The 68,967-nt window shown below is 49.2% G+C and overlaps 4 protein-coding genes across 4 annotated transcripts; all 4 read right to left on the bottom strand.

The window, feature by feature from the left end:
* Positions 1–4,170: 4,170 nt before the first annotated feature.
* Positions 4,171–6,768, bottom strand: LOC141950254 (acrosin-like). Its single transcript, XM_074884832.1, has 5 exons — positions 6,530–6,768; positions 6,020–6,217; positions 5,419–5,684; positions 5,012–5,157; positions 4,171–4,527 (listed from the first exon to the last, which is right to left on the bottom strand). The coding sequence occupies exons 1-5, from the start codon at positions 6,613–6,615 to the stop codon at positions 4,171–4,173; spliced, it is 1,053 nt and encodes a 350-aa protein (XP_074740933.1). The 5' UTR covers positions 6,616–6,768.
* A 13,819-nt stretch (positions 6,769–20,587) lies between these two features.
* LOC141950255 (acrosin-like) lies at positions 20,588–23,185 on the bottom strand. The gene is made up of 5 exons (XM_074884833.1): positions 22,947–23,185; positions 22,437–22,634; positions 21,836–22,101; positions 21,429–21,574; positions 20,588–20,944 (listed from the first exon to the last, which is right to left on the bottom strand). The coding sequence occupies exons 1-5, from the start codon at positions 23,030–23,032 to the stop codon at positions 20,588–20,590; spliced, it is 1,053 nt and encodes a 350-aa protein (XP_074740934.1). The 5' UTR covers positions 23,033–23,185.
* A 13,819-nt stretch (positions 23,186–37,004) lies between these two features.
* On the bottom strand, positions 37,005–51,521 carry LOC141950098 (acrosin-like). The gene is made up of 5 exons (XM_074884499.1): positions 51,391–51,521; positions 38,846–39,043; positions 38,245–38,510; positions 37,838–37,983; positions 37,005–37,361 (listed from the first exon to the last, which is right to left on the bottom strand). Exons 1-5 carry the CDS (start codon positions 51,519–51,521, stop codon positions 37,005–37,007), a joined length of 1,098 nt encoding a protein of 365 aa, XP_074740600.1.
* Positions 51,522–53,451: 1,930 nt separating this feature from the next.
* LOC141950097 (acrosin-like) lies at positions 53,452–67,938 on the bottom strand. The gene is made up of 5 exons (XM_074884498.1): positions 67,808–67,938; positions 55,301–55,498; positions 54,700–54,965; positions 54,293–54,438; positions 53,452–53,808 (listed from the first exon to the last, which is right to left on the bottom strand). Exons 1-5 carry the CDS (start codon positions 67,936–67,938, stop codon positions 53,452–53,454), a joined length of 1,098 nt encoding a protein of 365 aa, XP_074740599.1.
* Between the last annotated feature and the right edge of the window lie 1,029 nt (positions 67,939–68,967).

Here is a 68,967-nt window from a genome sequence, read left to right as displayed (position 1 = left end):
TACTAACATGTTATTGTATCTGCCATTACTGCATTTAACAGTAGCTGACACATTTTATTAGGATAAGAAGGGCCTCCTGCACTTCCATTTGCCCTGGTGTAAATCAGAAGCCTTGAGTTGAAAAGATTTATTCTTCTGTAAGAACTTACTGGTGTAAATTAGGAAAGTCAAGCCTGACATGTGGTGATGTAGCAAACTATATTACAGGATACTTAGATTCTGTCTCCCACTGAACAGCAGGATTCTGTTTTATCCTTGCTGTCGAATGCAGAATCACTTTCCCATTCATGAATTGAGGCTGAGCAGAGCGCTCTCAGTAGTGGCTGCTCCTCTGTTACTCCACACACAGAAGATATTAGGACACCTGTTCACCCTTGTAAGGCAAACAACAAACAAACCACAAAACTTTCCTGTAAACAAATTGGTCTGTGATTAGTGGAATTAATGAAGCTTCACTGCCTGTAGATTTCTGTCCTTCATCCCTGATCCCCTCAGCAACCCTCCCACCAAAATGTAGGGTGTTTGGGACACTTTGTAGAACAGAGTGTCTGCTATCTGTAATGGAAGAAAACAAATCTACTAAAATCATGAAGGGACAAAAAGCAGCCATGAACTCTGTGGAGGTTTTTTAATCTGCTGTTTGCTGAAGGGGATTAGCATTGCATAATGCCTGTTCTTTGTTCTGTGTCTCTAAGCCATATCATCTTGTGGGTCTAAATGAATAAGGTAATACAGAGTTTGTTGCACTGACGATATTCTGGGATTGGGTTAATAGTCTGGGAAGGGTGAAAATATAACTTGATTTGACCACAGTGTCAGGATTCTGAGGACCACAACAAGAAGAATACCGTTATTCACAGCTCTTTACATTAAATGGTCAAAATCCCAGTGTGCTTTGATCAGATCTGAAGAGAACGAGCCCTACAGCAGTGATCACCTTCCCTTCCCCTGCCCGGGCAGTTTGGAGGAAATGCTTCCCCTCCCAAGGCCACTCCTGCCTGTGAAAGGAGAGGGAACAATTCCCATGGCAGGCACCTGGCTATTTATCACTGTGTCAGAAATCAAGCTGTTTCAAGACGTTTAGATGTTGTTTCCTGTTGTCATCTCTAGTGATAAAGTATCGTATATTGTTATCACTCTTTGCACTTTTGACGAGCTCTGTCTTACTATCCTTTACAAGTCATGTCTACTGATGACTTCTCTTTTGCTAGTATGTTTATAGCGATGTTCAGTGTCTGCACTACTCATAGCTAAGCCTAGCTAAGAAAAGGCCCTAGTTTTGCATAATCTCAGCCCTGGAATCTTTCAGATCAGTGAGGTGAAACCTAATTTGTGACCCTGAGTAGGTGGACTGGACTTTGCGTCCTGGCTTTAAGTTGTGAGGAACGCAGGGCTTGGGAAGTTGTGTCGTTCTAAGCTTGGTTTTCGTGTGTACAGACTTCTGGGACACGGCTGGGCAGGAGAGGTTCCAGAGCACCCATGCACCTATTACCATAAGGGTCCTGCTTGTGTCACGGTAAGGGTAGTGTCACAGCTGTGATCTGGGGGAGTTTGACAAATAACGGTCCCAGCTGACACTTCTCCTGTATAGTGCTTTTTATGATTACTCTGCCTTGTATTTCTTGTCTCTTCCAGTGATATCTTCTTTCAGTATATCCAGTATATCTTCTTTCAACATCTCAGGATTCTGACCTGGCTGAGAAGGAATGTCATACATCTGTTAGGTCCAGATGAGTTCTTGAGTATTAGTCTTTCAGGGCTGTATTTTGCCAGATGAATAGCTGGGTCCTCTACTGACCTTGCATGCTGTCTTACAGGTTCTTTTCTTTGTTTTGCTAGCAATTAAAAATACTGATTTGATCCATTTAAATTTTATTCAAGCGATGTCCTTCCAACTCTGTCCTTACCCCACTGCCCATTTCCCCCAGCAAGAACTCAAAAGCTGATTGGAGCAGTACCTAGATAAAAATTGCAGGATGTCTTGATGGAAAAGGAGCATAACCTGTTATGTGGCTCCCCTCCCCCATACAGTCAGTAACTGCCTTTGTATTGGTAATTCGGCCTGCAGGGTTCTGTGGTACTTCTCTGGGCTACAGTGTCTAAACAGACCTGCTGGCAAAGCTGTTCACCTTCCTCTGCGGATCACTGGATGATTCCCTCCTCTCAGGAACGACAGCTAGGCACTCATTATTGTTGTCATCTGGGTTGTGGTCTGTCTCCTGCATCCTGTCAGAGTGCATAATGCTTTCTGCTCAGCATCAGCGAGAGAACACATACCCTCAGGACCAGCCTCCTGCTGTTCTCCATCAGTACAGTGTCAGACATGGGCTTCCTTGCTGGCATTCATGGTAGAAATCATGGCAGCTATGACGAGGTGTGTCCACCTGAAGAAGGTGTCTGGGCTCCCACTGCAGTCTAGGGAAGTTCATTTGGTTCAGGGGTGTGGTTTGGGGCATGATAGATCTTGCCTAATAAAAGCCTTTCCTGTAGGATGTGTCAAGCCAGCCTTGAATGCACGGATCGCACGGACTGTGCCGGAGGACTGAGGCATATGGATGTGGTGTTACAGCCGTATTGTAGACAGAACCTGTGTGTAGGTGAATTCTTAGTGTTCTATGTGTGAGTGGACACTGCTCAGGAGAGTCCTGTGCCTTGTCTTTGTTTGCTGTGTTCCACCCAGACTAGGAAATGAAGAGGCCCAGTCTGCAGAACAGTTAATCCAGCTTCTCCCAAAGAGGTAGGGAGCGGCTGCCTGGGCAGGGCTCACGGGCCAGCGTCTGGAGTGTGAACTACTTCAGCTGTGGCTTCTGTGGGAACAGGGGGATCATCTGGACTCATCCTCCTGTGCCAGCATACAGGCTGGCTGGCTATCAAAACTTTGAGCTGTTACTGCATGCTGCTTCAAGGCAAAGCTTGCCAGGAGAGCTAAGCCACTCTTGGGCCTGCAGGGAAGGGTCCTGCGCAGATGCTTTAATGGTACCTACTGGAGAAAACAAACACCAAATCACTTTTTTTATAAAGCTTTGAGCTTGCATCCTTCCTGCCCTTTTGTTAGCAGGCAGCCCAGTGACTGTCCAGTGCCAGTCCAGCTGCCAGCCCTCCCCATTGTTTCCACAGCCCAGGCACTGCTGCCTCTCTGTCCACACCATCGTCTCTGCTGCAGAGTTTCATTGGGCCCCCTTCCCCATTCTGTTACAGAGCAGCCAGATCCAGCAGACTTCTGAACACGGGGGATTTCTCCTTTCAGGTCCACGAGAGCTGGTGGACTCTCCGGTCCCACCGGTGGACTCTCACACCCCGGAGGCTTCTCCTGTCCCAGTCTGATGGATGTGGCTGCTGCTGTTCCCACGTTCTGCTGCGTCCAAAGAGCGCGTAAACAAACACACACACAGAGTTACACAATTAATGTGAACGGCAAAACAGATTGACACAGGCAGAGCGATGCCTTTACCAGCGCCCATGTACTCGTACCCACCGCTTACATAAACATGAGCACAGGCCAGTCCTTTTCTGCCTTTCCAGATGATCAGGATTGGGTGTTTACTAGCGAAACATAAACACACCTTCACTCCCTCGATTCATAAGCACAGCACGTGCAGAGATTCCTCAACTAACGGTATGGAAATTAAGTCCATGTAATATCCATGGCTGGATGTCAAGCTCCTTACCCAGTCATCGGGGCAAACCGTGGGTCTTTCCAGATCTGTGTCTCCTGTGTCATGATGGAGTCCAGTTTCAAGTTCACTGGTGCATTGTGCACACGCACACACACACGCACACACACACAAGAGTCCCACCAGTAGCCGGCGTAAGACACTTTGCGTTTCCAACTGCTGTCCCCAAGACCTTTCGCCCCCCTCTTCCACCACACCCTCACCCTCCCCTCTGACCAGCCCTTCGGAGTGACTCTTTCCCTTTGTGCCCGACCTGGCTGCCTGCAGCCTCATTTTGCAGGTGCCGGGCATGGAATCCTTGCCTTGCACAGGAGACTGAATTGGACTGCAGCATGGTGAAAACCAGCAACTTTATTTCAACAACTGGAATGCTCAACTGGAGCATTTGTGTGTGTGGGCAGGACCGAGCAGCCTTTGACACTGAGGCTGCCTTTGGATCAGCAGGCAGTGCCCCAGCAGATGGTCGCGGTGCGCTGCAGCTTGAGCTGGGTCCTGCTCATGCTGCTGCTGGAGCCTCTTTCCCCCACAGGCCCTGCAGGAGCTCCTGCAGCAGCTTAAAGAATTCCGCCAGCTTCTGGCGTGGAAATGGACAGGCCGTAGAGCTGCCCGCTTGCGTTGTTGGCCTCGGCTTCTGAAAGGGTGTTGATGTGAAGACTGGCTGTGGCGTTGGAGGAGCCGTTGCTGCTGGGTGCAGCCCCATCTGTACCAGGATCCAGTCATAAAAGTGCTGAGTGGAGGTGTAGACTCCAGGCTGTTTTGCTCTTGCGCAGCCTTTCCCCCAGCTGGTCACCCCAACAAGCCAGAAGTGGTCAGCATTCTTATCTTTGCAGACAAGAGGACCACCGCTGTCACCCTGCAGCAGAGGAGAGAGGGAGGGTTCAGGTGGTGTCAGGTGGCCACTGGCAGCACTAGGGCTGGCTCCTTCTCTCTGCCAGCACCTGCCAGGGCTGCATCCGCTGCACAGAGAGGCTCTGCTCAGTGCTGAGGCCTGCAGCACCTTGTCAGGGAGAGGGTAGTAAGCCTGTGGGGTAGGGCTCTCTCTCATCTCTGCACAGCGATGCTGGCTGTGTGCAAGAGGGATGTTTTGGGATTGGGATCTGGACCTCGGGGCTGCCAGGAGCGCTGGATGGGCTTTCTGGGCAGAGTCCCGGGCCTCTGGAACCAGTGGGGCCCTGGGCAAGGGCCTGCAGCTGGGGAAGGGGAGGTGAGCCCCGCCAGCGGTGGGGACCCAGCGGTGGGAGGGCGACTGGCCAGGCAAAGGCCGTGCCGGGGTGTGTCTGGGCGGCTGTACCGGGGCTGCCTGTGCCGCTGGGCGCTGCCTTGTCGCAGGCTCCTACCTGGCAGGTGTCGATGCCGCCCTGCGGGTAGCCAGCACACAGGTTGTGGGGGTGGACGGCCCCTGCGTACCACCGGCTGCTGTTGCAGAGGCGGACGTTGATGAGGTGAACCTTGGCCTCCTGCAGGACATCCGTTGATCCTGCGGCTGTGAGCACAGAAAGGAATTAACACCCAGCAGCTCGTTGCCAGGTCTCCTGCCCTGTCTGGGTGAGCCCTTCCCTGGGGCTTGGCTTTGCACTGGCGTTGCCCTTCTGTCTGGCCATGGGCCCTGGGCCAGGCCCATGTCTCTATGGGCACACGACCCCGCAGCCGCACTCTGGTTCTCAGCCCTGCTGTCAGGAAGCCAAGCCCACCTCCCCCGTGTGCCGAGCTCGCACTCGGGAAACGAGCACTTTTGGGAACTCACCTCTCGCCGTCGTGGACCCCCAGCCACTAACGTAGCAGGTCGTCAGCTTGGACACTCGCAGGGAGGCGTCGGGCACGCAGGCGAGCTGTACGTAGTAGCTGCACTGGACAGGCTGGTCCAACTCCAGCAGTGCAATATCGTTCTCCTCCGAGATACTACTGTAGTGTTCGTGAACCAGAAGCCGTTTAATGTTGCGCACTTGGGCCTCCGGGCCCAGATGAGTCAACTGGGTGGCCCCGATCACCACGCGCCACATGGTGATGTGCCTGGAAGGCAGATGGGGAGAGGGCTCAGAGGGAGAGGAGCCACATGCTGCAGCAGCCCAGCAGTTCCCTGCCCCCTGCTTCACATGGGGGAGAGGAAAGCACACTACGGAAGCTGCGACTGCCCCTGCATGCCTTGGGCTCATGGCGTGTCGAGCTGGAGGCTGTAGGAAGCCGTGGCAGGAGCCCAGCCCTCTCCTGAGCAGCCTCTCAGCGGGGCTCTGCAGTGCCCAGGCAGTGGGTGTACCGCAAGAAAAGGGGACGGGAGTAGCACATGATGCTGCGGACGGGGCACCTGCGAGTGCTGGGGGGATATCCCCGTTCCTGGCCCTCCTTACCTGGCCTTGATGAAGCAGTGGGCTGCTGTGAGGACCCACTGCGGGCTGATGAGGGACCCTCCGCATATGTGCCCCGTGCCTGCTGCGTAGGGATCCTGGATGCTCACGATCCAGGGCCAGGCCCCTGGCTGGGCGTCTGTGCCCCCCACGACGCGCGAGGTGCCGGAGTGAGCAGCCATGGGCCGCAGCCCGCAGGTCCTGTAACCAGAAACTCATCACCGTCCTGCTCTATGGCTTACTGCTGTCCCGGCTGAAGGTCAGCCGTCTGCCCTCCCCACGAGGTGCTGCATGGACAGTGAGGCCACGGAGCCCCGTGGGGTGGGTGGGCGGCCGCCCCCGTTTCTGCTTTAGCCCCGCAGGCGAGTTGTGCCAGCAGCCCGGGTGCTGCGAGGAGCCGAGGCTCCCGCATGGGGCTGAGGAAGCCGTGGTGTGGCCACGGGGGACAAGCAGGCACCCTCCAGGGAACCCCATCAGGTTGCCAAGCTCCCTCCCAGAGCCTCGGCCACTTACCCACAGCTGTCCCAGGCGCCGTGCGCAGGCCAGCACAGGGCCAGCAGGATGAGGAGCGGGAGCAAACGCATCGCTGCCAGCGGCATGTGCCAGCTGCCAGAACCGAGGGCTTGTCACCACCAGTGCAGCAGCTGACAGAGTGCCCACAGGGCTCGCGGTGCCGGTGGTGCCCTTGGCAACGGGGCTGATGTCACAGTGTCGCTGGTTCCGGGGGCTGGGCACGGTGGTCTCTAGGGGCGGGGGGGGAAAACATGGGGGTTTCCAAGCAGGAGGGGAGGCAGAAGCTGGGATCGGACACCCCCGACAGACCCCGCTGAATGCTCGGCTTGCGGGACGGGGTGTGCAGGCCCTGTGGCAGGCAGCAGCGTCGGCCCCCAGCACCGCCTGCCAATGGCGAGCAGGAAAAAACCCAGTGTGGCACCACAGCCTCTTCGGGGAGTTCACTGCCCCCTGCTCTCTGCAGCCCTTTGCCACCAGGTCCTTCCCAACAAACGTACACCAGAGAACGTGACTACTACAGGCAGTACGCACTTTTGGGTGTTGCAGAGCCGATCTGGTTACAGCCGCGGCAGGCAAGCAGTGATGTGCGAGTGCAATAAACCGAGCAGACCCAAGCAGTGTCAACTTTCCGGCACAGATGCAGCACTGTCCACACTGGCCATGTCAGCCCCAGCACCCCCCTCTGGCAGGCTTCCTGTCCTTGCTGTCTGTGCGCTCTATTGCTGTTCTGGGCCAGCATTGACAAGGGCGGTTGTGGCACCTGGTACACGTGGCCGACGACAGGCAACTGCAAGCCCTAAACAGAGAAGGCTGCTCCTGCTCTCAGCCCCACATGCCATTCTCCATGGCTTTGGTCAATCCTGGATCGGCCTCAGCTCGTCAGTCTGCCTTCTGCAGCTGTATGGCGGAGCCATGCTCACATGCGGCCGTGCAGGGCAGTCACGGGAGAGAAGCAGGAGCCAGCCACCTGCGTTGCCTTTGCCGAGCAGGGCTGGGTCCCTGGAGGCCGTGGCTTGAAGAGTGGCAGCCTCAAAGCTCACGAAAGCTGTGGGAGCTCCCTGCTGGCATCCTGGCTTGTGTGGATAGACATAAGGCACACAGCTGAGTGCCCAGCCTGGTCCCTAGGATGCCAGGGCAGGCTCCGTCTGAAAGTGGAACAGCTGCTCTCAGGGCCCTTGAGGTGTAGCACGGCTTCAGAGGCACCAGGGCTGGGCCCCAAACTGGACTCAAGGCCGCTTCGGTTTCTGAAAGTTGGCCTGAAGGTGGTGCCCCAGATCTGCTCAGAGCAGGCAGAAGGTGGCCTGAGAGAAGGCATCTTGTCTTCCGTGGATTCTCTGCTCTTCCAGCACCAGATTTGGCAGGTGGTTAAGGGAGAATGATGTGGGAGATGGCCGCGGTTCACAGATAATTGAAGGAAGAGATGGGGTCATTTTAGGGAGAGGAATCTGGCAGGGACAGCAGTACCCAGGAAACAGCATGAGGAATGCCATGGAAGTCCAAGGTGACCTCACTAATAGCACCTGAAACACCAAATGTGTTCACAGATGGAGCAAACCTGGGAGCAAGGGGGAAAAACAACCAGGGGTGGGTCCCTTGTGTGAGAGGAGATAAGGGCGGAGAAAGGGAGGAGTCGGGGAAGATGAGGAGGATGTATAAGCACAGAAAATGGAGAGAAGGGGGGATCAAGGAGCTACTCACACGTGAGTTCCAAATCCTTTTCTGCGTGGCCCCACTCTGTACCCGGGGGGGGTGGTTCCCGAGGCCTGGCTGCTAGCGATGGCAGAAGGGAACACAGGTCAGAGGGACCTGTCAGTTGGAAACACCCCGTGTCTAGGGCCAGCTACGGGTGGCAGTGCTGCATGCGTGTGCCATTCCCTGCTGAACTTGAAGCTGGCCTAGCTCCCGAGCAAGAGGAGAGAGAGACCCTTTCAGTCCTGTGGATGGCGTGTGCTTGCAGCCCCCCTGACTGATCAGCCCCAGCACCCCTGACAGACCTTACAAGAGGACCAGGCCTGCCAACCGCCGGCCACATTTCCACCTCCCGGAGTCATGAAGGACCTGGACGTGCTCAAGCATGCACACCCTGAGCTGCTTCCCACCTAGACGTGTCCGTTCTGCACTGGCTGCACAAGGTCCTGCCTCTGAAGCTGCCAGGACCGTCCATCCCAACCCCCTCTTGCTGCGCTCCTGGCCCCTGGCACGCGATGGTGCTGCAGCTCCCAGCTCTGTTCCCACCCAGGGCTGCACCACACACCTCCAGCTGAGCTGGACCATGGTTTGAAGGGAGCTGTTCTGGCTCTGGAGATGATGCTGTGTCACGGTCCCACCCTGACCAAGTCTGGCTTTCTGTCAAGAGGCCTCAGCTTGGACACCCAGCACCGAGCCCAGGCTGCACTGAGCTGCCCTCCAAGCAGGGCTGGTCATCTCCCCAGCCCACAGCTGGCTGCCCCAGCGCCCCGTTAGCCAGAGGGGTCACTGGGACAGAGCTGCAGGGTAGCTCTAGGGCTGAGCTGGGTTAGCTGGGGGTGGGGGGGGTCTGGTGGGCTTGGGACAGGGTTCCAGTGTGGAGCAACTGAAGGGGATGGAGCGGCAAGAGGCTGGGAGCAGTGGCAGCAGGAGGCTGAGGAGTGCCGTCCATGGGAGTGTGTGTGTTGGTCTGCAGTCAGGGAGTGTCTGTGTGTGTGTGTGTGTGTGTGTGTGTGTGTGTGTGTGTTGGTGTGCAGTCAGGGTGTGCGTGTGTGTTTGTTGTCCCAAAACTGGGTTCTTTCACCTGGTGCGCAATCACCCCATCAACATGCTGATTGTTGCTTCCAGACAATTTTCGTTAGTATCGGCTCATGGGGCAGGGGCTGCATTAACCCCCCACCTCCCACTGCACAAATGACCGCTGGCAGAGGCGCTGTGAAACAAACACTGAAACTTTAATGAATAGCTTTCCTTGATGAGTCTTCAGTGTCTGTCCTCATCTGTAACTCCATGGGGCTGAGTAAAGTCCTTTACCTCAGCAATACTGCTGCCTGTAAATTCAAGTAATAAGACTCTGGGAATATCTCTGTGTGACCGTTTGAAAGAAATTAATTGTTTAATATTAAGCACTTGTTTCCAAACTGCCCGAAACTATGCCGAGGATAAGCAAAGCATATAACTGTCCTTCACCACTGTTGATTAAAGCTTAGATTATTTCAGCTGGTCAAAACAATTTGTCTTGCCATTGATATTCCCGTGGCAGAGAGCAGAGCTCGTGTGCAGAAAGCAATTCCAGCATCATCCAGAAGGTTCCGTGTTCAGCACTTGGTACTCTGTGCTGGGCTCCCTGCAAACCATCAGGAAAGAAAGGGAAATTCAGCACTCTTCCTTCTCCTTTACCAGACTGCAATATTTTATTAAATTACATTGTGTGTAATTAAATTACACTGTGTGTAATTATTGAGCAAGTATGTTCTTGTTAAGTGCCTGTGGGAAGTAGATATTTCTGTGCCACCTGCACACACACTTCAGCAAGCTGCAGGTTTCTACGGAGATACCTGCCTTTTCTGCTAGCCTAGGAGTGGAGTATTTAGCACCGGCTCGAGCAAATAGTGCAAAGAGGCTGTAGGTGTGTAGTCACTTAGGGATGTGCAATACCTAGGGTAAGTATGATTTACAAGTTTCTGGGAATCTTTGACCTGCAGAACTGAAGGAGCCATAAACAAGTGAGTATACTGGGACGTGAAACACTTCTGGCAGTTCTTAAAGTCATCTTGTCTCCACTTCTCATTTTCTGTTGCTTAGATTTACCTTGGAGACGTATAGTAGGAATAATAACTAATCATCTGGTTTTTCTTCTTGTTTCTAATTGACATGCAAACACTCACCACAAATTTTTCAGCTTTTCCCACCATTACAGCTAACAAAAAGCACCGTAGCATTTTTCTTATTTTTTCTCACTAGCATTGCTGATGGAAAAAGAAAGTTTGCTCCCCAGCTAATTACTTAGAGGCTTGTCCAGAATTATCTCCAGACTGCTGGAAGCTGGGAAGTTATATTCACCCTTAGAGAAGAAGAATGCAAAGATTAAATGGGATGTGAAAGAGTTTCAGTGATTTTTGAAGAAGCGTATTTAACAAATCTTGGATTTGGGTTTGATAGTATGGCAATGCGTGTGCATTATACTGGGGGAGGTGAAAAGCTGCCTGTCTCTGATGGGATGGAGGTGCAGAGGTGTATATCAGCGAAAAGGGAGTGTGCATTGTAACAGACACAGTGGTGACCCACAGGATTGATTTCAGGGCACTGGTGTATGTGCTTGGAATTCTAAATTACATAACTGACTGACAAACCTGAAGTCAATAATCTGCTGAAAATTACTTTATTTATCACCTGTGCACCTGATGAAAGCATGTGTTTCCAAAGGAAGATTATTGGGTTTGTTTTTTAAACACAGAGTACAGTCAGTTGTAATGAGCATGTGCACACCAAAGAGCTAATTTAATTAAGCTTCTGTAAGCATAATGCAGGATGAATTCAAGGACAGTCAGCATTACCTCTGGCTGATTTCAGATATGTTGCACAAGATTAAAAGGACTTGAAGTTTTCAGTAGCAAGATGTCTCAGGCCACAGTTTCAGCGCTGCTACTGCAAAAAGGTAGTATCTGTCTTCTCCTCTCTGCTTTCCAAGCTGGCCTTTCATCTTAGTCTTTTGCTTTCTGCCACTACAAGCATTTGTGCAGCTGTGTCATGGAAGGGATAAGGGAGTTAATCTAGATAAAAAATAACCTAGCATTGCCTAATTTCAGAAAGCTTTATCTTATTCATTTGTCTTTTTTAATGACAGCAAGACCTTAGAAAGGCATTGTCAAATGCAAGAATGTTCTTGCCCTAAGTTTAGACATGAATGCTGCCTCTTACACCAAAGGCACTGGATTTTGGCTCTTTCTGAAAGCAAAGCAGGTTCCTTGCTATGTTCTAGGGCATTTGCATGACATTGTATTGGGAAAACTATTGCTTAAATCATCAGTTGGCTTCCTATCCTAGTTTACTTCATATTATGTTGGTTCGTTAGCAGTTGGCTTTTTCTCCTACCAGTTTCTAAAAGATTCAACACATCAACACTGCAACTGCTCCAAATTACACTTCCTAGTAGGCAGCTCGGTTTCCTTTGACACGGAGCGACCGCGCACCGCCGTCAGTCTGTGCTGGCGGGATTCCTTCCAGAAGGAACTGGCTGTGTCGGCGTGTGTGCGTGGCCCTGGTGCTGTATGTGGTGTGCACTTCACAGCAGCTGTGCTGTAGTTTATGCCTGAGATCTGAGAATCTCGTGAGATTTTCTATAGAGTTAGTCTGGGTTTAATTCATATCATAGTCTGAGCTCTTTCAGCTGCTTTATACTAATTTCACCCAGAAAACAAGGTAACATAACGTGAATCCACCCGATACTGCAGCGACAGGGACAGGTTTATAGTTGAAATCAGCATTACAAAAAGACTTCCAGGCACATTTTGTACAGACTTCCTGATCATGTCAGTGTGTACATGGATCAGACCTGCTGCCGTGCAGATCGCTGCTCCCACTCTCCATTTGTGCAGTGCTTTGGAAGCCGCTGCATTTTTTTGCTGTTAGAAAGTCGTGAGTGTCGTGGTTCACCCAATCGGTATTTCAGAAATGTGGAACAATGTCACTGAGCTCTGGGGGAATTGAGTGGATGTTTGAGCAGTCGCCTCCCCCAAAACTGCAGAACCTGTAGCAGGTGAATTGCTGTGGCAACAAAAGAAAAACATTCTGTCTGGTGTTATGTAAATCACTGGAGTCAGGAATAACCCTGACTGACTAAAGCCACAGCAAACACGGCCATTTACACCAACAGAGACAAGATTGATCCTCTAATCTTGCAGTCCATGGACTAAATTAAGATGAACCTTAAATGATGTAGCTAATGAGAAATATCACTTAAGTGTTTCTTTCAATTCTAAAAGAACAGTCAGTTGTATCTGCTTTATTGCTTGGTTTGCATCCTTTAACTTGCACTGTAAATTAAAAACTTTTTTAAAAATCTATTGAAATCCTTTTTTTTCCTCCTAGGATGCCGTCTGTTTGTCACTGTGTGCATTGTAAATAAGTTCTCTACCACATGTTTGGCTGTTGCTCCAAAACAGAAAGTACACGCTGTGTGTTTCAGTTAAAAGAAGCCCTGTAGCAACACGTGAGTCACAGGCAGAGGCCAAGCGTGTCGTTATTCTGTGGGAACAGCAGTTGAGTCACCAACAGCTAAGGACAGTGGGCAATGGAACATGAAGTGTGTCGTGTCAGCTCGCTGTCGGTGCAGTCTGGGCACACTTTGCCTTAGACAGTGCTGTGAAATTGCAGGGAAGTGGCTGATCTGTGGAGAAAGTAGAAGGTTGCCTAATGGCACGTAGCAATTTTAAGACCGATTTGATGCTTTTGCCATAATAACCCAAAGACTTCAGAAAACAGCTTTGGTGTTTAATTCTTTCCTTGCTTTGAGACAAACAGAAGTTTTTTCTGGGCTTCCAGCGCATTTTACTTTGAAACAAAAGAAATTCAAATCCAAAAGAGACTTAGTCTGGAATACTTTTCTTTCTTATGAAGTCTATCCCTTATGCAAACAGCTCAGGTGAGAAGCATGTTCTATGAGAGTTGGGGCTTCAAAAATTACACTGGAGAAGTGGCAAATCTCCAAAACAATGTTTTGTACATGATCAGCCTCAAAAATACTGAGCTCAGGGTTCTGACTCTGTGCTGCAGCTGTTAAGCATCTTTCTGAACTCAGGCCTGCAGAGCCAGCATGCCTGGAGCAGGAGAAGGAAAGGTGCAGCACGGGCAGTTGCACAGAGAATGAAACTGGTGAGTTTGGAGAAAGAAGAGAGAGAAAGGTGGTCAACAAGTTGAAGGGGAAGAGTAGCAGAGTGCTTCTTTTGCAAGCTAAGAAGCTGTGTTATTTGCGAACCGTGTGTATTATCTACAAATCTGGGAAAATATGGAAATTGAGGGGAAAAGTAGTGATATTATGTACTTTAACAGGTCACAAAAAGGTGGTTGAAAGTGCTGACAGAACATCTATTTTTAAAACCATGATTTTTAAAAATATTAATATTAGCATAGAGATTGGTGGAGCATGGAGCATGTTTATCTGCTTGCCACTTGTCTAAAGTAGCATACTCTAAAAAACAATAACATATTTCTCTCAAGTTTCTAACTGGTGTAAAAATGTATTTGAGCATGATTACAGTTTAAAACAGAAAACAAAACAACTGCAAGGTGCATTTGCTGTTCTGTTTAGGGGAAGCAGAAAGAAAAATAACCTCAGCCATGTTCCTTGCTGTTCTTCCACTGGAATATAGAATGCTATGGTGCAACAGTAGATAATTATGAAAGTGGCATTTGATAGTGCCACCTATTGCTAGAAAAGCAGAACTAAAATGAGTATCTTTTTATGTGCATGTCTAAATTCAGCAGAAAAATGAAGGGTACCTGTTCATCTTTTGATTATTGCAAGGTCATTTTAGCTATGGGGATATCAGTTTGACCTTGGTTTTATGGCTACATTTTTAAAAAATTGATTTATCGTACAGTAGCGTTGGAGATGGTGCAGTAGCCTCAGAGATCCAGAAAGCTGGCAACTATCGGCATGTGGTTGAATGCCAGTGGCTGTATTTTGGCTAAGCCTATTAAGCCTGATTATCCCTCCCCCCTCTCACTGATGACATTAAAGTTCATGTAATGCACTAGGAAACTGATCCTAATAGCCTAAAACTGCTTCAGATTTAGCAAAACAGTGAAAATTAGTTTTCTGTAGTGTTTGAGCTTTATGTTAAATGTGAAGGCAATAAAATATTTTCAACATGCACCCAAAAATTCTATGAAAAGTAACTTGCTAATGACGAAAATCCTTTGAAGACAAAGACTTAATGATCTGGATGCATCTTAATACTTCGTCTCCTTTATCAGGTCTTTCAGTTAGCAAGCATGAAACCTGATTTCTCCACCTGCCCTTTGAAAGATGATATTTGTTTTGTTATACAAGTCTAACTAATGATAATGGTAAGAAAAATGAAAGATTTATAGGGCAGCCTGAGATCAGTTTTAAGTTTTAATTGTGGTTCTCAGCATTACAGATCCTTCTTACTGCCTCAGTGCTGTTGTTCATCTCTACCAGAGAAACACCCTATCCTAAAAAAAATGCACATTTTTGGCTTGTAATATATAAGGGAAAGAAAACATGTCTCCTCTGCGTTGTTTTCCTCACGAAGCATCTGGATGGCAAGGTAAGAGCAGGAAAAGATGGAACAGCTCGGGAGTAATTTGTTCTTCCTCGGGTCCAGGCAGGTACCTCTCAGGAGTTTACTGCTGCTTCACAAAGCTAACATTCTTTGGCTGAAGCTGTCCTCTGTCCTCAAAGACAGACAAGTCTCCTGTTACCCCCGCTGAGCTCTGAAGAACTAGATTGCTGCAAAGCGCCAGGGAATCGGAGGAAGCAGCTCTCGAGTCTACAGGCATCTGTAGATTGAGAGAAGGTTCAGAAGGAGAAATAAAGGATGACCTACCCATCTGCTGACCAGAGAAATGATGTGGAGAAATCTGACCTCACCATCCTAGGTAAGTTCAGGGCTGAAATCTAATTTAGCCAAATGGAAAGTCTGGTTTTATTGACTTTTTAATTTATTTTTTTTCCCCTTCAAATGATATCTAACTTTCTTTTCTCCTAGTGCATCTTGGACCTGAATTTGAGGTCACTTGTGTTCTTTGTCCCTTTCTCCACTGATCCAGGATATACTTTCTCTTCCAAAACCTCTTTGAATGTTTGGGGGGTCTTTTCCCCTGTATATTTGGGTTTAGCCCCTCTGTCTTTGTCGTTCTGAATGCTGTGACAGCCAAAACCTGCACAAACCCTTTAGCAACTACATTTTGCAGTATGGAGAAGAGGAAGGATGTAGCTGCCTAACGGTTTAGTTCCTGGATGGATTTTGTATGCTCTCTCTTCTTGAATCTCCATGCTGAATCTCTTCTGCAGTCTCTGTTCCATCACACTTAATCTTCTCTTTTGTGTTTGTAGCACTGGTCCACCTGTTTTGCTGTTCTCTTCTTCATTCACCTGCCTGTCATCTATCCACAGAATCAGAGCACCTGAGCAAAGCCAACGAAGTTTCGATTCTTGGCGCAAAGTTTAAATGCCCTTTATAATTTCCCCTAATGCAGATCCTGTTGATGTAAAAAGGAAAATCATTTTCAACAGTTAAATGATATATTGTTATAGGAGTCTGCCCTCTTCTAACGAAGTTTGATGTTTAGAAAAAGTTCCATACGAAATGTATGAGCAAAGGCACCTGGAATCGTGGCCAGCAGAGGGCACTTCAGCTTGAAAATGAGAATAGTGCTGAAAGCTCTAGCCCAAACACCTTTAAACTGGCTGTCTTTGTTAAAAAACGGAATAATTTTTTTTTAAAATGTTAATGAGAATCATTTAGACAAGGGGTCTTTGCATTGTGATTGGTGTTTTGTTGGCACTGTCTTCTACAAACTATGTATCTGCGGCCAAACACCCTTGTACCATGGAAGAATCTGGGAACGGAAGGAGAAAAAACACTCCCCATATAGTTTCAGGTGTGACTTTACTGAAGGAAATGATACCTTCTGTGTGGCCTTGTATCACCTAAAATTGAACGCAATAGCGTATGTTAAAGCCATCCTTTGAAAACTTTTTCCCCAAAGTGGGTGCTTCTGATTTCTTTTTAGTAGTGGTTTGATTCATTGTTTTAATTAAAAAGCAGCTGGAATTGGAGAGCACTGCAACCAATTAATTGATTTTTGAGAATGGTGGTGTAAATGACAACAACAAACAGTAACTGATTTCCCCTTTCAATCCAGTGCTGATATTGTTATCTTGCAATACAATACTAACATGTTATTGTATCTGCCATTACTGCATTTAACAGTAGCTGACACATTTTATTAGGATAAGAAGGGCCTCCTGCACTTCCATTTGCCCTGGTGTAAATCAGAAGCCTTGAGTTGAAAAGATTTATTCTTCTGTAAGAACTTACTGGTGTAAATTAGGAAAGTCAAGCCTGACATGTGGTGATGTAGCAAACTATATTACAGGATACTTAGATTCTGTCTCCCACTGAACAGCAGGATTCCGTTTTATCCTTGCTGTCGAATGCAGAATCACTTTCCCATTCATGAATTGAGGCTGAGCAGAGCGCTCTCAGTAGTGGCTGCTCCTCTGTTACTCCACACACAGAAGATATTAGGACACCTGTTCACCCTTGTAAGGCAAACAACAAACAAACCACAAAACTTTCCTGTAAACAAATTGGTCTGTGATTAGTGGAATTAATGAAGCTTCACTGCCTGTAGATTTCTGTCCTTCATCCCTGATCCCCTCAGCAACCCTCCCACCAAAATGTAGGGTGTTTGGGACACTTTGTAGAACAGAGTGTCTGCTATCTGTAATGGAAGAAAACAAATCTACTAAAATCATGAAGGGACAAAAAGCAGCCATGAACTCTGTGGAGGTTTTTTAATCTGCTGTTTGCTGAAGGGGATTAGCATTGCATAATGCCTGTTCTTTGTTCTGTGTCTCTAAGCCATATCATCTTGTGGGTCTAAATGAATAAGGTAATACAGAGTTTGTTGCACTGACGATATTCTGGGATTGGGTTAATAGTCTGGGAAGGGTGAAAATATAACTTGATTTGACCACAGTGTCAGGATTCTGAGGACCACAACAAGAAGAATACCGTTATTCACAGCTCTTTACATTAAATGGTCAAAATCCCAGTGTGCTTTGATCAGATCTGAAGAGAACGAGCCCTACAGCAGTGATCACCTTCCCTTCCCCTGCCCGGGCAGTTTGGAGGAAATGCTTCCCCTCCCAAGGCCACTCCTGCCTGTGAAAGGAGAGGGAACAATTCCCATGGCAGGCACCTGGCTATTTATCACTGTGTCAGAAATCAAGCTGTTTCAAGACGTTTAGATGTTGTTTCCTGTTGTCATCTCTAGTGATAAAGTATCGTATATTGTTATCACTCTTTGCACTTTTGACGAGCTCTGTCTTACTATCCTTTACAAGTCATGTCTACTGATGACTTCTCTTTTGCTAGTATGTTTATAGCGATGTTCAGTGTCTGCACTACTCATAGCTAAGCCTAGCTAAGAAAAGGCCCTAGTTTTGCATAATCTCAGCCCTGGAATCTTTCAGATCAGTGAGGTGAAACCTAATTTGTGACCCTGAGTAGGTGGACTGGACTTTGCGTCCTGGCTTTAAGTTGTGAGGAACGCAGGGCTTGGGAAGTTGTGTCGTTCTAAGCTTGGTTTTCGTGTGTACAGACTTCTGGGACACGGCTGGGCAGGAGAGGTTCCAGAGCACCCATGCACCTATTACCATAAGGGTCCTGCTTGTGTCACGGTAAGGGTAGTGTCACAGCTGTGATCTGGGGGAGTTTGACAAATAACGGTCCCAGCTGACACTTCTCCTGTATAGTGCTTTTTATGATTACTCTGCCTTGTATTTCTTGTCTCTTCCAGTGATATCTTCTTTCAGTATATCCAGTATATCTTCTTTCAACATCTCAGGATTCTGACCTGGCTGAGAAGGAATGTCATACATCTGTTAGGTCCAGATGAGTTCTTGAGTATTAGTCTTTCAGGGCTGTATTTTGCCAGATGAATAGCTGGGTCCTCTACTGACCTTGCATGCTGTCTTACAGGTTCTTTTCTTTGTTTTGCTAGCAATTAAAAATACTGATTTGATCCATTTAAATTTTATTCAAGCGATGTCCTTCCAACTCTGTCCTTACCCCACTGCCCATTTCCCCCAGCAAGAACTCAAAAGCTGATTGGAGCAGTACCTAGATAAAAATTGCAGGATGTCTTGATGGAAAAGGAGCATAACCTGTTATGTGGCTCCCCTCCCCCATACAGTCAGTAACTGCCTTTGTATTGGTAATTCGGCCTGCAGGGTTCTGTGGTACTTCTCTGGGCTACAGTGTCTAAACAGACCTGCTGGCAAAGCTGTTCACCTTCCTCTGCGGATCACTGGATGATTCCCTCCTCTCAGGAACGACAGCTAGGCACTCATTATTGTTGTCATCTGGGTTGTGGTCTGTCTCCTGCATCCTGTCAGAGTGCATAATGCTTTCTGCTCAGCATCAGCGAGAGAACACATACCCTCAGGACCAGCCTCCTGCTGTTCTCCATCAGTACAGTGTCAGACATGGGCTTCCTTGCTGGCATTCATGGTAGAAATCATGGCAGCTATGACGAGGTGTGTCCACCTGAAGAAGGTGTCTGGGCTCCCACTGCAGTCTAGGGAAGTTCATTTGGTTCAGGGGTGTGGTTTGGGGCATGATAGATCTTGCCTAATAAAAGCCTTTCCTGTAGGATGTGTCAAGCCAGCCTTGAATGCACGGATCGCACGGACTGTGCCGGAGGACTGAGGCATATGGATGTGGTGTTACAGCCGTATTGTAGACAGAACCTGTGTGTAGGTGAATTCTTAGTGTTCTATGTGTGAGTGGACACTGCTCAGGAGAGTCCTGTGCCTTGTCTTTGTTTGCTGTGTTCCACCCAGACTAGGAAATGAAGAGGCCCAGTCTGCAGAACAGTTAATCCAGCTTCTCCCAAAGAGGTAGGGAGCGGCTGCCTGGGCAGGGCTCACGGGCCAGCGTCTGGAGTGTGAACTACTTCAGCTGTGGCTTCTGTGGGAACAGGGGGATCATCTGGACTCATCCTCCTGTGCCAGCATACAGGCTGGCTGGCTATCAAAACTTTGAGCTGTTACTGCATGCTGCTTCAAGGCAAAGCTTGCCAGGAGAGCTAAGCCACTCTTGGGCCTGCAGGGAAGGGTCCTGCCCAGATGCTTTAATGGTACCTACTGGAGAAAACAAACACCAAATCACTTTTTTTATAAAGCTTTGAGCTTGCATCCTTCCTGCCCTTTTGTTAGCAGGCAGCCCAGTGACTGTCCAGTGCCAGTCCAGCTGCCAGCCCTCCCCATTGCTTCCACAGCCCAGGCACTGCTGCCTCTCTGTCCACACCATCGTCTCTGCTGCAGAGTTTCATTGGGCCCCCTTCCCCATTCTGTTACAGAGCAGCCAGATCCAGCAGACTTCTGAACACGGGGGATTTCTCCTTTCAGGTCCACGAGAGCTGGTGGACTCTCCGGTCCCACCGGTGGACTCTCACACCCCGGAGGCTTCTCCTGTCCCAGTCTGATGGATGTGGCTGCTGCTGTTCCCACGTTCTGCTGCGTCCAAAGAGCGCGTAAACAAACACACACACAGAGTTACACAATTAATGTGAACGGCAAAACAGATTGACACAGGCAGAGCGATGCCTTTACCAGCGCCCATGTACTCGTACCCACCGCTTACATAAACATGAGCACAGGCCAGTCCTTTTCTGCCTTTCCAGATGATCAGGATTGGGTGTTTACTAGCGAAACATAAACACACCTTCACTCCCTCGATTCATAAGCACAGCACGTGCAGAGATTCCTCAACTAACGGTATGGAAATTAAGTCCATGTAATATCCATGGCTGGATGTCAAGCTCCTTACCCAGTCATCGGGGCAAACCGTGGGTCTTTCCAGATCTGTGTCTCCTGTGTCACAAGAGAGTCCAGTTTCAAGTTCACTGGTGCATTGTGCACACGCACACACACACGCACACACACACAAGAGTCCCACCAGTAGCCGGCGTAAGACACTTTGCGTTTCCAACTGCTGTCCCCAAGACCTTTCGCCCCCCTCTTCCACCACACCCTCACCCTCCCCTCTGACCAGCCCTTCGGAGTGACTCTTTCCCTTTGTGCCCGACCTGGCTGCCTGCAGCCTCATTTTGCAGGTGCCGGGCATGGAATCCTTGCCTTGCACAGGAGACTGAATTGGACTGCAGCATGGTGAAAACCAGCAACTTTATTTCAACAACTGGAATGCTCAACTGGAGCGTTTGTGTGTGTGGGCAGGACCGAGCAGCCTTTGACACTGAGGCTGCCTTTGGATCAGCAGGCAGTGCCCCAGCAGATGGTCGCGGTGCGCTGCAGCTTGAGCTGGGTCCTGCTCATGCTGCTGCTGGAGCCTCTTTCCCCCACAGGCCCTGCAGGAGCTCCTGCAGCAGCTTAAAGAATTCCGCCAGCTTCTGGCGTGGAAATGGACAGGCCGTAGAGCTGCCCGCTTGCGTTGTTGGCCTCGGCTTCTGAAAGGGTGTTGATGTGAAGACTGGCTGTGGCGTTGGAGGAGCCGTTGCTGCTGGGTGCAGCCCCATCTGTACCAGGATCCAGTCATAAAAGTGCTGAGTGGAGGTGTAGACTCCAGGCTGTTTTGCTCTTGCGCAGCCTTTCCCCCAGCTGGTCACCCCAACAAGCCAGAAGTGGTCAGCATTCTTATCTTTGCAGACAAGAGGACCACCGCTGTCACCCTGCAGCAGAGGAGAGAGGGAGGGTTCAGGTGGTGTCAGGTGGCCACTGGCAGCACTAGGGCTGGCTCCTTCTCTCTGCCAGCACCTGCCAGGGCTGCATCCGCTGCACAGAGAGGCTCTGCTCAGTGCTGAGGCCTGCAGCACCTTGTCAGGGAGAGGGTAGTAAGCCTGTGGGGTAGGGCTCTCTCTCATCTCTGCACAGCGATGCTGGCTGTGTGCAAGAGGGATGTTTTGGGATTGGGATCTGGACCTCGGGGCTGCCAGGAGCGCTGGATGGGCTTTCTGGGCAGAGTCCCGGGCCTCTGGAACCAGTGGGGCCCTGGGCAAGGGCCTGCAGCTGGGGAAGGGGAGGTGAGCCCCGCCAGCGGTGGGGACCCAGCGGTGGGAGGGCGACTGGCCAGGCAAAGGCCGTGCCGGGGTGTGTCTGGGCGGCTGTACCGGGGCTGCCTGTGCCGCTGGGCGCTGCCTTGTCGCAGGCTCCTACCTGGCAGGTGTCGATGCCGCCCTGCGGGTAGCCAGCACACAGGTTGTGGGGGTGGACGGCCCCTGCGTACCACCGGCTGCTGTTGCAGAGGCGGACGTTGATGAGGTGAACCTTGGCCTCCTGCAGGACATCCGTTGATCCTGCGGCTGTGAGCACAGAAAGGAATTAACACCCAGCAGCTCGTTGCCAGGTCTCCTGCCCTGTCTGGGTGAGCCCTTCCCTGGGGCTTGGCTTTGCACTGGCGTTGCCCTTCTGTCTGGCCATGGGCCCTGGGCCAGGCCCATGTCTCTATGGGCACACGACCCCGCAGCCGCACTCTGGTTCTCAGCCCTGCTGTCAGGAAGCCAAGCCCACCTCCCCCGTGTGCCGAGCTCGCACTCGGGAAACGAGCACTTTTGGGAACTCACCTCTCGCCGTCGTGGACCCCCAGCCACTAACGTAGCAGGTCGTCAGCTTGGACACTCGCAGGGAGGCGTCGGGCACGCAGGCGAGCTGTACGTAGTAGCTGCACTGGACAGGCTGGTCCAACTCCAGCAGTGCAATATCGTTCTCCTCCGAGATACTACTGTAGTGTTCGTGAACCAGAAGCCGTTTAATGTTGCGCACTTGGGCCTCCGGGCCCAGATGAGTCAACTGGGTGGCCCCGATCACCACGCGCCACATGGTGATGTGCCTGGAAGGCAGATGGGGAGAGGGCTCAGAGGGAGAGGAGCCACATGCTGCAGCAGCCCAGCAGTTCCCTGCCCCCTGCTTCACATGGGGGAGAGGAAAGCACACTACGGAAGCTGCGACTGCCCCTGCATGCCTTGGGCTCATGGCGTGTCGAGCTGGAGGCTGTAGGAAGCCGTGGCAGGAGCCCAGCCCTCTCCTGAGCAGCCTCTCAGCGGGGCTCTGCAGTGCCCAGGCAGTGGGTGTACCGCAAGAAAAGGGGACGGGAGTAGCACATGATGCTGCGGACGGGGCACCTGCGAGTGCTGGGGGGATATCCCCGTTCCTGGCCCTCCTTACCTGGCCTTGATGAAGCAGTGGGCTGCTGTGAGGACCCACTGCGGGCTGATGAGGGACCCTCCGCATATGTGCCCCGTGCCTGCTGCGTAGGGATCCTGGATGCTCACGATCCAGGGCCAGGCCCCTGGCTGGGCGTCTGTGCCCCCCACGACGCGCGAGGTGCCGGAGTGAGCAGCCATGGGCCGCAGCCCGCAGGTCCTGTAACCAGAAACTCATCACCGTCCTGCTCTATGGCTTACTGCTGTCCCGGCTGAAGGTCAGCCGTCTGCCCTCCCCACGAGGTGCTGCATGGACAGTGAGGCCACGGAGCCCCGTGGGGTGGGTGGGCGGCCGCCCCCGTTTCTGCTTTAGCCCCGCAGGCGAGTTGTGCCAGCAGCCCGGGTGCTGCGAGGAGCCGAGGCTCCCGCATGGGGCTGAGGAAGCCGTGGTGTGGCCACGGGGGACAAGCAGGCACCCTCCAGGGAACCCCATCAGGTTGCCAAGCTCCCTCCCAGAGCCTCGGCCACTTACCCACAGCTGTCCCAGGCGCCGTGCGCAGGCCAGCACAGGGCCAGCAGGATGAGGAGCGGGAGCAAACGCATCGCTGCCAGCGGCATGTGCCAGCTGCCAGAACCGAGGGCTTGTCACCACCAGTGCAGCAGCTGACAGAGTGCCCACAGGGCTCGCGGTGCCGGTGGTGCCCTTGGCAACGGGGCTGATGTCACAGTGTCGCTGGTTCCGGGGGCTGGGCACGGTGGTCTCTAGGGGCGGGGGGGGAAAACATGGGGGTTTCCAAGCAGGAGGGGAGGCAGAAGCTGGGATCGGACACCCCCGACAGACCCCGCTGAATGCTCGGCTTGCGGGACGGGGTGTGCAGGCCCTGTGGCAGGCAGCAGCGTCGGCCCCCAGCACCGCCTGCCAATGGCGAGCAGGAAAAAACCCAGTGTGGCACCACAGCCTCTTCGGGGAGTTCACTGCCCCCTGCTCTCTGCAGCCCTTTGCCACCAGGTCCTTCCCAACAAACGTACACCAGAGAACGTGACTACTACAGGCAGTACGCACTTTTGGGTGTTGCAGAGCCGATCTGGTTACAGCCGCGGCAGGCAAGCAGTGATGTGCGAGTGCAATAAACCGAGCAGACCCAAGCAGTGTCAACTTTCCGGCACAGATGCAGCACTGTCCACACTGGCCATGTCAGCCCCAGCACCCCCCTCTGGCAGGCTTCCTGTCCTTGCTGTCTGTGCGCTCTATTGCTGTTCTGGGCCAGCATTGACAAGGGCGGTTGTGGCACCTGGTACACGTGGCCGACGACAGGCAACTGCAAGCCCTAAACAGAGAAGGCTGCTCCTGCTCTCAGCCCCACATGCCATTCTCCATGGCTTTGGTCAATCCTGGATCGGCCTCAGCTCGTCAGTCTGCCTTCTGCAGCTGTATGGCGGAGCCATGCTCACATGCGGCCGTGCAGGGCAGTCACGGGAGAGAAGCAGGAGCCAGCCACCTGCGTTGCCTTTGCCGAGCAGGGCTGGGTCCCTGGAGGCCGTGGCTTGAAGAGTGGCAGCCTCAAAGCTCACGAAAGCTGTGGGAGCTCCCTGCTGGCATCCTGGCTTGTGTGGATAGACATAAGGCACACAGCTGAGTGCCCAGCCTGGTCCCTAGGATGCCAGGGCAGGCTCCGTCTGAAAGTGGAACAGCTGCTCTCAGGGCCCTTGAGGTGTAGCACGGCTTCAGAGGCACCAGGGCTGGGCCCCAAACTGGACTCAAGGCCGCTTCGGTTTCTGAAAGTTGGCCTGAAGGTGGTGCCCCAGATCTGCTCAGAGCAGGCAGAAGGTGGCCTGAGAGAAGGCATCTTGTCTTCCGTGGATTCTCTGCTCTTCCAGCACCAGATTTGGCAGGTGGTTAAGGGAGAATGATGTGGGAGATGGCCGCGGTTCACAGATAATTGAAGGAAGAGATGGGGTCATTTTAGGGAGAGGAATCTGGCAGGGACAGCAGTACCCAGGAAACAGCATGAGGAATGCCATGGAAGTCCAAGGTGACCTCACTAATAGCACCTGAAACACCAAATGTGTTCACAGATGGAGCAAACCTGGGAGCAAGGGGGAAAAACAACCAGGGGTGGGTCCCTTGTGTGAGAGGAGATAAGGGCGGAGAAAGGGAGGAGTCGGGGAAGATGAGGAGGATGTATAAGCACAGAAAATGGAGAGAAGGGGGGATCAAGGAGCTACTCACACGTGAGTTCCAAATCCTTTTCTGCGTGGCCCCACTCTGTACCCGGGGGGGGTGGTTCCCGAGGCCTGGCTGCTAGCGATGGCAGAAGGGAACACAGGTCAGAGGGACCTGTCAGTTGGAAACACCCCGTGTCTAGGGCCAGCTACGGGTGGCAGTGCTGCATGCGTGTGCCATTCCCTGCTGAACTTGAAGCTGGCCTAGCTCCCGAGCAAGAGGAGAGAGAGACCCTTTCAGTCCTGTGGATGGCGTGTGCTTGCAGCCCCCCTGACTGATCAGCCCCAGCACCCCTGACAGACCTTACAAGAGGACCAGGCCTGCCAACCGCCGGCCACATTTCCACCTCCCGGAGTCATGAAGGACCTGGACGTGCTCAAGCATGCACACCCTGAGCTGCTTCCCACCTAGACGTGTCCGTTCTGCACTGGCTGCACAAGGTCCTGCCTCTGAAGCTGCCAGGACCGTCCATCCCAACCCCCTCTTGCTGCGCTCCTGGCCCCTGGCACGCGATGGTGCTGCAGCTCCCAGCTCTGTTCCCACCCAGGGCTGCACCACACACCTCCAGCTGAGCTGGACCATGGTTTGAAGGGAGCTGTTCTGGCTCTGGAGATGATGCTGTGTCACGGTCCCACCCTGACCAAGTCTGGCTTTCTGTCAAGAGGCCTCAGCTTGGACACCCAGCACCGAGCCCAGGCTGCACTGAGCTGCCCTCCAAGCAGGGCTGGTCATCTCCCCAGCCCACAGCTGGCTGCCCCAGCGCCCCGTTAGCCAGAGGGGTCACTGGGACAGAGCTGCAGGGTAGCTCTAGGGCTGAGCTGGGTTAGCTGGGGGTGGGGGGGGTCTGGTGGGCTTGGGACAGGGTTCCAGTGTGGAGCAACTGAAGGGGATGGAGCGGCAAGAGGCTGGGAGCAGTGGCAGCAGGAGGCTGAGGAGTGCCGTCCATGGGAGTGTGTGTGTTGGTCTGCAGTCAGGGAGTGTCTGTGTGTGTGTGTGTGTGTGTGTGTGTGTGTGTGTGTGTTGGTGTGCAGTCAGGGTGTGCGTGTGTGTTTGTTGTCCCAAAACTGGGTTCTTTCACCTGGTGCGCAATCACCCCATCAACATGCTGATTGTTGCTTCCAGACAATTTTCGTTAGTATCGGCTCATGGGGCAGGGGCTGCATTAACCCCCCACCTCCCACTGCACAAATGACCGCTGGCAGAGGCGCTGTGAAACAAACACTGAAACTTTAATGAATAGCTTTCCTTGATGAGTCTTCAGTGTCTGTCCTCATCTGTAACTCCATGGGGCTGAGTAAAGTCCTTTACCTCAGCAATACTGCTGCCTGTAAATTCAAGTAATAAGACTCTGGGAATATCTCTGTGTGACTGTTGGAAAGAAATGAATTGTTTAATATTAAGCACTTGTTTCCAAACTGCCCAAAACTATGCCGAGGATAAGCAAAGCATATAACTGTCCTTCACCACTGTTGATTAAAGCTTAGATTATTTCAGCTGGTCAAAACAATTTGTCTTGCCATTGATATTCCCGTGGCAGAGAGCAGAGCTCGTGTGCAGAAAGCAATTCCAGCATCATCCAGAAGGTTCCGTGTTCAGCACTTGGTACTCTGTGCTGGGCTCCCTGCAAACCATCAGGAAAGAAAGGGAAATTCAGCACTCTTCCTTCTCCTTTACCAGACTGCAATATTTTATTAAATTACATTGTGTGTAATTAAATTACACTGTGTGTAATTATTGAGCAAGTATGTTCTTGTTAAGTGCCTGTGGGAAGTAGATATTTCTGTGCCACCTGCACACACGCTTCAGCAAGCTGCAGGTTTCTACGGAGATACCTGCCTTTTCTGCTAGCCTAGGAGTGGAGTATTTAGCACCGGCTCGAGCAAATAGTGCAAAGAGGCTGTAGGTGTGTAGTCACTTAGGGATGTGCAATACTTAGGGTAAGTATGATTTACAAGTTTCTGGGAATCTTTGACCTGCAGAACTGAAGGAGCCATAAACAAGTGAGTATACTGGGACGTGAAACACTTCTGGCAGTTCTTAAAGTCATCTTGTCTCCACTTCTCATTTTCTGTTGCTTAGATTTACCTTGGAGACATATAGTAGGAATAATAACTAATCATCTGGTTTTTCTTCTTATTTCTAATTGACATGCAAACACTCACCACAAATTTTTCAGCTTTTCCCACCATTACAGCTAACAAAAAGCACCGTAGGATTTTTCTTTTTTTTTCTCACTAGCATTGCTGATGGAAAAAGAAAGTTTGCTCCCCAGCTAATTACTTAGAGGCTTGTCCAGAATTATCTCCAGACTGCTGGAAGCTGGGAAGTTATATTCACCCTTAGAGAAGAAGAATGCAGAGATTAAATGGGATGTGAAAGAGTTTCAGTGATTTTTAAAGAAGCGTATTTAACAAATCTTGGATTTGGGTTTGATAGTATGGCAATGCGTGTGCATTATACTGGGGGAGGTGAAAAGCTGCCTGTCTCTGATGGGATGGAGGTGCAGAGGTGTATATCAGCGAAAAGGGAGTGTGCATTGTAACAGACACAGTGGTGACCCACAGGATTGATTTCAGGGCACTGGTGTATGTGCTTGGAATTCTAAATTACATAACTGACTGACAAACCTGAAGTCAATAATCTGCTGAAAATTACTTTATTTATCACCTGTGCACCTGATGAAAGCATGTGTTTCCAAAGGAAGATTATTGGGTTTGTTTTTTAAACACAGAGTACAGTCAGTTGTAATGAGCATGTGCACACCAAAGAGCTAATTTAATTAAGCTTCTGTAAGCATAATGCAGGATGAATTCAAGGACAGTCAGCATTACCTCTGGCTGATTTCAGATATGTTGCACAAGATTAAAAGGACTTGAAGTTTTCAGTAGCAAGATGTCTCAGGCCACAGTTTCAGCGCTGCTACTGCAAAAAGGTAGTATCTGTCTTCTCCTCTCTGCTTTCCAAGCTGGCCTTTCATCTTAGTCTTTTGCTTTCTGCCACTACAAGCATTTGTGCAGCTGTGTCATGGAAGGGATAAGGGAGTTAATCTAGATAAAAAATAACCTAGCATTGCCTAATTTCAGAAAGCTTTATCTTATTCATTTGTCTTTTTTAATGACAGCAAGACCTTAGAAAGGCATTGTCAAATGCAAGAATGTTCTTGCCCTAAGTTTAGACATGAATGCTGCCTCTTACACCAAAGGCACTGGATTTTGGCTCTTTCTGAAAGCAAAGCAGGTTCCTTGCTATGTTCTAGGGCATTTGCATGACATTGTATTGGGAAAACTATTGCTTAAATCATCAGTTGGCTTCCTATCCTAGTTTACTTCATATTATGTTGGTTCGTTAGCAGTTGGCTTTTTCTCCTACCAGTTTCTAAAAGATTCAACACATCAACACTGCAACTGCTCCAAATTACACTTCCTAGTAGGCAGCTCGGTTTCCTTTGACACGGAGCGACCGCGCACCGCCGTCAGTCTGTGCTGGCGGGATTCCTTCCAGAAGGAACTGGCTGTGTCGGCGTGTGTGCGTGGCCCTGGTGCTGTATGTGGTGTGCACTTCACAGCAGCTGTGCTGTAGTTTATGCCTGAGATCTGAGAATCTCGTGAGATTTTCTATAGAGTTAGTCTGGGTTTAATTCATATCATAGTCTGAGCTCTTTCAGCTGCTTTATACTAATTTCACCCAGAAAACAAGGTAACATAACGTGAATCCACCCGATACTGCAGCGACAGGGACAGGTTTATAGTTGAAATCAGCATTACAAAAAGACTTCCAGGCACATTTTGTACAGACTTCCTGATCATGTCAGTGTGTACATGGATCAGACCTGCTGCCGTGCAGATCGCTGCTCCCACTCTCCATTTGTGCAGTGCTTTGGAAGCCGCTGCATTTTTTTGCTGTTAGAAAGTCGTGAGTGTCGTGGTTCACCCAATCGGTATTTCAGAAATGTGGAACAATGTCACTGAGCTCTGGGGGAATTGAGTGGATGTTTGAGCAGTCGCCTCCCCCAAAACTGCAGAACCTGTAGCAGGTGAATTGCTGTGGCAACAAAAGAAAAACATTCTGTCTGGTGTTATGTAAATCACTGGAGTCAGGAATAACCCTGACTGACTAAAGCCACAGCAAACACGGCCATTTACACCAACAGAGACAAGATTGATCCTCTAATCTTGCAGTCCATGGACTAAATTAAGATGAACCTTAAATGATGTAGCTAATGAGAAATATCACTTAAGTGTTTCTTTCAATTCTAAAAGAACAGTCAGTTGTATCTGCTTTATTGCTTGGTTTGCATCCTTTAACTTGCACTGTAAATTAAAAACTTTTTTAAAAATCTATTGAAATCCTTTTTTTTCCTCCTAGGATGCCTTCTGTTTGTCACTGTGTGCATTGTAAATAAGTTCTCTACCACATGTTTGGCTGTTGCTCCAAAACAGAAAGTACACGCTGTGTGTTTCAGTTAAAAGAAGCCCTGTAGCAACACGTGAGTCACAGGCAGAGGCCAAGCGTGTCGTTATTCTGTGGGAACAGCAGTTGAGTCACCAACAGCTAAGGACAGTGGGCAATGGAACATGAAGTGTGTCGTGTCAGCTCGCTGTCGGTGCAGTCTGGGCACACTTTGCCTTAGACAGTGCTGTGAAATTGCAGGGAAGTGGCTGATCTGTGGAGAAAGTAGAAGGTTGCCTAATGGCACGTAGCAATTTTAAGACCGATTTGATGCTTTTGCCATAATAACCCAAAGACTTCAGAAAACAGCTTTGGTGTTTAATTCTTTCCTTGCTTTGAGACAAACAGAAGTTTTTTCTGGGCTTCCAGCGCATTTTACTTTGAAACAAAAGAAATTCAAATCCAGAAGAGACTTAGTCTGGAATACTTTTCTTTCTTATGAAGTCTATCCCTTATGCAAACAGCTCAGGTGAGAAGCATGTTCTATGAGAGTTGGGGCTTCAAAAATTACACTGGAGAAGTGGCAAATCTCCAAAACAATGTTTTGTACATGATCAGCCTCAAAAATACTGAGCTCAGGGTTCTGACTCTGTGCTGCAGCTGTTAAGCATCTTTCTGAACTCAGGCCTGCAGAGCCAGCATGCCTGGAGCAGGAGAAGGAAAGGTGCAGCACGGGCAGTTGCACAGAGAATGAAACTGGTGAGTTTGGAGAAAGAAGAGAGAGAAAGGTGGTCAACAAGTTGAAGGGGAAGAGTAGCAGAGTGCTTCTTTTGCAAGCTAAGAAGATGTGTTATTTGCGAACCGTGTGTATTATCTACAAATCTGGGAAAATATGGAAATTGAGGGGAAAAGTAGTGATATTATGTACTTTAACAGGTCACAAAAAGGTGGTTGAAAGTGCTGACAGAACATCTATTTTTAAAACCATGATTTTTAAAAATATTAATATTAGCATAGAGATTGGTGGAGCATGGAGCATGTTTATCTGCTTGCCACTTGTCTAAAGTAGCATACTCTAAAAAACAATAACATATTTCTCTCAAGTTTCTAACTGGTGTAAAAATGTATTTGAGCATGATTACAGTTTAAAACAGAAAACAAAACAACTGCAAGGTGCATTTTCTGTTCTGGTTAGGGGAAGCAGAAAGAAAAATAACCTCAGCCATGTTCCTTGCTGTTCTTCCACTGGAATATAGAATGCTATGGTGCAACAGTAGATAATTATGAAAGTGGCATTTGATAGTGCCACCTATTGCTAGAAAAGCAGAACTAAAATGAGTATCTTTTTATGTGCATGTCTAAATTCAGCAGAAAAATGAAGGGTACTTGTTCATCTTTTGATTATTGCAAGGTCATTTTAGCTATGGGGATATCAGTTTGACCTTGGTTTTATGGCTACATTTTTAAAAAATTGATTTATCGTACAGTAGCGTTGGAGATGGTGCAGTAGCCTCAGAGATCCAGAAAGCTGGCAACTATCGGCATGTGGTTGAATGCCAGTGGCTGTATTTTGGCTAAGCCTATTAAGCCTGATTATCCCTCCCCCCTCTCACTGATGACATTAAAGTTCATGTAATGCACTAGGAAACTGATCCTAATAGCCTAAAACTGCTTCAGATTTAGCAAAACAGTGAAAATTAGTTTTCTGTAGTGTTTGAGCTTTATGTTAAATGTGAAGGCAATAAAATATTTTCAACATGCACCCAAAAATTCTATGAAAAGTAACTTGCTAATGACGAAAATCCTTTGAAGACAAAGACTTAATGATCTGGATGCATCTTAATACTTCGTCTCCTTTATCAGGTCTTTCAGTTAGCAAGCATGAAACCTGATTTCTCCACCTGCCCTTTGAAAGATGATATTTGTTTTGTTATACAAGTCTAACTAATGATAATGGTAAGAAAAATGAAAGATTTATAGGGCAGCCTGAGATCAGTTTTAAGTTTTAATTGTGGTTCTCAGCATTACAGATCCTTCTTACTGCCTCAGTGCTGTTGTTCATCTCTACCAGAGAAACACCCTATCCTAAAAAAAATGCACATTTTTGGCTTGTAATATATAAGGGAAAGAAAACATGTCTCCTCTGCGTTGTTTTCCTCACGAAGCATCTGGATGGCAAGGTAAGAGCAGGAAAAGATGGAACAGCTCGGGAGTAATTTGTTCTTCCTCGGGTCCAGGCAGGTACCTCTCAGGAGTTTACTGCTGCTTCACAAAGCTAACATTCTTTGGCTGAAGCTGTCCTCTGTCCTCAAAGACAGACAAGTCTCCTGTTACCCCCGCTGAGCTCTGAAGAACTAGATTGCTGCAAAGCGCCAGGGAATCGGAGGAAGCAGCTCTCGAGTCTACAGGCATCTGTAGATTGAGAGAAGGTTCAGAAGGAGAAATAAAGGATGACCTACCCATCTGCTGACCAGAGAAATGATGTGGAGAAATCTGACCTCACCATCCTAGGTAAGTTCAGGGCTGAAATCTAATTTAGCCAAATGGAAAGTCTGGTTTTATTGACTTTTTAATTTATTTTTTTTCCCCTTCAAATGATATCTAACTTTCTTTTCTCCTAGTGCATCTTGGACCTGAATTTGAGGTCACTTGTGTTCTTTGTCCCTTTCTCCACTGATCCAGGATATACTTTCTCTTCCAAAACCTCTTTGAATGTTTGGGGGGTCTTTTCCCCTGTATATTTGGGTTTAGCCCCTCTGTCTTTGTCGTTCTGAATGCTGTGACAGCCAAAACCTGCACAAACCCTTTAGCAACTACATTTTGCAGTATGGAGAAGAGGAAGGATGTAGCTGCCTAACGGTTTAGTTCCTGGATGGATTTTGTATGCTCTCTCTTCTTGAATCTCCATGCTGAATCTCTTCTGCAGTCTCTGTTCCATCACACTTAATCTTCTCTTTTGTGTTTGTAGCACTGGTCCACCTGTTTTGCTGTTCTCTTCTTCATTCACCTGCCTGTCATCTATCCACAGAATCAGAGCACCTGAGCAAAGCCAACGAAGTTTCGATTCTTGGCGCAAAGTTTAAATGCCCTTTATAATTTCCCCTAATGCAGATCCTGTTGATGTAAAAAGGAAAATCATTTTCAACAGTTAAATGATATATTGTTATAGGAGTCTGCCCTCTTCTAACGAAGTTTGATGTTTAGAAAAAGTTCCATACGAAATGTATGAGCAAAGGCACCTGGAATCGTGGCCAGCAGAGGGCACTTCAGCTTGAAAATGAGAATAGTGCTGAAAGCTCTAGCCCAAACACCTTTAAACTGGCTGTCTTTGTTAAAAAACGGAATAATTTTTTTTTAAAATGTTAATGAGAATCATTTAGACAAGGGGTCTTTGCATTGTGATTGGTGTTTTGTTGGCACTGTCTTCTACAAACTATGTATCTGCGGCCAAACACCCTTGTACCATGGAAGAATCTGGGAACGGAAGGAGAAAAAACACTCCCCATATAGTTTCAGGTGTGACTTTACTGAAGGAAATGATACCTTCTGTGTGGCCTTGTATCACCTAAAATTGAACGCAATAGCGTATGTTAAAGCCATCCTTTGAAAACTTTTTCCCCAAAGTGGGTGCTTCTGATTTCTTTTTAGTAGTGGTTTGATTCATTGTTTTAATTAAAAAGCAGCTGGAATTGGAGAGCACTGCAACCAATTAATTGATTTTTGAGAATGGTGGTGTAAATGACAACAACAAACAGTAACTGATTTCCCCTTTCAATCCAGTGCTGATATTGTTATCTTGCAATACAATACTAACATGTTATTGTATCTGCCATTACTGCATTTAACAGTAGCTGACACATTTTATTAGGATAAGAAGGGCCTCCTGCACTTCCATTTGCCCTGGTGTAAATCAGAAGCCTTGAGTTGAAAAGATTTATTCTTCTGTAAGAACTTACTGGTGTAAATTAGGAAAGTCAAGCCTGACATGTGGTGATGTAGCAAACTATATTACAGGATACTTAGATTCTGTCTCCCACTGAACAGCAGGATTCTGTTTTATCCTTGCTGTCGAATGCAGAATCACTTTTCCATTCATGAATTGAGGCTGAGCAGAGCGCTCTCAGTAGTGGCTGCTCCTCTGTTACTCCACACACAGAAGATATTAGGACACCTGTTCACCCTTGTAAGGCAAACAACAAACAAACCACAAAACTTTCCTGTAAACAAATTGGTCTGTGATTAGTGGAATTAATGAAGCTTCACTGCCTGTAGATTTCTGTCCTTCATCCCTGATCCCCTCAGCAACCCTCCCACCAAAATGTAGGGTGTTTGGGACACTTTGTAGAACAGAGTGTCTGCTATCTGTAATGGAAGAAAACAAATCTACTAAAATCATGAAGGGACAAAAAGCAGCCATGAACTCTGTGGAGGTTTTTTAATCTGCTGTTTGCTGAAGGGGATTAGCATTGCATAATGCCTGTTCTTTGTTCTGTGTCTCTAAGCCATATCATCTTGTGGGTCTAAATGAATAAGGTAATACAGAGTTTGTTGCACTGACGATATTCTGGGATTGGGTTAATAGTCTGGGAAGGGTGAAAATATAACTTGATTTGACCACAGTGTCAGGATTCTGAGGACCACAACAAGAAGAATACCGTTATTCACAGCTCTTTACATTAAATGGTCAAAATCCCAGTGTGCTTTGATCAGATCTGAAGAGAACGAGCCCTACAGCAGTGATCACCTTCCCTTCCCCTGCCCGGGCAGTTTGGAGGAAATGCTTCCCCTCCCAAGGCCACTCCTGCCTGTGAAAGGAGAGGGAACAATTCCCATGGCAGGCACCTGGCTATTTATCACTGTGTCAGAAATCAAGCTGTTTCAAGACGTTTAGATGTTGTTTCCTGTTGTCATCTCTAGTGATAAAGTATCGTATATTGTTATCACTCTTTGCACTTTTGACGAGCTCTGTCTTACTATCCTTTACAAGTCATGTCTACTGATGACTTCTCTTTTGCTAGTATGTTTATAGCGATGTTCAGTGTCTGCACTACTCATAGCTAAGCCTAGCTAAGAAAAGGCCCTAGTTTTGCATAATCTCAGCCCTGGAATCTTTCAGATCAGTGAGGTGAAACCTAATTTGTGACCCTGAGTAGGTGGACTGGACTTTGCGTCCTGGCTTTAAGTTGTGAGGAACGCAGGGCTTGGGAAGTTGTGTCGTTCTAAGCTTGGTTTTCGTGTGTACAGACTTCTGGGACACGGCTGGGCAGGAGAGGTTCCAGAGCACCCATGCACCTATTACCATAAGGGTCCTGCTTGTGTCACGGTAAGGGTAGTGTCACAGCTGTGATCTGGGGGAGTTTGACAAATAACGGTCCCAGCTGACACTTCTCCTGTATAGTGCTTTTTATGATTACTCTGCCTTGTATTTCTTGTCTCTTCCAGTGATATCTTCTTTCAGTATATCCAGTATATCTTCTTTCAACATCTCAGGATTCTGACCTGGCTGAGAAGGAATGTCATACATCTGTTAGGTCCAGATGAGTTCTTGAGTATTAGTCTTTCAGGGCTGTATTTTGCCAGATGAATAGCTGGGTCCTCTACTGACCTTGCATGCTGTCTTACAGGTTCTTTTCTTTGTTTTGCTAGCAATTAAAAATACTGATTTGATCCATTTAAATTTTATTCAAGCGATGTCCTTCCAACTCTGTCCTTACCCCACTGCCCATTTCCCCCAGCAAGAACTCAAAAGCTGATTGGAGCAGTACCTAGATAAAAATTGCAGGATGTCTTGATGGAAAAGGAGCATAACCTGTTATGTGGCTCCCCTCCCCCATACAGTCAGTAACTGCCTTTGTATTGGTAATTCGGCCTGCAGGGTTCTGTGGTACTTCTCTGGGCTACAGTGTCTAAACAGACCTGCTGGCAAAGCTGTTCACCTTCCTCTGCGGATCACTGGATGATTCCCTCCTCTCAGGAACGACAGCTAGGCACTCATTATTGTTGTCATCTGGGTTGTGGTCTGTCTCCTGCATCCTGTCAGAGTGCATAATGCTTTCTGCTCAGCATCAGCGAGAGAACACATACCCTCAGGACCAGCCTCCTGCTGTTCTCCATCAGTACAGTGTCAGACATGGGCTTCCTTGCTGGCATTCATGGTAGAAATCATGGCAGCTATGACGAGGTGTGTCCACCTGAAGAAGGTGTCTGGGCTCCCACTGCAGTCTAGGGAAGTTCATTTGGTTCAGGGGTGTGGTTTGGGGCATGATAGATCTTGCCTAATAAAAGCCTTTCCTGTAGGATGTGTCAAGCCAGCCTTGAATGCACGGATCGCACGGACTGTGCCGGAGGACTGAGGCATATGGATGTGGTGTTACAGCCGTATTGTAGACAGAACCTGTGTGTAGGTGAATTCTTAGTGTTCTATGTGTGAGTGGACACTGCTCAGGAGAGTCCTGTGCCTTGTCTTTGTTTGCTGTGTTCCACCCAGACTAGGAAATGAAGAGGCCCAGTCTGCAGAACAGTTAATCCAGCTTCTCCCAAAGAGGTAGGGAGCGGCTGCCTGGGCAGGGCTCACGGGCCAGCGTCTGGAGTGTGAACTACTTCAGCTGTGGCTTCTGTGGGAACAGGGGGATCATCTGGACTCATCCTCCTGTGCCAGCATACAGGCTGGCTGGCTATCAAAACTTTGAGCTGTTACTGCATGCTGCTTCAAGGCAAAGCTTGCCAGGAGAGCTAAGCCACTCTTGGGCCTGCAGGGAAGGGTCCTGCCCAGATGCTTTAATGGTACCTACTGGAGAAAACAAACACCAAATCACTTTTTTTATAAAGCTTTGAGCTTGCATCCTTCCTGCCCTTTTGTTAGCAGGCAGCCCAGTGACTGTCCAGTGCCAGTCCAGCTGCCAGCCCTCCCCATTGTTTCCACAGCCCAGGCACTGCTGCCTCTCTGTCCACACCATCGTCTCTGCTGCAGAGTTTCATTGGGCCCCCTTCCCCGTTCTGTTACAGAGCAGCCAGATCCAGCAGACTTCTGAACACGGGGGATTTCTCCTTTCAGGTCCACGAGAGCTGGTGGACTCTCCGGTCCCACCGGTGGACTCTCACACCCCGGAGGCTTCTCCTGTCCCAGTCTGATGGATGTGGCTGCTGCTGTTCCCACGTTCTGCTGCGTCCAAAGAGCGCGTAAACAAACACACACACAGAGTTACACAATTAATGTGAACGGCAAAACAGATTGACACAGGCAGAGCGATGCCTTTACCAGCGCCCATGTACTCGTACCCACCGCTTACATAAACATGAGCACAGGCCAGTCCTTTTCTGCCTTTCCAGATGATCAGGATTGGGTGTTTACTAGCGAAACATAAACACACCTTCACTCCCTCGATTCATAAGCACAGCACGTGCAGAGATTCCTCAACTAACGGTATGGAAATTAAGTCCATGTAATATCCATGGCTGGATGTCAAGCTCCTTACCCAGTCATCGGGGCAAACCGTGGGTCTTTCCAGATCTGTGTCTCCTGTGTCATGATGGAGTCCAGTTTCAAGTTCACTGGTGCATTGTGCACACACACACACACACGCACACACACACAAGAGTCCCACCAGTAGCCGGCGTAAGACACTTTGCGTTTCCAACTGCTGTCCCCAAGACCTTTCGCCCCCCTCTTCCACCACACCCTCACCCTCCCCTCTGACCAGCCCTTCGGAGTGACTCTTTCCCTTTGTGCCCGACCTGGCTGCCTGCAGCCTCATTTTGCAGGTGCCGGGCATGGAATCCTTGCCTTGCACAGGAGACTGAATTGGACTGCAGCATGGTGAAAACCAGCAACTTTATTTCAACAACTGGAATGCTCAACTGGAGCATTTGTGTGTGTGGGCAGGACCGAGCAGCCTTTGACACTGAGGCTGCCTTTGGATCAGCAGGCAGTGCCCCAGCAGATGGTCGCGGTGCGCTGCAGCTTGAGCTGGGTCCTGCTCATGCTGCTGCTGGAGCCTCTTTCCCCCACAGGCCCTGCAGGAGCTCCTGCAGCAGCTTAAAGAATTCCGCCAGCTTCTGGCGTGGAAATGGACAGGCCGTAGAGCTGCCCGCTTGCGTTGTTGGCCTCGGCTTCTGAAAGGGTGTTGATGTGAAGACTGGCCGTGGCGTTGGAGTAGCCGTTGCTGCTGGGTGCAGCCCCATCTGCACCAAGATCCAATCATAAAAGTGCTGAGTGGAGGTGTAGACTCCAGGCTGTTTTGCTCTTGCGCAGCCTTTCCCCCAGCTGGTCACCCCAACAAGCCAGAAGTGGTCAGCATTCTTATCTTTGCAGACAAGAGGACCACCGCTGTCACCCTGCAGCAGAGGAGAGAGGGAGGGTTCAGGTGGTGTCGGGTGGCCACTGGCAGCACTAGGGCTGGCTCCTTCTCTCTGCCAGCACCTGCCAGGGCTGCATCCGCTGCACAGAGAGGCTCTGCTCAGTGCTGAGGCCTGCAGCACCTTGTCAGGGAGAGGGTAGTAAGCCTGTGGGGTAGGGCTCTCTCGCATCTCTGCACAGCGATGCTGGTTGTGTGCAAGAGGGATGTTTTGGGATTGGGATCTGGACCTCGGGGCTGCCAGGAGCGCTGGATGGGCTTTCTGGGCAGAGTCCCGGGACAAGTGGGACCCTGGGCAAGGGCCTGCAGCTGGGGAAGGGGAGGTGAGCCCCGCCAGCGGTGGGGACCCAGTGGTGGGAGGGCGACTGGCCAGGCAAAGGCCGTGCCGGGGTGTGTCTGGGCGGCTGTACCGGGGCTGCCTGTGCCGCTGGGCGCTGCCTTGTCGCAGGCTCCTACCTGGCAGGTGTCGATGCCGCCCTGCGGGTAGCCAGCACACAGGTTGTGGGGGTGGACGGCCCCTGCGTACCACCGGCTGCTGTTGCAGAGGCGGACGTTGATGAGGTGAACCTTGGCCTCCTGCAGGACATCCGTTGATCCTGCGGCTGTGAGCACAGAAAGGAATTAACACCCAGCAGCTCGTTGCCAGGTCTCCTGCCCTGTCTGGGTGAGCCCTTCCCTGGGGCTTGGCTTTGCACCGGCGTTGCCCTTCTGTCTGGCCATGGGCCCTGGGCCAGGCCCATCTCTCTATGGGCACACGACCCCGCAGCCGCACTCTGGCTCTCAGCCCTGCTGTCAGGAAGCCAAGCCCACCTCCCCCGTGTGCCGAGCTCGCACTCGGGAAACGAGCACTTTTGGGAACTCACCTCTCGCCGTCGTGGACCCCCAGCCACTAACGTAGCAGGTCGTCAGCTTGGACACTCGCAGGGAGGCGTCGGGCACGCAGGCGAGCTGTACGTAGTAGCTGCACTGGACAGGCTGGTCCAACTCCAGCAGCGCAATATCGTTCTCCTCCGAGATACTACTGTAGTGTTCGTGAACCAGAAGCCGTTTAATGTTGCGCACTTGGGCCTCCGGGCCCAGATGAGTCAACTGGGTGGCCCCGATCACCACGCGCCACATGGTGATGTGCCTGGAAGGCAGATGGGGAGAGGGCTCAGAGGGAGAGGAGCCACATGCTGCAGCAGCCCAGCAGTTCCCTGCCCCCTGCTTCACATGGGGGAGAGGAAAGCACACTACGGAAGCTGCGACTGCCCCTGCATGCCTTGGGCTCATGGCGTGTCGAGCTGGAGGCTGTAGGAAGCCGTGGCAGGAGCCCAGCCCTCTCCTGAGCAGCCTCTCAGCCAGGCTCTGCAGTGCCCAGGCACTGGGTGTACCGCAAGAAAAGGGGACGGGAGTAGCACATGATGCTGCGGACGGGGCACCTGCGAGTGCTGGGGGGATATCCCCGTTCCTGGCCCTCCTTACCTGGCCTTGATGAAGCAGTGGGCTGCTGTGAGGACCCACTGCGGGCTGATGAGGGACCCTCCGCATATGTGCCCCGTGCCTGCTGCGTAGGGATCCTGGATGCTCACAATCCAGGGCCAGGCCCCTGGCTGGGCGTCTGTGCCCCCCACGACGCGCGAGGTGCCGGAGTGAGCAGCCATGGGCCGCAGCCCGCAGGTCCTGTAACCAGAAACTCATCACCATCCTGCTCTATGGCTTACTGCTGTCCCGGCTGAAGGTCAGCCGTCTGCCCTCCCCACGAGGTGCTGCATGGACAGTGAGGCCACGGAGCCCCGTGGGGTGGGTGGGCGGCCGCCCCCGTTTCTGCTTTAGCCCCGCGGGCGAGTTGTGCCAGCAGCCCGGGTGCTGCGAGGAGCCGAGGCTCCCGCATGGGGCTGAGGAAGCCGTGGTGTGGCCACGGGGGACAAGCAGGCACCCTCCAGGGAACCCCATCAGGTTGCCAAGCTCCCTCCCAGAGCCTCGGCCACTTACCCACAGCTGTCCCAGGCGCCGTGCGCAGGCCAGCACAGGGCCAGCAGGATGAGGAGCGGGAGCAAACGCATCGCTGCCAGCGGCATGTGCCAGCTGCCAGAACCGAGGGCTTGTCACCACCAGTGCAGCAGCTGACAGAGTGCCCACAGGGCTCGCGGTGCCGGTGGTGCCCTTGGCAACGGGGCTGATGTCACAGTGTCGCTGGTTCCGGGGGCTGGGCACGGTGGTCTCTAGGGGCGGGGGGGGAAAACATGGGGGTTTCCAAGCAGGAGGGGAGGCAGAAGCTGGGATCGGACACCCCCGACAGACCCCGCTGAATGCTCGGCTTGCGGGACGGGGTGTGCAGGCCCTGTGGCAGGCAGCAGCGTCGGCCCCCAGCACCGCCTGCCAATGGCGAGCAGGAAAAAACCCAGTGTGGCACCACAGCCTCTTCGGGGAGTTCACTGCCCCCTGCTCTCTGCAGCCCTTTGCCACCAGGTCCTTCCCAACAAACGTACACCAGAGAACGTGACTACTACAGGCAGTACGCACTTTTGGGTGTTGCAGAGCCGATCTGGTTACAGCCGCGGCAGGCAAGCAGTGATGTGCGAGTGCAATAAACCGAGCAGACCCAAGCAGTGTCAACTTTCCGGCACAGATGCAGCACTGTCCACACTGGCCATGTCAGCCCCAGCACCCCCCTCTGGCAGGCTTCCTGTCCTTGCTGTCTGTGCGCTCTATTGCTGTTCTGGGCCAGCATTGACAAGGGCGGTTGTGGCACCTGGTACACGTGGCCGACGACAGGCAACTGCAAGCCCTAAACAGAGAAGGCTGCTCCTGCTCTCAGCCCCACATGCCATTCTCCATGGCTTTGGTCAATCCTGGATCGGCCTCAGCTCGTCAGTCTGCCTTCTGCAGCTGTATGGCGGAGCCGTGCTCACATGCGGGCGTGCAGGGCAGTCACGGGAGAGAAGCAGGAGCCAGCCACCTGCGTTGCCTTTGCCGAGCAGGGCTGGGTCCCTGGAGGCCGTGGCTTGAAGAGTGGCAGCCTCAAAGCTCACAAAAGCTGTGGGAGCTCCCTGCTGGCATCCTGGCTTGTGTGGATAGACATAAGGCACACAGCTGAGTGCCCAGCCTGGTCCCTAGGATGCCAGGGCAGGCTCCGTCTGAAAGTGGAACAGCTGCTCTCAGGGCCCTTGAGGTGTAGCATGGCTTCAGAGGCACCAGGGCTGGGCCCCAAACTGGACTCAAGGCCGCTTCGGTTTCTGAAAGTTGGCCTGAAGGTGGTGCCCCAGATCTGCTCAGAGCAGGCAGAAGGTGGCCTGAGAGAAGGCATATTGTCTTCCGTGGATACTCTGCTCTTCCAGCACCAGATTTGGCAGGTGGCTAAGGGGGAATGATGTGGGAGATGGCCGCGGTTCACAGATAATTGAAGGAAGAGATGGGGTCATTTTAGGGAGAGGAATCTGGCAGGGACAGCAGTACCCAGGAAACAGCATGAGGAATGCCATGGAAGTCCAAGGTGACCTCACTAACAGCACCTGAAACACCAAATGTGTTCACAGATGGAGCAAACCTGGGAGCAAGGGGGAAAAACAACCAGGGGTGGGTCCCTTGTGTGAGAGGAGATAAGGGCGGAGAAAGGGAGGAGTTGGGGAAGATGAGGGGGATGTATAAGCACAGAAAATGGAGAGAAGGGGGGATCAAGGAGCTACTCACACGTGAGTTCCAAATCCTTTTCTGCGTGGCCCCACTCTGTACCCGGGGGGGGTGGTTCCCGAGGCCTGGCTGCTAGCGATGGCAGAAGGGAACACAGGTCAGAGGGACCTGTCAGTTGGAAACACCCCGTGTCTAGGGCCAGCTACGGGTGGCAGTGCTGCGTGCGTGTGCCATTCCCTGCTGAACTTGAAGCTGGCCTAGCTCCCGAGCAAGAGGAGAGAGAGACCCTTTCAGTCCTGTGGATGGCGTGTGCTTGCAGCCCCCCTGACTGATCAGCCCCAGCACCCCTGACAGACCTTACAAGAGGACCAGGCCTGCCAACCGCCGGCCACATTTCCACCTCCCGGAGTCATGAAGGACCTGGACGTGCTCAAGCATGCACACCCTGAGCTGCTTCCCACCTAGACGTGTCCGTTCTGCACTGGCTGCACAAGGTCCTGCCTCTGAAGCTGCCAGGACCGTCCATCCCAACCCCCTCTTGCTGCGCTCCTGGCCCCTGGCACGTGATGGTGCTGCAGCTCCCAGCTCTGTTCCCACCCAGGGCTGCACCACACACCTCCAGCTGAGCTGGCATCTCTGGGCACTGGGGCACGCCCTTTGCTTCTTCTGGACCATGGTTTGAAGGGAGCTGTTCTGGCTCTGGAGATGATGCTGTGTCACGGTCCCACCCTGACCAAGTCTGGCTTTCTGTCAAGAGGCCTCAGCTTGGACACCCAGCACCGAGCCCAGGCTGCACTGAGCTGCCCTCCAAGCAGGGCTGGTCATCTCCCCAGCCCACAGCTGGCTGCCCCAGCGCCCCGTTAGCCAGAGGGGTCACTGGGACAGAGCTGCAGGGTAGCTCTAGGGCTGAGCTGGGTTAGCTGGGGGTGGGGGGGGTCTGGTGGGCTTGGGACAGGGTTCCAGTGTGGAGCAACTGAAGGGGATGGAGCGGCAAGAGGCTGGGAGCAGTGGCAGCAGGAGGCTGAGGAGTGCCGTCCATGGGAGTGTGTGTGTTGGTCTGCAGTCAGGGAGTGTCTGTGTGTGTGTGTGTGTGTGTGTGTGTGTGTGTGTGTGTTGGTGTGCAGTCAGGGTGTGCGTGTGTGTTTGTTGTCCCAAAACTGGGTTCTTTCACCTGGTGCGCAATCACCCCATCAACATGCTGATTGTTGCTTCCAGACAATTTTCGTTAGTATCGGCTCATGGGGCAGGGGCTGCATTAACCCCCCACCTCCCACTGCACAAATGACCGCTGGCAGAGGCGCTGTGAAACAAACACTGAAACTTTAATGAATAGCTTTCCTTGATGAGTCTTCAGTGTCTGTCCTCATCTGTAACTCCATGGGGCTGAGTAAAGTCCTTTACCTCAGCAATACTGCTGCCTGTAAATTCAAGTAATAAGACTCTGGGAATATCTCTGTGTGACTGTTGGAAAGAAATGAATTGTTTAATATTAAGCACTTGTTTCCAAACTGCCCGAAACTATGCCGAGGATAAGCAAAGCATATAACTGTCCTTCACCACTGTTGATTAAAGCTTAGATTATTTCAGCTGGTCAAAACAATTTGTCTTGCCATTGATATTCCCGTGGCAGAGAGCAGAGCTCGTGTGCAGAAAGCAATTCCAGCATCATCCAGAAGGTTCCGTGTTCAGCACTTGGTACTCTGTGCTGGGCTCCCTGCAAACCATCAGGAAAGAAAGGGAAATTCAGCACTCTTCCTTCTCCTTTACCAGACTGCAATATTTTATTAAATTACATTGTGTGTAATTAAATTACACTGTGTGTAATTATTGAGCAAGTATGTTCTTGTTAAGTGCCTGTGGGAAGTAGATATTTCTGTGCCACCTGCACACACGCTTCAGCAAGCTGCAGGTTTCTACGGAGATACCTGCCTTTTCTGCTAGCCTAGGAGTGGAGTATTTAGCACCGGCTCGAGCAAATAGTGCAAAGAGGCTGTAGGTGTGTAGTCACTTAGGGATGTGCAATACTTAGGGTAAGTATGATTTACAAGTTTCTGGGAATCTTTGACCTGCAGAACTGAAGGAGCCATAAACAAGTGAGTATACTGGGACGTGAAACACTTCTGGCAGTTCTTAAAGTCATCTTGTCTCCACTTCTCATTTTCTGTTGCTTAGATTTACCTTGGAGACATATAGTAGGAATAATAACTAATCATCTGGTTTTTCTTCTTATTTCTAATTGACATGCAAACACTCACCACAAATTTTTCAGCTTTTCCCACCATTACAGCTAACAAAAAGCACCGTAGGATTTTTCTTTTTTTTTCTCACTAGCATTGCTGATGGAAAAAGAAAGTTTGCTCCCCAGCTAATTACTTAGAGGCTTGTCCAGAATTATCTCCAGACTGCTGGAAGCTGGGAAGTTATATTCACCCTTAGAGAAGAAGAATGCAGAGATTAAATGGGATGTGAAAGAGTTTCAGTGATTTTTAAAGAAGCGTATTTAACAAATCTTGGATTTGGGTTTGATAGTATGGCAATGCGTGTGCATTATACTGGGGGAGGTGAAAAGCTGCCTGTCTCTGATGGGATGGAGGTGCAGAGGTGTATATCAGCGAAAAGGGAGTGTGCATTGTAACAGACACAGTGGTGACCCACAGGATTGATTTCAGGGCACTGGTGTATGTGCTTGGAATTCTAAATTACATAACTGACTGACAAACCTGAAGTCAATAATCTGCTGAAAATTACTTTATTTATCACCTGTGCACCTGATGAAAGCATGTGTTTCCAAAGGAAGATTATTGGGTTTGTTTTTTAAACACAGAGTACAGTCAGTTGTAATGAGCATGTGCACACCAAAGAGCTAATTTAATTAAGCTTCTGTAAGCATAATGCAGGATGAATTCAAGGACAGTCAGCATTACCTCTGGCTGATTTCAGATATGTTGCACAAGATTAAAAGGACTTGAAGTTTTCAGTAGCAAGATGTCTCAGGCCACAGTTTCAGCGCTGCTACTGCAAAAAGGTAGTATCTGTCTTCTCCTCTCTGCTTTCCAAGCTGGCCTTTCATCTTAGTCTTTTGCTTTCTGCCACTACAAGCATTTGTGCAGCTGTGTCATGGAAGGGATAAGGGAGTTAATCTAGATAAAAAATAACCTAGCATTGCCTAATTTCAGAAAGCTTTATCTTATTCATTTGTCTTTTTTAATGACAGCAAGACCTTAGAAAGGCATTGTCAAATGCAAGAATGTTCTTGCCCTAAGTTTAGACATGAATGCTGCCTCTTACACCAAAGGCACTGGATTTTGGCTCTTTCTGAAAGCAAAGCAGGTTCCTTGCTATGTTCTAGGGCATTTGCATGACATTGTATTGGGAAAACTATTGCTTAAATCATCAGTTGGCTTCCTATCCTAGTTTACTTCATATTATGTTGGTTCGTTAGCAGTTGGCTTTTTCTCCTACCAGTTTCTAAAAGATTCAACACATCAACACTGCAACTGCTCCAAATTACACTTCCTAGTAGGCAGCTCGGTTTCCTTTGACACGGAGCGACCGCACACCGCCGTCAGTCTGTGCTGGCGGGATTCCTTCCAGAAGGAACTGGCTGTGTCGGCGTGTGTGCGTGGCCCTGGTGCTGTATGTGGTGTGCACTTCACAGCAGCTGTGCTGTAGTTTATGCCTGAGATCTGAGAATCTCGTGAGATTTTCTATAGAGTTAGTCTGGGTTTAATTCATATCATAGTCTGAGCTCTTTCAGCTGCTTTATACTAATTTCACCCAGAAAACAAGGTAACATAACGTGAATCCACCCGATACTGCAGCGACAGGGACAGGTTTATAGTTGAAATCAGCATTACAAAAAGACTTCCAGGCACATTTTGTACAGACTTCCTGGTCATGTCAGTGTGTACATGGATCAGACCTGCTGCCGTGCAGATCGCTGCTCCCACTCTCCATTTGTGCAGTGCTTTGGAAGCCGCTGCATTTTTTTGCTGTTAGAAAGTCGTGAGTGTCGTGGTTCACCCAATCGGTATTTCAGAAATGTGGAACAATGTCACTGAGCTCTGGGGGAATTGAGTGGATGTTTGAGCAGTCGCCTCCCCCAAAACTGCAGAACCTGTAGCAGGTGAATTGCTGTGGCAACAAAGGAAAAACATTCTGTCTGGTGTTATGTAAATCACTGGAGTCAGGAATAACCCTGACTGACTAAAGCCACAGCAAACACGGCCATTTACACCAACAGAGACAAGATTGATCCTCTAATCTTGCAGTCCATGGACTAAATTAAGATGAACCTTAAATGATGTAGCTAATGAGAAATATCACTTAAGTGTTTCTTTCAATTCTAAAAGAACAGTCAGTTGTATCTGCTTTATTGCTTGGTTTGCATCCTTTAACTTGCACTGTAAATTAAAAACTTTTTTAAAAATCTATTGAAATCCTTTTTTTTCCTCCTAGGATGCCGTCTGTTTGTCACTGTGTGCATTGTAAATAAGTTCTCTACCACATGTTTGGCTGTTGCTCCAAAACAGAAAGTACACGCTGTGTGTTTCAGTTAAAAGAAGCCCTGTAGCAACACGTGAGTCACAGGCAGAGGCCAAGCGTGTCGTTATTCTGTGGGAACAGCAGTTGAGTCACCAACAGCTAAGGACAGTGGGCAATGGAACATGAAGTGTGTCGTGTCAGCTCGCTGTCGGTGCAGTCTGGGCACACTTTGCCTTAGACAGTGCTGTGAAATTGCAGGGAAGTGGCTGATCTGTGGAGAAAGTAGAAGGTTGCCTAATGGCACGTAGCAATTTTAAGACCGATTTGATGCTTTTGCCATAATAACCCAAAGACTTCAGAAAACAGCTTTGGTGTTTAATTCTTTCCTTGCTTTGAGACAAACAGAAGTTTTTTCTGGGCTTCCAGCGCATTTTACTTTGAAACAAAAGAAATTCAAATCCAAAAGAGACTTAGTCTGGAATACTTTTCTTTCTTATGAAGTCTATCCCTTATGCAAACAGCTCAGGTGAGAAGCATGTTCTATGAGAGTTGGGGCTTCAAAAATTACACTGGAGAAGTGGCAAATCTCCAAAACAATGTTTTGTACATGATCAGCCTCAAAAATACTGAGCTCAGGGTTCTGACTCTGTGCTGCAGCTGTTAAGCATCTTTCTGAACTCAGGCCTGCAGAGCCAGCATGCCTGGAGCAGGAGAAGGAAAGGTGCAGCACGGGCAGTTGCACAGAGAATGGAACTGGTGAGTTTGGAGAAAGAAGAGAGAGAAAGGTGGTCAACAAGTTGAAGGGGAAGAGTAGCAGAGTGCTTCATTTGCAAGCTAAGAAGCTGTGTTATTTGCGAACCGTGTGTATTATCTACAAATCTGGGAAAATATGGAAATTGAGGGGAAAAGTAGTGATATTATGTACTTTAACAGGTCACAAAAAGGTGGTTGAAAGTGCTGACAGAACATCTATTTTTAAAACCATGATTTTTAAAAATATTAATATTAGCATAGAGATTGGTGGAGCATGGAGCATGTTTATCTGCTTGCCACTTGTCTAAAGTAGCATACTCTAAAAAACAATAACATATTTCTCTCAAGTTTCTAACTGGTGTAAAAATGTATTTGAGCATGATTACAGTTTAAAACAGAAAACAAAACAACTGCAAGGTGCATTTGCTGTTCTGTTTAGGGGAAGCAGAAAGAAAAATAACCTCAGCCATGTTCCTTGCTGTTCTTCCACTGGAATATAGAATGCTATGGTGCAACAGTAGATAATTATGAAAGTGGCATTTGATAGTGCCACCTATTGCTAGAAAAGCAGAACTAAAATGAGTATCTTTTTATGTGCATGTCTAAATTCAGCAGAAAAATGAAGGGTACCTGTTCATCTTTTGATTATTGCAAGGTCATTTTAGCTATGGGGATATCAGTTTGACCTTGGTTTTATGGCTACATTTTTAAAAAATTGATTTATCGTACAGTAGCGTTGGAGATGGTGCAGTAGCCTCAGAGATCCAGAAAGCTGGCAACTATCGGCATGTGGTTGAATGCCAGTGGCTGTATTTTGGCTAAGCCTATTAAGCCTGATTATCCCTCCCCCCTCTCACTGATGACATTAAAGTTCATGTAATGCACTAGGAGACTGATCCTAACATCCTAAAACTGCTTCAGATTTAGCAAAACAGTGAAAATTAGTTTTCTGTAGTGTTTGAGCTTCATGTTAAATGTGAAGGCAATAAAATATTTTCAACATGCACCCAAAAATTCTATGAAAAGTAACTTGCTAATGACGAAAATCCTTTGAAGACAAAGACTTAATGATCTGGATGCATCTTAATACTTTGTCTCCTTTATCAGGTCTTTCAGTTAGCAAGCATGAAACCTGATTTCTCCACCTGCCCTTTGAAAGATGATATTTGTTTTGTTATACAAGTCTAACTAATGATAATGGTAAGAAAAATGAAAGATTTATAGGGCAGCCTGAGATCAGTTTTAAGTTTTAATTGTGGTTCTCAGCATTACAGATCCTTCTTACTGCCTCAGTGCTGTTGTTCATCTCTACCAGAGAAACACCCTATCCTAAAAAAAATGCACATTTTTGGCTTGTAATATATAAGGGAAAGAAAACATGTCTCCTCTGCGTTGTTTTCCTCACGAAGCATCTGGATGGCAAGGTAAGAGCAGGAAAAGATGGAACAGCTCGGGAGTAATTTGTTCTTCCTCGGGTCCAGGCAGGTACCTCTCAGGAGTTTACTGCTGCTTCACAAAGCTAACATTCTTTGGCTGAAGCTGTCCTCCGTCCTCAAAGACAGACAAGTCTCCTGTTACCCCCGCTGAGCTCTGAAGAACTAGATTGCTGCAAAGCGCCAGGGAATCGGAGGAAGCAGCTCTCGAGTCTACAGGCATCTGTAGATTGAGAGAAGGTTCAGAAGGAGAAATAAAGGATGACCTACCCATCTGCTGACCAGAGAAATGATGTGGAGAAATCTGACCTCACCATCCTAGGTAAGTTCAGGGCTGAAATCTAATTTAGCCAAATGGAAAGTCTGGTTTTATTGACTTTTTAATTTATTTTTTTTCCCCTTCAAATGATATCTAACTTTCTTTTCTCCTAGTGCATCTTGGACCTGAATTTGAGGTCACTTGTGTTCTTTGTCCCTTTCTCCACTGATCCAGGATATACTTTCTCTTCCAAAACCTCTTTGAATGTTTGGGGGGTCTTTTCCCCTGTATATTTGGGTTTAGCCCCTCTGTCTTTGTCGTTCTGAATGCTGTGACAGCCAAAACCTGCACAAACCCTTTAGCAACTACATTTTGCAGTATGGAGAAGAGGAAGGATGTAGCTGCCTAACGGTTTAGTTCCTGGATGGATTTTGTATGCTCTCTCTTCTTGAATCTCCATGCTGAATCTCTTCTGCAGTCTCTGTTCCATCACACTTAATCTTCTCTTTTGTGTTTGTAGCACTGGTCCACCTGTTTTGCTGTTCTCTTCTTCATTCACCTGCCTGTCATCTATCCACAGAATCAGAGCACCTGAGCAAAGCCAACGAGGTTTCGATTCTTGGCGCAAAGTTTAAATGCCCTTTATAATTTCCCCTAATGCAGATCCTGTTGATGTAAAAAGGAAAATCATTTTCAACAGTTAAATGATATATTGTTATAGGAGTCTGCCCTCTTCTAACGAAGTTTGATGTTTAGAAAAAGTTCCATACGAAATGTATGAGCAAAGGCACCTGGAATCGTGGCCAGCAGAGGGCACTTCAGCTTGAAAATGAGAATAGTGCTGAAAGCTCTAGCCCAAACACCTTTAAACTGGCTGTCTTTGTTTAAAAACGGAATAATTTTTTTTAAAATGTTAATGAGAATCATTTAGACAAGGGGTCTTTGCATTGTGATTGGTGTTTTGTTGGCACTGTCTTCTACAAACTATGTATCTGCGGCCAAACACCCTTGTACCATGGAAGAATCTGGGAACGGAAGGAGAAAAAACACTCCCCATATAGTTTCAGGTGTGACTTTACTGAAGGAAATGATACCTTCTGTGTGGCCTTGTATCACCTAAAATTGAACGCAATAGCGTATGTTAAAGCCATCCTTTGAAAACTTTTTCCCCAAAGTGGGTGCTTCTGATTTCTTTTTAGTAGTGGTTTGATTCATTGTTTTAATTAAAAAGCAGCTGGAATTGGAGAGCACTGCAACCAATTAATTGATTTTTGAGAATGGTGGTGTAAATGACAACAACAAACAGTAACTGATTTCCCCTTTCAATCCAGTGCTGATATTGTTATCTTGCAATACAATACTAACATGTTATTGTATCTGCCATTACTGCATTTAACAGTAGCTGACACATTTTATTAGGATAAGAAGGGCCTCCTGCACTTCCATTTGCCCTGGTGTAAATCAGAAGCCTTGAGTTGAAAAGATTTATTCTTCTGTAAGAACTTACTGGTGTAAATTAGGAAAGTCAAGCCTGACATGTGGTGATGTAGCAAACTATATTACAGGATACTTAGATTCTGTCTCCCACTGAACAGCAGGATTCTGTTTTATCCTTGCTGTCGAATGCAGAATCACTTTCCCATTCATGAATTGAGGCTGAGCAGAGCGCTCTCAGTAGTGGCTGCTCCTCTGTTACTCCACACACAGAAGATATTAGGACACCTGTTCACCCTTGTAAGGCAAACAACAAACAAACCACAAAACTTTCCTGTAAACAAATTGGTCTGTGATTAGTGGAATTAATGAAGCTTCACTGCCTGTAGATTTCTGTCCTTCATCCCTGATCCCCTCAGCAACCCTCCCACCAAAATGTAGGGTGTTTGGGACACTTTGTAGAACAGAGTGTCTGCTATCTGTAATGGAAGAAAACAAATCTACTAAAATCATGAAGGGACAAAAAGCAGCCATGAACTCTGTGGAGGTTTTTTAATCTGCTGTTTGCTGAAGGGGATTAGCATTGCATAATGCCTGTTCTTTGTTCTGTGTCTCTAAGCCATATCATCTTGTGGGTCTAAATGAATAAGGTAATACAGAGTTTGTTGCACTGACGATATTCTGGGATTGGGTTAATAGTCTGGGAAGGGTGAAAATATAACTTGATTTGACCACAGTGTCAGGATTCTGAGGACCACAACAAGAAGAATACCGTTATTCACAGCTCTTTACATTAAATGGTCAAAATCCCAGTGTGCTTTGATCAGATCTGAAGAGAACGAGCCCTACAGCAGTGATCACCTTCCCTTCCCCTGCCCGGGCAGTTTGGAGGAAATGCTTCCCCTCCCAAGGCCACTCCTGCCTGTGAAAGGAGAGGGAACAATTCCCATGGCAGGCACCTGGCTATTTATCACTGTGTCAGAAATCAAGCTGTTTCAAGACGTTTAGATGTTGTTTCCTGTTGTCATCTCTAGTGATAAAGTATCGTATATTGTTATCACTCTTTGCACTTTTGACGAGCTCTGTCTTACTATCCTTTACAAGTCATGTCTACTGATGACTTCTCTTTTGCTAGTATGTTTATAGCGATGTTCAGTGTCTGCACTACTCATAGCTAAGCCTAGCTAAGAAAAGGCCCTAGTTTTGCATAATCTCAGCCCTGGAATCTTTCAGATCAGTGAGGTGAAACCTAATTTGTGACCCTGAGTAGGTGGACTGGACTTTGCGTCCTGGCTTTAAGTTGTGAGGAACGCAGGGCTTGGGAAGTTGTGTCGTTCTAAGCTTGGTTTTCGTGTGTACAGACTTCTGGGACACGGCTGGGCAGGAGAGGTTCCAGAGCACCCATGCACCTATTACCATAAGGGTCCTGCTTGTGTCACGGTAAGGGTAGTGTCACAGCTGTGATCTGGGGGAGTTTGACAAATAACGGTCCCAGCTGACACTTCTCCTGTATAGTGCTTTTTATGATTACTCTGCCTTGTATTTCTTGTCTCTTCCAGTGATATCTTCTTTCAGTATATCCAGTATATCTTCTTTCAACATCTCAGGATTCTGACCTGGCTGAGAAGGAATGTCATACATCTGTTAGGTCCAGATGAGTTCTTGAGTATTAGTCTTTCAGGGCTGTATTTTGCCAGATGAATAGCTGGGTCCTCTACTGACCTTGCATGCTGTCTTACAGGTTCTTTTCTTTGTTTTGCTAGCAATTAAAAATACTGATTTGATCCATTTAAATTTTATTCAAGCGATGTCCTTCCAACTCTGTCCTTACCCCACTGCCCATTTCCCCCAGCAAGAACTCAAAAGCTGATTGGAGCAGTACCTAGATAAAAATTGCAGGATGTCTTGATGGAAAAGGAGCATAACCTGTTATGTGGCTCCCCTCCCCCATACAGTCAGTAACTGCCTTTGTATTGGTAATTCGGCCTGCAGGGTTCTGTGGTACTTCTCTGGGCTACAGTGTCTAAACAGACCTGCTGGCAAAGCTGTTCACCTTCCTCTGCGGATCACTGGATGATTCCCTCCTCTCAGGAACGACAGCTAGGCACTCATTATTGTTGTCATCTGGGTTGTGGTCTGTCTCCTGCATCCTGTCAGAGTGCATAATGCTTTCTGCTCAGCATCAGCGAGAGAACACATACCCTCAGGACCAGCCTCCTGCTGTTCTCCATCAGTACAGTGTCAGACATGGGCTTCCTTGCTGGCATTCATGGTAGAAATCATGGCAGCTATGACGAGGTGTGTCCACCTGAAGAAGGTGTCTGGGCTCCCACTGCAGTCTAGGGAAGTTCATTTGGTTCAGGGGTGTGGTTTGGGGCATGATAGATCTTGCCTAATAAAAGCCTTTCCTGTAGGATGTGTCAAGCCAGCCTTGAATGCACGGATCGCACGGACTGTGCCGGAGGACTGAGGCATATGGATGTGGTGTTACAGCCGTATTGTAGACAGAACCTGTGTGTAGGTGAATTCTTAGTGTTCTATGTGTGAGTGGACACTGCTCAGGAGAGTCCTGTGCCTTGTCTTTGTTTGCTGTGTTCCACCCAGACTAGGAAATGAAGAGGCCCAGTCTGCAGAACAGTTAATCCAGCTTCTCCCAAAGAGGTAGGGAGCGGCTGCCTGGGCAGGGCTCACGGGCCAGCGTCTGGAGTGTGAACTACTTCAGCTGTGGCTTCTGTGGGAACAGGGGGATCATCTGGACTCATCCTCCTGTGCCAGCATACAGGCTGGCTGGCTATCAAAACTTTGAGCTGTTACTGCATGCTGCTTCAAGGCAAAGCTTGCCAGGAGAGCTAAGCCACTCTTGGGCCTGCAGGGAAGGGTCCTGCGCAGATGCTTTAATGGTACCTACTGGAGAAAACAAACACCAAATCACTTTTTTTATAAAGCTTTGAGCTTGCATCCTTCCTGCCCTTTTGTTAGCAGGCAGCCCAGTGACTGTCCAGTGCCAGTCCAGCTGCCAGCCCTCCCCATTGTTTCCACAGCCCAGGCACTGCTGCCTCTCTGTCCACACCATCGTCTCTGCTGCAGAGTTTCATTGGGCCCCCTTCCCCGTTCTGTTACAGAGCAGCCAGATCCAGCAGACTTCTGAACACGGGGGATTTCTCCTTTCAGGTCCACGAGAGCTGGTGGACTCTCCGGTCCCACCGGTGGACTCTCACACCCCGGAGGCTTCTCCTGTCCCAGTCTGATGGATGTGGCTGCTGCTGTTCCCACGTTCTGCTGCGTCCAAAGAGCGCGTAAACAAACACACACACAGAGTTACACAATTAATGTGAACGGCAAAACAGATTGACACAGGCAGAGCGATGCCTTTACCAGCGCCCATGTACTCGTACCCACCGCTTACATAAACATGAGCACAGGCCAGTCCTTTTCTGCCTTTCCAGATGATCAGGATTGGGTGTTTACTAGCGAAACATAAACACACCTTCACTCCCTCGATTCATAAGCACAGCACGTGCAGAGATTCCTCAACTAACGGTATGGAAATTAAGTCCATGTAATATCCATGGCTGGATGTCAAGCTCCTTACCCAGTCATCGGGGCAAACCGTGGGTCTTTCCAGATCTGTGTCTCCTGTGTCACAAGAGAGTCCAGTTTCAAGTTCACTGGTGCATTGTGCACACGCACACACACACGCACACACACACAAGAGTCCCACCAGTAGCCGGCGTAAGACACTTTGCGTTTCCAACTGCTGTCCCCAAGACCTTTCGCCCCCCTCTTCCACCACACCCTCACCCTCCCCTCTGACCAGCCCTTCGGAGTGACTCTTTCCCTTTGTGCCCGACCTGGCTGCCTGCAGCCTCATTTTGCAGGTGCCGGGCATGGAATCCTTGCCTTGCACAGGAGACTGAATTGGACTGCAGCATGGTGAAAACCAGCAACTTTATTTCAACAACTGGAATGCTCAACTGGAGCATTTGTGTGTGTGGGCAGGACCGAGCAGCCTTTGACACTGAGGCTGCCTTTGGATCAGCAGGCAGTGCCCCAGCAGATGGTCGCGGTGCGCTGCAGCTTGAGCTGGGTCCTGCTCATGCTGCTGCTGGAGCCTCTTTCCCCCACAGGCCCTGCAGGAGCTCCTGCAGCAGCTTAAAGAATTCCGCCAGCTTCTGGCGTGGAAATGGACAGGCCGTAGAGCTGCCCGCTTGCGTTGTTGGCCTCGGCTTCTGAAAGGGTGTTGATGTGAAGACTGGCTGTGGCGTTGGAGGAGCCGTTGCTGCTGGGTGCAGCCCCATCTGTACCAGGATCCAGTCATAAAAGTGCTGAGTGGAGGTGTAGACTCCAGGCTGTTTTGCTCTTGCGCAGCCTTTCCCCCAGCTGGTCACCCCAACAAGCCAGAAGTGGTCAGCATTCTTATCTTTGCAGACAAGAGGACCACCGCTGTCACCCTGCAGCAGAGGAGAGAGGGAGGGTTCAGGTGGTGTCAGGTGGCCACTGGCAGCACTAGGGCTGGCTCCTTCTCTCTGCCAGCACCTGCCAGGGCTGCATCCGCTGCACAGAGAGGCTCTGCTCAGTGCTGAGGCCTGCAGCACCTTGTCAGGGAGAGGGTAGTAAGCCTGTGGGGTAGGGCTCTCTCTCATCTCTGCACAGCGATGCTGGCTGTGTGCAAGAGGGATGTTTTGGGATTGGGATCTGGACCTCGGGGCTGCCAGGAGCGCTGGATGGGCTTTCTGGGCAGAGTCCCGGGCCTCTGGAACCAGTGGGGCCCTGGGCAAGGGCCTGCAGCTGGGGAAGGGGAGGTGAGCCCCGCCAGCGGTGGGGACCCAGCGGTGGGAGGGCGACTGGCCAGGCAAAGGCCGTGCCGGGGTGTGTCTGGGCGGCTGTACCGGGGCTGCCTGTGCCGCTGGGCGCTGCCTTGTCGCAGGCTCCTACCTGGCAGGTGTCGATGCCGCCCTGCGGGTAGCCAGCACACAGGTTGTGGGGGTGGACGGCCCCTGCGTACCACCGGCTGCTGTTGCAGAGGCGGACGTTGATGAGGTGAACCTTGGCCTCCTGCAGGACATCCGTTGATCCTGCGGCTGTGAGCACAGAAAGGAATTAACACCCAGCAGCTCGTTGCCAGGTCTCCTGCCCTGTCTGGGTGAGCCCTTCCCTGGGGCTTGGCTTTGCACTGGCGTTGCCCTTCTGTCTGGCCATGGGCCCTGGGCCAGGCCCATGTCTCTATGGGCACACGACCCCGCAGCCGCACTCTGGTTCTCAGCCCTGCTGTCAGGAAGCCAAGCCCACCTCCCCCGTGTGCCGAGCTCGCACTCGGGAAACGAGCACTTTTGGGAACTCACCTCTCGCCGTCGTGGACCCCCAGCCACTAACGTAGCAGGTCGTCAGCTTGGACACTCGCAGGGAGGCGTCGGGCACGCAGGCGAGCTGTACGTAGTAGCTGCACTGGACAGGCTGGTCCAACTCCAGCAGCGCAATATCGTTCTCCTCCGAGATACTACTGTAGTGTTCGTGAACCAGAAGCCGTTTAATGTTGCGCACTTGGGCCTCCGGGCCCAGATGAGTCAACTGGGTGGCCCCGATCACCACGCGCCACATGGTGATGTGCCTGGAAGGCAGATGGGGAGAGGGCTCAGAGGGAGAGGAGCCACATGCTGCAGCAGCCCAGCAGTTCCCTGCCCCCTGCTTCACATGGGGGAGAGGAAAGCACACTACGGAAGCTGCGACTGCCCCTGCATGCCTTGGGCTCATGGCGTGTCGAGCTGGAGGCTGTAGGAAGCCGTGGCAGGAGCCCAGCCCTCTCCTGAGCAGCCTCTCAGCCAGGCTCTGCAGTGCCCAGGCACTGGGTGTACCGCAAGAAAAGGGGACGGGAGTAGCACATGATGCTGCGGACGGGGCACCTGCGAGTGCTGGGGGGATATCCCCGTTCCTGGCCCTCCTTACCTGGCCTTGATGAAGCAGTGGGCTGCTGTGAGGACCCACTGCGGGCTGATGAGGGACCCTCCGCATATGTGCCCCGTGCCTGCTGCGTAGGGATCCTGGATGCTCACAATCCAGGGCCAGGCCCCTGGCTGGGCGTCTGTGCCCCCCACGACGCGCGAGGTGCCGGAGTGAGCAGCCATGGGCCGCAGCCCGCAGGTCCTGTAACCAGAAACTCATCACCGTCCTGCTCTATGGCTTACTGCTGTCCCGGCTGAAGGTCAGCCGTCTGCCCTCCCCACGAGGTGCTGCATGGACAGTGAGGCCACGGAGCCCCGTGGGGTGGGTGGGCGGCCGCCCCCGTTTCTGCTTTAGCCCCGCAGGCGAGTTGTGCCAGCAGCCCGGGTGCTGCGAGGAGCCGAGGCTCCCGCATGGGGCTGAGGAAGCCGTGGTGTGGCCACGGGGGACAAGCAGGCACCCTCCAGGGAACCCCATCAGGTTGCCAAGCTCCCTCCCAGAGCCTCGGCCACTTACCCACAGCTGTCCCAGGCGCCGTGCGCAGGCCAGCACAGGGCCAGCAGGATGAGGAGCGGGAGCAAACGCATCGCTGCCAGCGGCATGTGCCAGCTGCCAGAACCGAGGGCTTGTCACCACCAGTGCAGCAGCTGACAGAGTGCCCACAGGGCTCGCGGTGCCGGTGGTGCCCTTGGCAACGGGGCTGATGTCACAGTGTCGCTGGTTCCGGGGGCTGGGCACGGTGGTCTCTAGGGGCGGGGGGGGAAAACATGGGGGTTTCCAAGCAGGAGGGGAGGCAGAAGCTGGGATCGGACACCCCCGACAGACCCCGCTGAATGCTCGGCTTGCGGGACGGGGTGTGCAGGCCCTGTGGCAGGCAGCAGCGTCGGCCCCCAGCACCGCCTGCCAATGGCGAGCAGGAAAAAACCCAGTGTGGCACCACAGCCTCTTCGGGGAGTTCACTGCCCCCTGCTCTCTGCAGCCCTTTGCCACCAGGTCCTTCCCAACAAACGTACACCAGAGAACGTGACTACTACAGGCAGTACGCACTTTTGGGTGTTGCAGAGCCGATCTGGTTACAGCCGCGGCAGGCAAGCAGTGATGTGCGAGTGCAATAAACCGAGCAGACCCAAGCAGTGTCAACTTTCCGGCACAGATGCAGCACTGTCCACACTGGCCATGTCAGCCCCAGCACCCCCCTCTGGCAGGCTTCCTGTCCTTGCTGTCTGTGCGCTCTATTGCTGTTCTGGGCCAGCATTGACAAGGGCGGTTGTGGCACCTGGTACACGTGGCCGACGACAGGCAACTGCAAGCCCTAAACAGAGAAGGCTGCTCCTGCTCTCAGCCCCACATGCCATTCTCCATGGCTTTGGTCAATCCTGGATCGGCCTCAGCTCGTCAGTCTGCCTTCTGCAGCTGTATGGCGGAGCCGTGCTCACATGCGGCCGTGCAGGGCAGTCACGGGAGAGAAGCAGGAGCCAGCCACCTGCGTTGCCTTTGCCGAGCAGGGCTGGGTCCCTGGAGGCCGTGGCTTGAAGAGTGGCAGCCTCAAAGCTCACGAAAGCTGTGGGAGCTCCCTGCTGGCATCCTGGCTTGTGTGGATAGACATAAGGCACACAGCTGAGTGCCCAGCCTGGTCCCTAGGATGCCAGGGCAGGCTCCGTCTGAAAGTGGAACAGCTGCTCTCAGGGCCCTTGAGGTGTAGCACGGCTTCAGAGGCACCAGGGCTGGGCCCCAAACTGGACTCAAGGCCGCTTCGGTTTCTGAAAGTTGGCCTGAAGGTGGTGCCCCAGATCTGCTCAGAGCAGGCAGAAGGTGGCCTGAGAGAAGGCATCTTGTCTTCCGTGGATTCTCTGCTCTTCCAGCACCAGATTTGGCAGGTGGTTAAGGGAGAATGATGTGGGAGATGGCCGCGGTTCACAGATAATTGAAGGAAGAGATGGGGTCATTTTAGGGAGAGGAATCTGGCAGGGACAGCAGTACCCAGGAAACAGCATGAGGAATGCCATGGAAGTCCAAGGTGACCTCACTAATAGCACCTGAAACACCAAATGTGTTCACAGATGGAGCAAACCTGGGAGCAAGGGGGAAAAACAACCAGGGGTGGGTCCCTTGTGTGAGAGGAGATAAGGGCGGAGAAAGGGAGGAGTCGGGGAAGATGAGGAGGATGTATAAGCACAGAAAATGGAGAGAAGGGGGGATCAAGGAGCTACTCACACGTGAGTTCCAAATCCTTTTCTGCGTGGCCCCACTCTGTACCCGGGGGGGGTGGTTCCCGAGGCCTGGCTGCTAGCGATGGCAGAAGGGAACACAGGTCAGAGGGACCTGTCAGTTGGAAACACCCCGTGTCTAGGGCCAGCTACGGGTGGCAGTGCTGCATGCGTGTGCCATTCCCTGCTGAACTTGAAGCTGGCCTAGCTCCCGAGCAAGAGGAGAGAGAGACCCTTTCAGTCCTGTGGATGGCGTGTGCTTGCAGCCCCCCTGACTGATCAGCCCCAGCACCCCTGACAGACCTTACAAGAGGACCAGGCCTGCCAACCGCCGGCCACATTTCCACCTCCCGGAGTCATGAAGGACCTGGACGTGCTCAAGCATGCACACCCTGAGCTGCTTCCCACCTAGACGTGTCCGTTCTGCACTGGCTGCACAAGGTCCTGCCTCTGAAGCTGCCAGGACCGTCCATCCCAACCCCCTCTTGCTGCGCTCCTGGCCCCTGGCACGCGATGGTGCTGCAGCTCCCAGCTCTGTTCCCACCCAGGGCTGCACCACACACCTCCAGCTGAGCTGGACCATGGTTTGAAGGGAGCTGTTCTGGCTCTGGAGATGATGCTGTGTCACGGTCCCACCCTGACCAAGTCTGGCTTTCTGTCAAGAGGCCTCAGCTTGGACACCCAGCACCGAGCCCAGGCTGCACTGAGCTGCCCTCCAAGCAGGGCTGGTCATCTCCCCAGCCCACAGCTGGCTGCCCCAGCGCCCCGTTAGCCAGAGGGGTCACTGGGACAGAGCTGCAGGGTAGCTCTAGGGCTGAGCTGGGTTAGCTGGGGGTGGGGGGGGTCTGGTGGGCTTGGGACAGGGTTCCAGTGTGGAGCAACTGAAGGGGATGGAGCGGCAAGAGGCTGGGAGCAGTGGCAGCAGGAGGCTGAGGAGTGCCGTCCATGGGAGTGTGTGTGTTGGTCTGCAGTCAGGGAGTGTCTGTGTGTGTGTGTGTGTGTGTGTGTGTGTGTGTGTGTGTTGGTGTGCAGTCAGGGTGTGCGTGTGTGTTTGTTGTCCCAAAACTGGGTTCTTTCACCTGGTGCGCAATCACCCCATCAACATGCTGATTGTTGCTTCCAGACAATTTTCGTTAGTATCGGCTCATGGGGCAGGGGCTGCATTAACCCCCCACCTCCCACTGCACAAATGACCGCTGGCAGAGGCGCTGTGAAACAAACACTGAAACTTTAATGAATAGCTTTCCTTGATGAGTCTTCAGTGTCTGTCCTCATCTGTAACTCCATGGGGCTGAGTAAAGTCCTTTACCTCAGCAATACTGCTGCCTGTAAATTCAAGTAATAAGACTCTGGGAATATCTCTGTGTGACCGTTTGAAAGAAATTAATTGTTTAATATTAAGCACTTGTTTCCAAACTGCCCGAAACTATGCCGAGGATAAGCAAAGCATATAACTGTCCTTCACCACTGTTGATTAAAGCTTAGATTATTTCAGCTGGTCAAAACAATTTGTCTTGCCATTGATATTCCCGTGGCAGAGAGCAGAGCTCGTGTGCAGAAAGCAATTCCAGCATCATCCAGAAGGTTCCGTGTTCAGCACTTGGTACTCTGTGCTGGGCTCCCTGCAAACCATCAGGAAAGAAAGGGAAATTCAGCACTCTTCCTTCTCCTTTACCAGACTGCAATATTTTATTAAATTACATTGTGTGTAATTAAATTACACTGTGTGTAATTATTGAGCAAGTATGTTCTTGTTAAGTGCCTGTGGGAAGTAGATATTTCTGTGCCACCTGCACACACACTTCAGCAAGCTGCAGGTTTCTACGGAGATACCTGCCTTTTCTGCTAGCCTAGGAGTGGAGTATTTAGCACCGGCTCGAGCAAATAGTGCAAAGAGGCTGTAGGTGTGTAGTCACTTAGGGATGTGCAATACCTAGGGTAAGTATGATTTACAAGTTTCTGGGAATCTTTGACCTGCAGAACTGAAGGAGCCATAAACAAGTGAGTATACTGGGACGTGAAACACTTCTGGCAGTTCTTAAAGTCATCTTGTCTCCACTTCTCATTTTCTGTTGCTTAGATTTACCTTGGAGACGTATAGTAGGAATAATAACTAATCATCTGGTTTTTCTTCTTGTTTCTAATTGACATGCAAACACTCACCACAAATTTTTCAGCTTTTCCCACCATTACAGCTAACAAAAAGCACCGTAGCATTTTTCTTATTTTTTCTCACTAGCATTGCTGATGGAAAAAGAAAGTTTGCTCCCCAGCTAATTACTTAGAGGCTTGTCCAGAATTATCTCCAGACTGCTGGAAGCTGGGAAGTTATATTCACCCTTAGAGAAGAAGAATGCAAAGATTAAATGGGATGTGAAAGAGTTTCAGTGATTTTTGAAGAAGCGTATTTAACAAATCTTGGATTTGGGTTTGATAGTATGGCAATGCGTGTGCATTATACTGGGGGAGGTGAAAAGCTGCCTGTCTCTGATGGGATGGAGGTGCAGAGGTGTATATCAGCGAAAAGGGAGTGTGCATTGTAACAGACACAGTGGTGACCCACAGGATTGATTTCAGGGCACTGGTGTATGTGCTTGGAATTCTAAATTACATAACTGACTGACAAACCTGAAGTCAATAATCTGCTGAAAATTACTTTATTTATCACCTGTGCACCTGATGAAAGCATGTGTTTCCAAAGGAAGATTATTGGGTTTGTTTTTTAAACACAGAGTACAGTCAGTTGTAATGAGCATGTGCACACCAAAGAGCTAATTTAATTAAGCTTCTGTAAGCATAATGCAGGATGAATTCAAGGACAGTCAGCATTACCTCTGGCTGATTTCAGATATGTTGCACAAGATTAAAAGGACTTGAAGTTTTCAGTAGCAAGATGTCTCAGGCCACAGTTTCAGCGCTGCTACTGCAAAAAGGTAGTATCTGTCTTCTCCTCTCTGCTTTCCAAGCTGGCCTTTCATCTTAGTCTTTTGCTTTCTGCCACTACAAGCATTTGTGCAGCTGTGTCATGGAAGGGATAAGGGAGTTAATCTAGATAAAAAATAACCTAGCATTGCCTAATTTCAGAAAGCTTTATCTTATTCATTTGTCTTTTTTAATGACAGCAAGACCTTAGAAAGGCATTGTCAAATGCAAGAATGTTCTTGCCCTAAGTTTAGACATGAATGCTGCCTCTTACACCAAAGGCACTGGATTTTGGCTCTTTCTGAAAGCAAAGCAGGTTCCTTGCTATGTTCTAGGGCATTTGCATGACATTGTATTGGGAAAACTATTGCTTAAATCATCAGTTGGCTTCCTATCCTAGTTTACTTCATATTATGTTGGTTCGTTAGCAGTTGGCTTTTTCTCCTACCAGTTTCTAAAAGATTCAACACATCAACACTGCAACTGCTCCAAATTACACTTCCTAGTAGGCAGCTCGGTTTCCTTTGACACGGAGCGACCGCGCACCGCCGTCAGTCTGTGCTGGCGGGATTCCTTCCAGAAGGAACTGGCTGTGTCGGCGTGTGTGCGTGGCCCTGGTGCTGTATGTGGTGTGCACTTCACAGCAGCTGTGCTGTAGTTTATGCCTGAGATCTGAGAATCTCGTGAGATTTTCTATAGAGTTAGTCTGGGTTTAATTCATATCATAGTCTGAGCTCTTTCAGCTGCTTTATACTAATTTCACCCAGAAAACAAGGTAACATAACGTGAATCCACCCGATACTGCAGCGACAGGGACAGGTTTATAGTTGAAATCAGCATTACAAAAAGACTTCCAGGCACATTTTGTACAGACTTCCTGATCATGTCAGTGTGTACATGGATCAGACCTGCTGCCGTGCAGATCGCTGCTCCCACTCTCCATTTGTGCAGTGCTTTGGAAGCCGCTGCATTTTTTTGCTGTTAGAAAGTCGTGAGTGTCGTGGTTCACCCAATCGGTATTTCAGAAATGTGGAACAATGTCACTGAGCTCTGGGGGAATTGAGTGGATGTTTGAGCAGTCGCCTCCCCCAAAACTGCAGAACCTGTAGCAGGTGAATTGCTGTGGCAACAAAAGAAAAACATTCTGTCTGGTGTTATGTAAATCACTGGAGTCAGGAATAACCCTGACTGACTAAAGCCACAGCAAACACGGCCATTTACACCAACAGAGACAAGATTGATCCTCTAATCTTGCAGTCCATGGACTAAATTAAGATGAACCTTAAATGATGTAGCTAATGAGAAATATCACTTAAGTGTTTCTTTCAATTCTAAAAGAACAGTCAGTTGTATCTGCTTTATTGCTTGGTTTGCATCCTTTAACTTGCACTGTAAATTAAAAACTTTTTTAAAAATCTATTGAAATCCTTTTTTTTCCTCCTAGGATGCCGTCTGTTTGTCACTGTGTGCATTGTAAATAAGTTCTCTACCACATGTTTGGCTGTTGCTCCAAAACAGAAAGTACACGCTGTGTGTTTCAGTTAAAAGAAGCCCTGTAGCAACACGTGAGTCACAGGCAGAGGCCAAGCGTGTCGTTATTCTGTGGGAACAGCAGTTGAGTCACCAACAGCTAAGGACAGTGGGCAATGGAACATGAAGTGTGTCGTGTCAGCTCGCTGTCGGTGCAGTCTGGGCACACTTTGCCTTAGACAGTGCTGTGAAATTGCAGGGAAGTGGCTGATCTGTGGAGAAAGTAGAAGGTTGCCTAATGGCACGTAGCAATTTTAAGACCGATTTGATGCTTTTGCCATAATAACCCAAAGACTTCAGAAAACAGCTTTGGTGTTTAATTCTTTCCTTGCTTTGAGACAAACAGAAGTTTTTTCTGGGCTTCCAGCGCATTTTACTTTGAAACAAAAGAAATTCAAATCCAAAAGAGACTTAGTCTGGAATACTTTTCTTTCTTATGAAGTCTATCCCTTATGCAAACAGCTCAGGTGAGAAGCATGTTCTATGAGAGTTGGGGCTTCAAAAATTACACTGGAGAAGTGGCAAATCTCCAAAACAATGTTTTGTACATGATCAGCCTCAAAAATACTGAGCTCAGGGTTCTGACTCTGTGCTGCAGCTGTTAAGCATCTTTCTGAACTCAGGCCTGCAGAGCCAGCATGCCTGGAGCAGGAGAAGGAAAGGTGCAGCACGGGCAGTTGCACAGAGAATGAAACTGGTGAGTTTGGAGAAAGAAGAGAGAGAAAGGTGGTCAACAAGTTGAAGGGGAAGAGTAGCAGAGTGCTTCTTTTGCAAGCTAAGAAGATGTGTTATTTGCGAACCGTGTGTATTATCTACAAATCTGGGAAAATATGGAAATTGAGGGGAAAAGTAGTGATATTATGTACTTTAACAGGTCACAAAAAGGTGGTTGAAAGTGCTGACAGAACATCTATTTTTAAAACCATGATTTTTAAAAATATTAATATTAGCATAGAGATTGGTGGAGCATGGAGCATGTTTATCTGCTTGCCACTTGTCTAAAGTAGCATACTCTAAAAAACAATAACATATTTCTCTCAAGTTTCTAACTGGTGTAAAAATGTATTTGAGCATGATTACAGTTTAAAACAGAAAACAAAACAACTGCAAGGTGCATTTGCTGTTCTGTTTAGGGGAAGCAGAAAGAAAAATAACCTCAGCCATGTTCCTTGCTGTTCTTCCACTGGAATATAGAATGCTATGGTGCAACAGTAGATAATTATGAAAGTGGCATTTGATAGTGCCACCTATTGCTAGAAAAGCAGAACTAAAATGAGTATCTTTTTATGTGCATGTCTAAATTCAGCAGAAAAATGAAGGGTACCTGTTCATCTTTTGATTATTGCAAGGTCATTTTAGCTATGGGGATATCAGTTTGACCTTGGTTTTATGGCTACATTTTTAAAAAATTGATTTATCGTACAGTAGCGTTGGAGATGGTGCAGTAGCCTCAGAGATCCAGAAAGCTGGCAACTATCGGCATGTGGTTGAATGCCAGTGGCTGTATTTTGGCTAAGCCTATTAAGCCTGATTATCCCTCCCCCCTCTCACTGATGACATTAAAGTTCATGTAATGCACTAGGAAACTGATCCTAATAGCCTAAAACTGCTTCAGATTTAGCAAAACAGTGAAAATTAGTTTTCTGTAGTGTTTGAGCTTTATGTTAAATGTGAAGGCAATAAAATATTTTCAACATGCACCCAAAAATTCTATGAAAAGTAACTTGCTAATGACGAAAATCCTTTGAAGACAAAGACTTAATGATCTGGATGCATCTTAATACTTCGTCTCCTTTATCAGGTCTTTCAGTTAGCAAGCATGAAACCTGATTTCTCCACCTGCCCTTTGAAAGATGATATTTGTTTTGTTATACAAGTCTAACTAATGATAATGGTAAGAAAAATGAAAGATTTATAGGGCAGCCTGAGATCAGTTTTAAGTTTTAATTGTGGTTCTCAGCATTACAGATCCTTCTTACTGCCTCAGTGCTGTTGTTCATCTCTACCAGAGAAACACCCTATCCTAAAAAAAATGCACATTTTTGGCTTGTAATATATAAGGGAAAGAAAACATGTCTCCTCTGCGTTGTTTTCCTCACGAAGCATCTGGATGGCAAGGTAAGAGCAGGAAAAGATGGAACAGCTCGGGAGTAATTTGTTCTTCCTCGGGTCCAGGCAGGTACCTCTCAGGAGTTTACTGCTGCTTCACAAAGCTAACATTCTTTGGCTGAAGCTGTCCTCTGTCCTCAAAGACAGACAAGTCTCCTGTTACCCCCGCTGAGCTCTGAAGAACTAGATTGCTGCAAAGCGCCAGGGAATCGGAGGAAGCAGCTCTCGAGTCTACAGGCATCTGTAGATTGAGAGAAGGTTCAGAAGGAGAAATAAAGGATGACCTACCCATCTGCTGACCAGAGAAATGATGTGGAGAAATCTGACCTCACCATCCTAGGTAAGTTCAGGGCTGAAATCTAATTTAGCCAAATGGAAAGTCTGGTTTTATTGACTTTTTAATTTATTTTTTTTCCCCTTCAAATGATATCTAACTTTCTTTTCTCCTAGTGCATCTTGGACCTGAATTTGAGGTCACTTGTGTTCTTTGTCCCTTTCTCCACTGATCCAGGATATACTTTCTCTTCCAAAACCTCTTTGAATGTTTGGGGGGTCTTTTCCCCTGTATATTTGGGTTTAGCCCCTCTGTCTTTGTCGTTCTGAATGCTGTGACAGCCAAAACCTGCACAAACCCTTTAGCAACTACATTTTGCAGTATGGAGAAGAGGAAGGATGTAGCTGCCTAACGGTTTAGTTCCTGGATGGATTTTGTATGCTCTCTCTTCTTGAATCTCCATGCTGAATCTCTTCTGCAGTCTCTGTTCCATCACACTTAATCTTCTCTTTTGTGTTTGTAGCACTGGTCCACCTGTTTTGCTGTTCTCTTCTTCATTCACCTGCCTGTCATCTATCCACAGAATCAGAGCACCTGAGCAAAGCCAACGAAGTTTCGATTCTTGGCGCAAAGTTTAAATGCCCTTTATAATTTCCCCTAATGCAGATCCTGTTGATGTAAAAAGGAAAATCATTTTCAACAGTTAAATGATATATTGTTATAGGAGTCTGCCCTCTTCTAACGAAGTTTGATGTTTAGAAAAAGTTCCATACGAAATGTATGAGCAAAGGCACCTGGAATCGTGGCCAGCAGAGGGCACTTCAGCTTGAAAATGAGAATAGTGCTGAAAGCTCTAGCCCAAACACCTTTAAACTGGCTGTCTTTGTTAAAAAACGGAATAATTTTTTTTTAAAATGTTAATGAGAATCATTTAGACAAGGGGTCTTTGCATTGTGATTGGTGTTTTGTTGGCACTGTCTTCTACAAACTATGTATCTGCGGCCAAACACCCTTGTACCATGGAAGAATCTGGGAACGGAAGGAGAAAAAACACTCCCCATATAGTTTCAGGTGTGACTTTACTGAAGGAAATGATACCTTCTGTGTGGCCTTGTATCACCTAAAATTGAACGCAATAGCGTATGTTAAAGCCATCCTTTGAAAACTTTTTCCCCAAAGTGGGTGCTTCTGATTTCTTTTTAGTAGTGGTTTGATTCATTGTTTTAATTAAAAAGCAGCTGGAATTGGAGAGCACTGCAACCAATTAATTGATTTTTGAGAATGGTGGTGTAAATGACAACAACAAACAGTAACTGATTTCCCCTTTCAATCCAGTGCTGATATTGTTATCTTGCAATACAATACTAACATGTTATTGTATCTGCCATTACTGCATTTAACAGTAGCTGACACATTTTATTAGGATAAGAAGGGCCTCCTGCACTTCCATTTGCCCTGGTGTAAATCAGAAGCCCTGAGTTGAAAAGATTTATTCTTCTGTAAGAACTTACTGGTGTAAATTAGGAAAGTCAAGCCTGACATGTGGTGATGTAGCAAACTATATTACAGGATACTTAGATTCTGTCTCCCACTGAACAGCAGGATTCTGTTTTATCCTTGCTGTCGAATGCAGAATCACTTTTCCATTCATGAATTGAGGCTGAGCAGAGCGCTCTCAGTAGTGGCTGCTCCTCTGTTACTCCACACACAGAAGATATTAGGACACCTGTTCACCCTTGTAAGGCAAACAACAAACAAACCACAAAACTTTCCTGTAAACAAATTGGTCTGTGATTAGTGGAATTAATGAAGCTTCACTGCCTGTAGATTTCTGTCCTTCATCCCTGATCCCCTCAGCAACCCTCCCACCAAAATGTAGGGTGTTTGGGACACTTTGTAGAACAGAGTGTCTGCTATCTGTAATGGAAGAAAACAAATCTACTAAAATCATGAAGGGACAAAAAGCAGCCATGAACTCTGTGGAGGTTTTTTAATCTGCTGTTTGCTGAAGGGGATTAGCATTGCATAATGCCTGTTCTTTGTTCTGTGTCTCTAAGCCATATCATCTTGTGGGTCTAAATGAATAAGGTAATACAGAGTTTGTTGCACTGACGATATTCTGGGATTGGGTTAATAGTCTGGGAAGGGTGAAAATATAACTTGATTTGACCACAGTGTCAGGATTCTGAGGACCACAACAAGAAGAATACCGTTATTCACAGCTCTTTACATTAAATGGTCAAAATCCCAGTGTGCTTTGATCAGATCTGAAGAGAACGAGCCCTACAGCAGTGATCACCTTCCCTTCCCCTGCCCGGGCAGTTTGGAGGAAATGCTTCCCCTCCCAAGGCCACTCCTGCCTGTGAAAGGAGAGGGAACAATTCCCATGGCAGGCACCTGGCTATTTATCACTGTGTCAGAAATCAAGCTGTTTCAAGACGTTTAGATGTTGTTTCCTGTTGTCATCTCTAGTGATAAAGTATCGTATATTGTTATCACTCTTTGCACTTTTGACGAGCTCTGTCTTACTATCCTTTACAAGTCATGTCTACTGATGACTTCTCTTTTGCTAGTATGTTTATAGCGATGTTCAGTGTCTGCACTACTCATAGCTAAGCCTAGCTAAGAAAAGGCCCTAGTTTTGCATAATCTCAGCCCTGGAATCTTTCAGATCAGTGAGGTGAAACCTAATTTGTGACCCTGAGTAGGTGGACTGGACTTTGCGTCCTGGCTTTAAGTTGTGAGGAACGCAGGGCTTGGGAAGTTGTGTCGTTCTAAGCTTGGTTTTCGTGTGTACAGACTTCTGGGACACGGCTGGGCAGGAGAGGTTCCAGAGCACCCATGCACCTATTACCATAAGGGTCCTGCTTGTGTCACGGTAAGGGTAGTGTCACAGCTGTGATCTGGGGGAGTTTGACAAATAACGGTCCCAGCTGACACTTCTCCTGTATAGTGCTTTTTATGATTACTCTGCCTTGTATTTCTTGTCTCTTCCAGTGATATCTTCTTTCAGTATATCCAGTATATCTTCTTTCAACATCTCAGGATTCTGACCTGGCTGAGAAGGAATGTCATACATCTGTTAGGTCCAGATGAGTTCTTGAGTATTAGTCTTTCAGGGCTGTATTTTGCCAGATGAATAGCTGGGTCCTCTACTGACCTTGCATGCTGTCTTACAGGTTCTTTTCTTTGTTTTGCTAGCAATTAAAAATACTGATTTGATCCATTTAAATTTTATTCAAGCGATGTCCTTCCAACTCTGTCCTTACCCCACTGCCCATTTCCCCCAGCAAGAACTCAAAAGCTGATTGGAGCAGTACCTAGATAAAAATTGCAGGATGTCTTGATGGAAAAGGAGCATAACCTGTTATGTGGCTCCCCTCCCCCATACAGTCAGTAACTGCCTTTGTATTGGTAATTCGGCCTGCAGGGTTCTGTGGTACTTCTCTGGGCTACAGTGTCTAAACAGACCTGCTGGCAAAGCTGTTCACCTTCCTCTGCGGATCACTGGATGATTCCCTCCTCTCAGGAACGACAGCTAGGCACTCATTATTGTTGTCATCTGGGTTGTGGTCTGTCTCCTGCATCCTGTCAGAGTGCATAATGCTTTCTGCTCAGCATCAGCGAGAGAACACATACCCTCAGGACCAGCCTCCTGCTGTTCTCCATCAGTACAGTGTCAGACATGGGCTTCCTTGCTGGCATTCATGGTAGAAATCATGGCAGCTATGACGAGGTGTGTCCACCTGAAGAAGGTGTCTGGGCTCCCACTGCAGTCTAGGGAAGTTCATCTGGTTCAGGGGTGTGGTTTGGGGCATGATAGATCTTGCCTAATAAAAGCCTTTCCTGTAGGATGTGTCAAGCCAGCCTTGAATGCACGGATCGCACGGACTGTGCCGGAGGACTGAGGCATATGGATGTGGTGTTACAGCCGTATTGTAGACAGAACCTGTGTGTAGGTGAATTCTTAGTGTTCTATGTGTGAGTGGACACTGCTCAGGAGAGTCCTGTGCCTTGTCTTTGTTTGCTGTGTTCCACCCAGACTAGGAAATGAAGAGGCCCAGTCTGCAGAACAGTTAATCCAGCTTCTCCCAAAGAGGTAGGGAGCGGCTGCCTGGGCAGGGCTCACGGGCCAGCGTCTGGAGTGTGAACTACTTCAGCTGTGGCTTCTGTGGGAACAGGGGGATCATCTGGACTCATCCTCCTGTGCCAGCATACAGGCTGGCTGGCTATCAAAACTTTGAGCTGTTACTGCATGCTGCTTCAAGGCAAAGCTTGCCAGGAGAGCTAAGCCACTCTTGGGCCTGCAGGGAAGGGTCCTGCGCAGATGCTTTAATGGTACCTACTGGAGAAAACAAACACCAAATCACTTTTTTTATAAAGCTTTGAGCTTGCATCCTTCCTGCCCTTTTGTTAGCAGGCAGCCCAGTGACTGTCCAGTGCCAGTCCAGCTGCCAGCCCTCCCCATTGCTTCCACAGCCCAGGCACTGCTGCCTCTCTGTCCACACCATCGTCTCTGCTGCAGAGTTTCATTGGGCCCCCTTCCCCATTCTGTTACAGAGCAGCCAGATCCAGCAGACTTCTGAACACGGGGGATTTCTCCTTTCAGGTCCACGAGAGCTGGTGGACTC

Source organism: Strix uralensis, chromosome 15 (assembly GCF_047716275.1).
Source record: "Strix uralensis isolate ZFMK-TIS-50842 chromosome 15, bStrUra1, whole genome shotgun sequence".
Classification (NCBI taxonomy): domain Eukaryota; kingdom Metazoa; phylum Chordata; class Aves; order Strigiformes; family Strigidae; genus Strix; species Strix uralensis.
This window is presented reverse-complemented; position numbering and strand designations above follow the sequence as displayed.

What these genes read in the sequence shown, in the direction of transcription:
- LOC141950254 (XM_074884832.1), bottom strand. Translation starts at nt 6,615, where the DNA reads ATGCCGCTGGCAGCGATGCGTTTGCTCCCGCTCCTCATCCTGCTGGCC. An exon ending in GGCGCCTGGGACAGCTGTGG is followed by an intron (nt 6,218 to 6,529) that starts GTAAGTGGCCGA and finishes TTCTGGTTACAG; the next exon opens with GACCTGCGGGCTGCGGCCCA. An exon ending in GGGGTCCACGACGGCGAGAG is followed by an intron (nt 5,158 to 5,418) that starts GTGAGTTCCCAA and finishes CTGTGCTCACAG; the next exon opens with CCGCAGGATCAACGGATGTC.
- LOC141950255 (XM_074884833.1), bottom strand. Translation starts at nt 23,032, where the DNA reads ATGCCGCTGGCAGCGATGCGTTTGCTCCCGCTCCTCATCCTGCTGGCC. An exon ending in GGCGCCTGGGACAGCTGTGG is followed by an intron (nt 22,635 to 22,946) that starts GTAAGTGGCCGA and finishes TTCTGGTTACAG; the next exon opens with GACCTGCGGGCTGCGGCCCA. An exon ending in GGGGTCCACGACGGCGAGAG is followed by an intron (nt 21,575 to 21,835) that starts GTGAGTTCCCAA and finishes CTGTGCTCACAG; the next exon opens with CCGCAGGATCAACGGATGTC.
- LOC141950098 (XM_074884499.1), bottom strand. Translation starts at nt 51,521, where the DNA reads ATGCACTCTGACAGGATGCAGGAGACAGACCACAACCCAGATGACAAC. An exon ending in CACTGCTTCATCAAGGCCAG is followed by an intron (nt 38,511 to 38,845) that starts GTAAGGAGGGCC and finishes TCTGCCTTCCAG; the next exon opens with GCACATCACCATGTGGCGCG. An exon ending in GCGGCATCGACACCTGCCAG is followed by an intron (nt 37,362 to 37,837) that starts GTAGGAGCCTGC and finishes CCTCTGCTGCAG; the next exon opens with GGTGACAGCGGTGGTCCTCT.
- LOC141950097 (XM_074884498.1), bottom strand. Translation starts at nt 67,938, where the DNA reads ATGCACTCTGACAGGATGCAGGAGACAGACCACAACCCAGATGACAAC. An exon ending in CACTGCTTCATCAAGGCCAG is followed by an intron (nt 54,966 to 55,300) that starts GTAAGGAGGGCC and finishes TCTGCCTTCCAG; the next exon opens with GCACATCACCATGTGGCGCG. An exon ending in GCGGCATCGACACCTGCCAG is followed by an intron (nt 53,809 to 54,292) that starts GTAGGAGCCTGC and finishes CCTCTGCTGCAG; the next exon opens with GGTGACAGCGGTGGTCCTCT.